This window comes from Symsagittifera roscoffensis, chromosome 3 (genome assembly GCF_963678635.1).
Source record: "Symsagittifera roscoffensis chromosome 3, txSymRosc1.1, whole genome shotgun sequence".
Taxonomy (NCBI): domain Eukaryota; kingdom Metazoa; phylum Xenacoelomorpha; order Acoela; family Convolutidae; genus Symsagittifera; species Symsagittifera roscoffensis.
The window spans coordinates 82,922,403-82,994,491 of NC_087064.1; the positions used below are offsets into that span (position 1 = coordinate 82,922,403).

The 72,089-nt window shown below is 34.0% G+C and overlaps 1 protein-coding gene and 1 long non-coding RNA gene across 4 annotated transcripts; both read right to left on the bottom strand.

The window, feature by feature from the left end:
• Nucleotides 1–2,971: 2,971 nt before the first annotated feature.
• LOC134842376 (uncharacterized) lies at nt 2,972–13,037 on the bottom strand. 3 transcript variants are annotated; one of them, XR_010162496.1, is made up of 3 exons: nt 12,721–13,037; nt 3,848–4,126; nt 2,972–3,179 (listed from the first exon to the last, which is right to left on the bottom strand). It is a non-coding gene; the product is annotated as an uncharacterized LOC134842376 (long non-coding RNA). The 3 variants fall into 3 exon arrangements; XR_010162497.1 differs by lacking the exon at nt 12,721–13,037 and adding an exon at nt 10,045–10,157; XR_010162498.1 differs by lacking the exon at nt 12,721–13,037 and adding an exon at nt 4,401–4,540.
• A 40,152-nt stretch (nt 13,038–53,189) lies between these two features.
• On the bottom strand, nt 53,190–70,831 carry LOC134842288 (uncharacterized). Its single transcript, XM_063858560.1, has 10 exons — nt 70,679–70,831; nt 70,537–70,613; nt 70,056–70,244; nt 69,526–69,676; nt 65,189–65,620; nt 64,751–64,853; nt 62,806–62,928; nt 62,508–62,602; nt 58,426–58,762; nt 53,190–53,536 (listed from the first exon to the last, which is right to left on the bottom strand). Exons 1-10 carry the CDS (start codon nt 70,699–70,701, stop codon nt 53,426–53,428), a joined length of 1,641 nt encoding a protein of 546 aa, XP_063714630.1. The 5' UTR covers nt 70,702–70,831; the 3' UTR covers nt 53,190–53,425.
• Between the last annotated feature and the right edge of the window lie 1,258 nt (nt 70,832–72,089).

Consider the following 72,089-nt stretch of genomic DNA (forward strand, 5'->3'; position numbering starts at 1 on the left):
TTCTTAGTGTCTTCAGCACCTTTTGCCAGGGGGTAACAAATACGGCAATGGGACGGCAAGGGTAATGCGTCGAATGTGACCGCAAACTGTAAGTGGTCTATTATTTGTCTGCTTAAGTTTTGTAGGCTTATTTGCAAGATCTAAGAATAGTTTTTTTCTGGTACAAAGAACTTTCACTGTAACTGCTTAGTGTCTTAACATTTTAAAAGTCCGGCAGAATCGAGGTTTAATTTACATTGGTTGTAATTTTACTAGCTCGATATAGGAAAACTTCATTTTTTTCATTTTTTGGCTTGATAAAATTTGGTTCATTTTATACAACTTAGTGGCCTCTTATTTCTTGCCAGGTAATTGAAAACAAATTTTGTGCGTGGGTGTGTTCTGAGGGGGAAAAGAAAAAAATTTTAACATTAATTTTGAATTTTTTTGAATTTTTTTCGGCGAGAAAGATTTCTGCTGAGATATTTTCGGCTTTGTCATCTCTTGGTTTTTATAAAGTCAAATCCATTCAATCATCTGGCGGATCTGGATTAAAGATAACCAATTGCTTGAGACCGCAAAGGATTGCGGTTTGAATTCGGCCGCGACATTTTTTTAGGGCTATCGTCCTGTTTTTTTTTGGTCGACCTAATTCCCGTAGCGCGACTTTTTTTGATGGTTTAGCTTTCTTTCAAATTCTTTTAAATTCCCATCCTTGAATCGACAAGGCTCGGGAGTTCAATTTCTGTCGAAACTTGATTTTTTTGCAAATTGAAATGTTTCGGCTAAATTAGTTTATTGTCGCTCTGCTTATTTTGATTCTGCTTTTTTCCGCAGAAATGATTTTTTGAAAAGTTGATTTCTTTCTACCCTTCCAGAAGGTTGCAAGTTTTTTTTGGCAGTCACAATTTTTTGAAGTTTTTTTTTTCAATTTTTTCCGTTTGATTGTAATCATAATCATTCATTTTTTATCGCAAGTTTTGTGAAACACAGCTTCGCTTCTGTATCTTAAAGATAATTTTCTAAAATAACCTTCAAAAATTCATCAGGAAGAACTCATGAGTGTGTTATTTTCTGGAAACTCATCAGTGCATCTGTTCTGGAACCCGTTCTGAAAAAGTATCTTATTTTTGCTGTACATTTTTGTCTTGTAAAACATCAATAAATTCTGCAGTGCAAACTATGATTAAATTGCTTCTTTTCATTTGTGGATTTTTGAGAACTCAAATTTTACACTAGATAGAAAAAGCAGTCTTATAAATGGACAGATTGAATGGTAGCATGGTTATTGTTGTCTAAAAATATAAATGAACTGTTTTAGTGTCTTGACTTTTTAATAAAATTCATAAGCCCTACAGAGTTACTTATAAATATCTTATATAATTTATTGATTCAACTTGATCACAACAATTGTATTCTAGCCGAATTTTATAACTTAAAAACTAAAATTTAACATCACAACTCCTCAAGCGAACTACAGAAAAGTTTGTTTCTGTGATTGGGAAACATTTTTATCAATAAAATACTGTTGATAAACATATGCGTTCATTTTAATTGTACACATGTTTTCATATAAAATGGTAGATTTAGTCTGCAGGTTAAAAAACACCGAGAAAACAATGATATTAAAAAAGTCTCATTGCATTTTTTTGATCTCATCACTAAACTTTTTATAAGCCAACTTAATTAATCTTGCTTTTCATTCAGTTCAAAAAATCGGCTCTTTTTCCTTCCCCCCCCCACCTCCAAAATTTTTACATGTAAATTTGTTGACCACATTGTCCGATAGCTGTGAAAATTTACATACAGACTAATAAATGGTGTTCTAGTTTTTTGTTGGGATTTGAAGTTACAATTAGTTCTTTCAAGTTTTGGCATCTTTTGAATGCTACTAAAATTTCTGCTGTGATCTTTTTTAGTTTGTCTTTTTCCACAGATACAGGTGTTTCGGATTTGGTTTCTTATCATCTGCTGGTCTTCTAGGGTTGTATGTTGACACCACAAGCTTTCTGGAGCCCATATTACTTGCTGTCATGCATCCTTTGCACAAATTATTATTTGATTTCCCAGTCTGGTCATATGAGATCAAAGCATTCCGGAGGGCATTGATTTTGAAGAAATTGTACATCAAATGACAATTTTGCGTTAAAATTGATGGCGTACATAATCCAGTTTATATTGAAACAGTTTTCGATGAAATTTCAACCCTCAAGAAGAAACTATGTAGCATGACGCCACATAGAATAATTTCTAGAGCACTTATTGTGACAAAATAATACTCTAGATGACCAGCTGTTAGGGAAAAATATTCAATCCAGCATCTGTGGAAACAAGTTACGAAAGATCACTGGGGAAATTCTTGTCGCGTTCAAAAGATTCCCAAATTTGAAAAAATATATTGTCTCCTCAAATCTCTACAAAACAGAGAAGTAAAACACCACTTTCTCAAACAGATGACGATGTCCTCAAGGTACTAAAAAAGTGACACTATTAATTCACTCCTGTATCTTCAAATTTTTTTAACTCAAAATTTAGGTATTGTATAAGAAAAGTCGTGTGTAACAAAAGATAAAATCAGATGAGACTTTTTTAAAAGCATTATTTCATGGGAACTTTGTCTGTTACCCTGTGAAACTGTAATTTACATTTTACGAAAGATTAGTATATTCCATGATATTTTGATTTTACATATATACATCACTTCTTTTGTGAAGTGATCGGAACAAAAAAAAACATAAATATTTGTATGAAATTTGGCTGCAATATTGTACAAAATTCTGAAGAGGAGATTGCTTAAGAAACTATTCGTACGCAAATTGTTTGGTAGACGTAAAAACCGCAGAATTCAAAGAAAACGACCTCGATGAAATTTTTGCGCTCTTCACTAGCTATACTATAAATCTGTTATACTATTTTAAATTTTTCGCTCAATTATAGTTCACTTCATAAGTATACTCATTCACTAATGAAAAAAGGAGTCAGTTTTCGAGTAATTGAATTTGCTATGTTAGAGACGATAACGGTGATGACAATTGAAAACAAGGATAAGACTTTGGATGGGTTTTTTGTTCACGTTTGGTTTCGGAATAATTGGTTGCGCTGCAGTCGATTGGCCGTCGCTTTTCTTCAAAGAATTTGTTTACCAAGTGAGACAACCACATATTCTACCCATGTTTATCATGTCGTAATAGTTGTTGCTTCTGAAACAAACAGTTTGAAGTCATTCCATTTGTGGCTCTTTTTTCTCAAGCCGCCTCCTTACCCATAAACAGTTTTTTTACGCAAAACGCGTTTTTGCTTAAATTGTTTTGCCTTTATGAACTTTTAAATTTGGCATGCAGTTTAACTCGGCATTCTACTGTGCGTTTTGGGTTCAGGTTTAACTTATGCAACATCACCAAATTATTACAAAATAGTTGTTCTTGTAACGTCTACCAATTTCCATCTTCCTAGCCTTTTAGATTATTCTAATTATAATTGCTTCTATGTCTCAATGATGGATTCAACAATCGGTGAAAGCAGTCAGATTATTGAGGCTGAGGACATTTTTTTTTTTCAAAAAAGAAGGTATATTTTTCAAAAAAGAACCTGTAAACATTTCAGCAAAATGTTTTTGTTTTCTATTTTCATGATTCTATTTTTTATTTTTAAAAAAATTATAAAAAGGAGTAAAGTTTGCTGCAATAATCCATTGATTTTATTCTATTCGTTTTAAGAAATGCGTGAAAATAGTATCAAAATTCTAAAACAGCGTTTTTAATATACAAAACTCGATTGGAATCAACAAAACATTTACTAGAGTTGACAGTTATGTAAAAGAGAAAATACGTGGTTGACGAGCTTATAAATTAAAGAGCGGTGCACTAACCCGAAATCGGAGAATCGCCATGGCTGGCAGTCGTTAATGCACTGCATGAAGTTACTCAGCTCGCCATCGGAGAAGTTGTCCATCCAACTTCTGGTGTAAACCCTTCCTGCATTTGCCCCGTGGTAATCAGGGCCCAAAAGGGTGAACACGAGGAGGGCATAAAGCAGCGCTGAGGTGATATTAATAGTCTGCATTTTGAGGAGTTGGTTGATTTTATAGATAACTTAATTTTGGTTGGTCAATGTGATGATAGTAGATTTGCGAACGGAAGCTTACCGTCTAAAATAATTTACAAGCAAGATGAAAAGTCCTAAACTGCCCCTAGGAGAGCCTTAATTTCTTCACCAATCCAGATAAGTTATTACAATAGCCTGTTGGTGACTACTTTTTATTATGTCACCTGCTGCCAATTTTTTAACCGTTGAAATTCAATAAAATAAAACTAGGGTCTTCATTTTATTTATTTTTTTTACTTTTGACTGGTGTGGTATTGTTTTTAGTTTTGTTTGCCACAGTTTACAAGCCCAGAAAAAAAATACGTTTAAAAACTCACAATCGCACAATAGTCACCGTCAATTTTTATAAAATTCTTGATAATTGAGAAGCTTTGCATTTGCCTCAAGAACACAAAAATGAGGGGTATATATTTCTGAGAGCTGATTTTTGCTTGTTGACGGAGAGAAAATCTGCAGATTTTATACGGCGACAAGAAAATGAAGATTAGTTCTCATTGCACAAGTCAAACGAATTCATAAATCAATTTTTTGTGACAAACATAATATTGGTAGATAATTTATTACTTTTTCATATTAAATAACTTGGAAATGTCCAAGAATTAAGTGGCTTTGAGGCAGTGGATTGGATGATAGACTCGATTAAAAAACAAGGGCATATACTAAGCTATTAAAATAAAATCATAAATTTCAATATATACTTTCTTAGCTCAGTATTTTCTCGTGATGTTTTTTTTCCAGTCAATCATCCAATCCACTGCCTCATTTTTAGAAATCTCTTGGCTAATTTTTTTATGAATATTATAATTATTCTCGGCTGTTGAGACCCCTGAAAACATATTAATAATCAGTCTGCCAAAAGTTGGGTCCTTTTTTAACTGTATGTGTAACGAGCTACTCTCATCAAAATCAGAATCACATTCAGAACCACAAAATTATTTATTAAAAATATCAAAATTCTATTTTAACTGTTTTTGGTGACAATTTTGACAAAAGAATGCGTGTTCTCGTTGCGGGCTTCCATTCAAATTTAGCATATTCTTATTGCCGTTAAAACATAATATGACACATAACACGCCTTAAAAACCAATTTGAATTAGAGCGGCTGTGGGGTGAAAAATGGCACTAATGTCTAACTCCTGAAGCCCCCTAAAACCTACGGGGGCGTTCAACAGTGCCGAAAATGAAAAAGTGTTCAACAGTGCCGAAAACAGAAAATATTTGAAATTTTCGAGTTCTGCTTGCAAATTGGTAGCATTTTTTGAATACTGTTTCGTTTTGGAGCAAAAATTGACAAAAATTTGCCAATTGGCTGAGTTAATTGTTTGTTCAGAAAAATGTATGTGGCCGCGCTTGGGAAATTTGTGTTTGTTTAAGCGGCATCAATTAAAACGCCCATTTTTGACTTTTCAACTCCCGTTGATTTGTATTATATACCTGTCTACAATTTGGGAGTTGTAAAAAAAGGGGAAGCCTTTTAGCACACCAAATATACTAAAGTGATGCATGATTGATTGACAGACTCAAAAAGACACTCAGCCTTTGGGTCAAGTTCCCCCAATCAAGACAGTTTCCACGCAATTTGTCACCAAAACTATCACCTTCGAAAGCACAATAGTCTGAATTAGTGGCAAAACAAGGATCTACGCACACAAAAACATCTGTATTGAGTAGAAGCACAGCGGAGCAAGCGGTCACTAATCGCCAATGCCTCGTTTGAAATTGACATTCTGACTTGCTAATTGTTCTAACTCTACTAAAGAGGAGTGGTCTGCTAAAAAATTGGTATTCCAAAATCGCAAGAATAGTGTTCCAAGTAGTTTTTGGCACTGTTAAAGAATGATTTTTTTCAGAGTTGATGTACTTCGGCACTGTTGGACTGCCCGAATCCCGCTAGATAATTAAACTTGAGCAGCTAATCAGAAAATATGTATGGAAAAGTAATTATGCAACTTTAAATCAAAAATTCACTATATGTAAGAAAACTGTCAACAGGAAAAACATCAGTCCGAGTTAAAGGCTCACAAATCACAGTAATTTTTGAAGTAATATAATTTAGTGACATCCCGTAAATGTGAAAAAATAGAAGTATTGCCGCATGCACAAGTTTAAAAAATGATTGGCTTTTTGATGAGAAAGTTGCACACAATTTTTTGATAACAACGATTAAATTAAATAAACTCAAACATAAAAATAATTCTTAAAATTTGAAAAAAAAATTTTACAGTTATTTGCAAAAAAAAGTTTAGGTTGTTTTTCAGTAAAGGGCGATTGAATTAGCAAACAAATGTGACACATGAAAAAATAGTGGCTAGAATAAAAAAACGAAAGATTGTTAAATTAAAAATGGGTCAGAGAAAGTTCAACGGCAAAGGATGAATGAATTGAAATTCAAAAATGAAGATAAGTTCTTAAAAATTGAAAGAACCTTTTTTCCAAAATTTTTTTTGCATAAATTTTAGTCACTTTTAAGTGATGGGCTGTTTCGTCATTGATCTGGATTCGAAATGCTCACAAACCAAAAACGAACAACAAGTAGAATGCTCATAGATCTATTGAATGTATATAAATTACTGACCTATCAGAAATGTTAATAAAAATAAGTTAATTTTGGGAGGGCTTTTACATATTTCTACTTTTGATCTCTACGATTTTTAACGGGTCAAAACGGGTTAAAAATTTTCATTCCCATAGTTCCTTACCACTTTGCCATATTTCTTTCACCCTTCCTGAAGCTGTCGCAATCAAAACAAAATGTTTTTGAGATCAACGCTCAACGCAATATTGTAAAACGCGCCGATATATTGTGACGATCTAGTCGGCTTTTTTTTTCGTTAGGTAGTTTAAATAGATTTTTCCTGATCTCGCATTGCACTAAAAAGACTCTGTTTTGGCCAATTTTTTGCGCCGCAGCCAAAATTTTAAAAAACTGACCAAAAAGGCGTTTTCAAGCTATTTTGGAAAACTTTGACAAAAAAATCGCGTTTTTTTTGGCGCGCACTCCTTCGAAATTAGTACATCTTGGCGTCAAAGGCGCCTTTAAGAAAATTTAGGGTCCGCCAGCCAGAAATGGATATCTCAAAATAGTACAAATGGGCGACCCCTTGGCTCGGCATGGGGTCGCATTCCTGAGGAGGGGGATAGGGGGGGGGGGACTAGGCGGAGAGAAAGGGGCGTTCGCCCCCGCCTCCTTCTAAATCCGCCCCTGGATATATGAATTGTTTTTAACAAAATAGTTTTTCCGCACAAAATCAAGTACCAGAAATAATCATCGGAGTGGGTCGAGTGATGTACCAAATTCAAGCCCTTTCAATTGTGATTCAAACAAAAATAAAAAAAATATTAAAGGTTTGCGATAGCTTATTTCAGCTTATTTTTAACCCGTAAAAACTTAGTTTTAATCGAGTAAATTGAGTTTCCGGAGTTTTTCAGCGTCATTTTGGGAAAAGAAAGATCCAAAAGCTCAAAAAATTTCTACAAAAATTTTGAACTTTTTTAGAAATTTTTTAATGATTTTTTTTTTGGTTTTCTTGTTTTTCTGCAAAGAATGTAGTCCAATTTGCTCATTTTATTATGACTATCAAATTTGCCAAAATTCTATTGTTTCGATGAGATTTTTTTATCACACTGAGCAGAAAAAAACGACACTAGTTTCGAAAAACTTGTTTTGGTTCGTTTTAAGACTATGGTCGGAGTATTCTGTGCTACTTGCACAGTATCCGGCTATTCGTGTTTTTTTTTGCATTTGTACACCTAAAAGGAACATAAAGTCAGGAGTTATTTACACTTGATTTTCTAATCAATGAGAATCGTTTATCTTTGTTAAATGAAAATCTGGCATATAGAAAAAAAAGGTATGGAATGACTGAACAACTTTCAAAATTTTCAAAGAAATTTGTTCGATGCAAGGTCATAGGGCAACCAAAAAAAACGTTCGCCCTGATTTGAGATCATCTGTACAATTTTATTAAAATCTTATATCACAAGATTTCTCTTCAGTTTAAAAATTTAGCTCGGAAATCCATTGATGCATTGCTTGCGTTATCTCAAAAATACGAGATCCGCTTTTTGGAATTACTAATGAAAAATTTAAGTGGTTAAAAATCCATTTACCAGATCAAATTATTTACACGAGGTCACCGGTTGATTCCTACCGAGAAAGGAAATGAATTTCGATCTGCAAATACAGACCATAGAGGTATTGGTACTAGGCACAATCAATAATCACCTAACTGATCCACTATGTGCATTTATAGAGTATATTTTGTAATGACTATATTTGGTTTAGGTATTTATTCAATTTAAAAAATCAACATTTAGCCAGCAGCACTCACGTCGCGCTCGCGCTCCATAGAACAAAATCCGTTAATTTAAGTGTTCGGATAAAAACCTTTCCGAAGTTCGTAAGGAAAAATAGTACGTAAAAGGAAAGCTATTTTTGCTGAGCCAATCACCCAAATTTTCAGTTTTTACAAAAGCTTTTAATTAAAAAAAAACTGTCTGAATTGTCAAGACAAAGAGGCAAAGTGATTCAAGGGGGCGAAGAACGCAAAATGAGATGCCTTGAAAGTTAGTCAAAAACAACCCGGTAGATTTAGAAGATTGACCCGGGTTGACCTCCATACACCGAAAATGCTTATCATACAATTCCATATATCAAATGTATGGAACAATGCTTGTCATACAATTTTCATACAATTGCGAAAATTGGTTGAAAAAGATTAAACTAATTTCTGCGGCTGTTGGAGTCTAATAAACCAGTCTGGTGATGATAAACCGAGGTTTTTGTTTTTTGAAAAAAGTGCTTATCATATAATTCCCATATATGGAAATTGTATGACTAGCAATTTTTGATGGCGACAAAAACGCCTACTTCTTTTGTATGACATGTTTGTGTATGCCTTGATTACTGTCTGATAATTATAAAATTCAAATTTTAAAAAGTCATCGTTGAAAAGTTTTGCCAAAAATGAAAAGTTTGTTACGTTACTTTCGTTATATACTTTGTGAAAGACAGCTCTGAGACATTTGAGGTCGTTTTCTATGCATAGTAAATGCAAAAACGTCTAATTTTTGGTGCTTCGAGTAAACCAAGATCTTGGTCAGTTGCGTTCGGTTACGAAAACATCCCAAAATTTTTCAGAAATTAGGTTTAAAAAAAATTAATTTTTTGGTTTATGGAAAAATACTTGTAATACAGTTTTGATATCTAGAAAAATAGTTATCATAGAGATTTCATACAACTTTCTGTACATAAGGAATTGTATGGAACTGTATGGCAGGAAAATTTTTATATATGGAAATGATAAGAAGCTTTGGTCAACCTGGGGAGGTTTGGAAGTTCAAAGATAACATTTTTTAGACTTTTTTGTAGCGGCGAACTTACCGCCTCTGTAGATAGTCCAAATGTGTAGCTAGTTTATCCTCAAAATCACAAAAAATTAAAACTTGTTTATAGACAAGCTAACACTTTTTGGATCAACCGTAAAATTTTTTTGATCAACCTTTTTGGATCAATTTAGGGGGGATAAAACAGTAATTCAGAGGGCAAATTGAATTGATGATCCATTTAATCAAAAATCAAAAATGAACAAATATGAACAAAAAATGGGTTAATTAACAGTATAATTTGTTATTCCTTATGAAAAATGTTCTCCAGCATTATATTCTGCGCTTTTGTTTGAAAAGAACATTTTATACGATATGATTTTTCAAACTTAATACGTGGCTATGAGGCGATTCTAAGGTAGGTTAATTAGGGGTGGGCGGGGAGAGATTGTTCGATTGATCCTATTTGTTGTTAAAGTGACTCTGTAGATATACGTTTTGGTCGGCTGGAAATGTTCGCTGCCTGAATTTATTAGTGTTGACAAAATTTTTAAATTTCTATTAGGTTTTTCATCTCACAGCGTAATTAACACAGCTGTTTAATGAGTAAAAACTTCGTTTTTTGTTTCATCTTACCTGAAATTTGCCTAGATGTCTAAATTGAGCTCGATAAGCAGAGATAATGGCGTAAAGAAGTGACGAAATGTCGGAAAAGTAGATAATAAGAAGGAAGTTGCTAAATTTAGGGAAGCTAAGCCTCAACATTTGATTTTTTTGTCAAATTAGGCCATTGCAAAATTATCAGCTATTTCAGGTTTTAATTATTGTTAAAAATTTAGGAGCTTTACGGACTGATTGCTTGATCCAAACTTCTAGGTAATCAGAAAATAGATACATAATGTGTATAAATTTTACGTTTTTAATCGGTGATTTTAAAATTTTTTTATTGTCTCTGAATAAAATAGTTGTTAGCACTTACTGGCATGGTATTTCATGGCTCGGGCAATTTTGCTTCTTGGAGGCTTTTTGGCATAGTATTTTCTGAAATGAAAGATTTTGGTTTTTTTACACCCATATTAAATGTTTTTCCTACTCATTGTATTTTCAACAAAACATTTCAAAAACTATCTCATGCCAAGAAAAATTGACCTGTTTTGCAGTTTTGTCTTAAAGATAACAAAGAGCGGACGGATTAAGCGAAAAACTGACGAGCAGTTTTCAATTAAATCATAAGTTATTTTTGCTAGATTGAACGATTTAGCTACATATTTTGAAAGGTTCGGTTTCTATTGGCGAAACACAAATCCCATGTGAAGTAAGAATCCAATGCATGTGTTGCAATGATAAATTCTTCAGCAGAAAATTTTTGAAAAAAAAAACATTTTTGCTCGTATTAGGTTGAAGCCCTGAATAATCAGACTTGCGTTTTTCGGATTTTTTAAATCAAAGTTCATTTTTCTGTGATATATTTTAAACTGCACTTAAAATTTCAAATGAATAATCCTGTATCAATTTGAAATTTTGTGATCATTTCAAAGTTTGAGATTTATGTTGCTTGTGAATTTACTTTTTAAAAAAATTATCAAGTTTTTTGGCTAAAATCATCAATAACAATTACTTTAACACCAAACTTTTTTGTACTCATTGAATTAAATGTTAATTAAATAAACTTATTAAGCGTACATTTTGGGCCGAAATGATACAGCTTTTAAACATTCTATCTTTCAAAAGAGATAGAGCTAAAAGTGACAACTATAATTGTATCAAAATTATAACTACGGCTATAGTGCCTATTAACGATATTGGGACCAAGTTAACATCCTCCCCCCCCCCAATCCGTTCAGAGGGAGGATGTTAACTTGGTTTTGAGTTCGAACTTTCAGCCAATCAGAATAGAGCATTTTACACGCAGCGCTTATCAAAATTTATTTAAATTCAACGCTGGGGTGGAGGATCTTAACTTCTATTTGGAGGGGGGATGTTAATTTGATCCCGATATTGAATCCTAACTGGGCAAGATTTTTCCTTGGCGGAGCTTTGTGCAATTTGGATGTAATTGTGGCCAAGCTCACTTGCACCTTAGAAATTCAAAATACTCGATTATCTCAGTATTTGCATCTGCCCTACAGAAGGCTAGTCAAAAAAACTTTTTTGCGATAAGTGTCCTTTTTTTCGACCAAACAAAATCGTGGCCGAAAAAAACTTTGTTTTCGACAGAGTTCGACCCAGTAAAATTTATTTCAAATAATTTCAATAAGAACCAACAGATAAACGCGAAGTGGGAGGAATCTGCAGCTTGTTAAAGTTGAATATTGAAGAAATTTCTTTTGCGAAAAATTGTACAAAATGAAATTTGTACAAAGTTAAAGATGTTATACGGTTCTTTAACTTGGGGCATCTACGTGAAAGGCTCAGTTTGATATAATTGTCTAATTGTTTTTTTGTAATTTTTGATAGGCCGAATAGATACAAAGTATACATGTTTTTGTTATAAAATGTTGGCTTCGCATCTACTGAAACAAAAACAGTTTATTAATTCTGGTTAAACACCAAGCAACTTTTGTTGTTCCCACTTTCGAAGAAAACGGAATATTTCTGATCGGTGTGGTTTTATTTTAGTCAGTCAATTTTCACCGATCGAAATAATAGTTTTCAACAAAAATTTTTTAAACTTCATTGAAGATATCGACTTTCTGAGTTCAAATATAAATAGATTTCTTACCTCCGATTATTTTTTAAAAAGTTCTGCGGGTTTGAAAATTGCCAAATTGGCCATATTCTGGACTAAATTATGCGCGCTTTGAAGTGCCTATTCATGGGAGGCGGAGCTAAAAGCAGAAGGGTCCAAAAGCAGAATGGGTCCAAGAGCAGTAAAACGGAAAAAAATTAACTCTTATTGATTAATACGGGCTAATTGATAAAAAACAATTATTATAATCGTCAATAATACCAAGAAAATGAATAAAAAATAAGTAGATTAACATAACGCATTTTCGACCAATCAGATTTCAGCAAAGTTAGAATTCTCTAGCGCTTATTAACGGCTTTTATTAATAGGGGTGGCAATTCTTGAGTAAATTCTAAAGGGAGGGTGATTGTTAAGAAGATCCGCCTTTTGTTTTGTCAGATCTCAACCAAATTTGAGAAATGCATCATAAAAATTTAGTTTTTTCTATTCGATATGGATCATCACTGTAACAATTGATACTAGCAGTTTGATTTCAACGTTTTCCCGCTCTGCAAAAAGCAACTTTTCAATAATACTTTTTGTTCTATTCTTGGTTACATTGGAATCAGAATAAATGTACTTACTAGTTGGATACTGTTTACAAGAAATTGACGACTGAATGACGGCTGACACAAAGTCTGACTGTGATTAGGCGTCAATAGTTAATTGCTATCTTACCAACGATTCGATTAATCAATCCGTTATCGCAGGTGCTGTTACCGCAATTACTTTTATTTTTGAGCTGAAGTTTCCGATTGGTAACTCTGAAATCAGTAGATAAAAAAAAACAATGACCAGACTACGATGTGAGGATAATTTGTGTTGCCAAATTTTCAAGCCAATTAAGCTTCGATGGACTAGATGGCCTAGTTGGTCCCAAAGGAATATTCACTATAATAGAAGAAGTGACATAAGAATTACTTTTCTATGCCATTTTCTCATGAGATCAATTATAGAAATCACGGAAGAAATTGAACAAAGTGAAAAGCTTTTAGGCTAAAATTACTTCATCTTTGGTTAATCCCGATTATATTGTACAGATTAAGTGAGTAAATGAGAAAAGTGCATTTCACTAAATAATTTTTGTTTTGCTGACCCTTGTAGTGTTCACGCCAAGCTCCAGTTTTTCAGCGTAAAATCAAGATCACTAATTGATCGCTCGGCGCGCTCAGATTTCTCATCAACTCTTTCATCCGACTCGACTGCAAATGTCAAGCTTATGGGATCGCTGCAAGAATCAAGTCAAAAACAATGGTTCTTAATGCTATTGACATGATTCTTGCACCGATGTTCGTTATCCCATATGCTTAACATTGACATCAGTTTCTCCAGTTTTTGCTCATCAGTTGCGTTACATTTTAATCGATCTCTTGAGTTTCCAAGTGCTTTTTCATAACTTAATTCCCAATTCCGTATGGAGGATTCCTTCATCAGATTTTCTGACGCGGCTCTTACAGATTTAATCGCTAGTTCTTACCTGTTCGCATCTGCCCAACTGCTAGCGATAGTTTAAGTTTCTGACGATTTTGATCTTTCACTGCATCCAAAAAAAAGAACACTATTCCTCCGGAAGTGACACTTTTGGCTACAAAAGAAGCATCTAGCCCCAATTTGGGTATCAATCCGCTGTAGAACACGAACTTGTCTACGTAATCAAAGTCACCTTCACTGGGGACATATCCTCGACTCTCCATGCTTTGTCTGTATAGTGTGCAATTGTTCTATTGATAGTCCACCGATCTGCAATTGGCTCATGATTGGCGCTTATCCATATCGCTTTCGGTTTGTGCCAAGTTTGCTTAAGAACAAATTTTTAATTTCGCGGTTTTACATTTTATTTCTTCTTCAGTTTAGTTCACTTCCTTTATTGAAAGGAAGGCAAACTCAACATCTGAACAGCGAAAGTGTAAAGGTCACAGTAAACGTGATCGACTTGTACCTTCTGAAGTGGAATTTAATCATCGAATTTCCGAGCGAAACATAAATTTTGTTTTTTGTCACGGTTTTTTTAAATTGGGTTAGTTTGATCAAAGAATTGTCAATCATAAACTGTTCTAGAATTTTGAAGAGCTGTAAGGCCAGCTGTTTTTTCGATAGTAAGATGTTTGTTTTGCTTACTTGCGTTCATTGACTTTTTTTAAGTGTCTGTAGGCTATTTTTTTTGGGTCCGATTTTCGAGAACAGTGAGGAATATATATATTTGTGGGGGTTTTTCGTTCAGAACAATTTTCATGGGAAATGTTTTTTCGGAGGATTGATACATCGCTCTTCGTGGGCCTCTTCAATTAATATGAAACCAGACTGGCTTAACTTCCGTTTGATACTTTGATGCGGAAATTGTACCTCAAGTTTTTTACTTGTAGCGAATTGCTCAAATTAAGAATCTTTCCAAAACTAATAATGGCAAGCGGTCTTGTGAATTTCATACGAGACCCAAATTTTAAAACCTAGAACTTGATGTTATCAGACTAAATACGAGTAGTTTCGTAAATCCGCCACATGCTAGAGTATTTTTGGCTATGTTTAGATTGTCCTAATTAATTCGGTGTCTCAGAAAAACGTCATTTGTGAGCACTTTCAGGTAATCTATTTTTTTAAATCTGAAAGATTAGATTTTCCAGGAGAATTTTTTTTTCAATCACTGGCAGTTTGAGCGCCCCGCTGAGTTTGCAAAAACCTCAACTAACCTGGCAGCAGTCTGACTTAATTTCCCGTTATATACTTTGATGCTGAAAAAATACGAGCAGTTTTTTTTATCCGCCACATGCTAGAGTATAACATGATACATTATGCGTGTAAAAATTGATCATCAGTTTAAATTAGAACGATTTAAATTGACGCGTATGCTTCGATCGGACAAAATATTTTGCGCGCTTCATTTATTCTATAATGACCAGTTTGACCATTTTAAAACCGCATTGACTAAAGAAAGGCAGTCGCAGATCACATAACTTTAAGTTTTGAGGGCAGAAAAACAATAGCTTTCAGAAGATACAGTGCTGATTTAAGTTTTCCAAAAAAATGACTGAAACTTGTAATTTATAACGCAGTTATTTCGAATTAGGCTGATTTTAAACAAAAAGTGTTTAAGGCCGATTCTGCTCAAAAATTAACAAAAATGCTATAATTTAATTTGTTTAAAGAAACTTGTATAAAAAAAACTATTTTTGTTTGATAGCCAAATAATGTTACTTTTACAATATGAATTACTTATTTTTCAAAAAAAAGAATTATATCTTTTTGAAACAATTTGCGCCCACTTTAGGAGGTAAAACCCTTTTTAAATTTTGCTAGACTATATAAGTGGCCTGCAGTGATTTAATTTTGTCAGTTAATGAACAAATATTTTCGGAGTATAAAAAATAAAAATGATCGTTTTCGGGGTAAACTTTGTGCCCAAATTTTGCGAAACAAATTATTTTAAATCTGTTGAAACTTTAAGCAAGGCTGTTCCTCTTCTTTTTTTTGTCTTAAATCAACACATTTTAGCACAAACATGTCTTAGAAGTTTTATTCATTTGTCAGGATATAGTTCAAATCAGCACTGTATACGCAAGTCAAGTTACACTGGCTAGTTAAGAAATTGAAAGCCGGGATAACAATAGAATGAAATTCATGTACACTTCATATTCATTTATATTGATATTTTGTTGCAATACTTTTTGGCGGCGTAGTTCTGATAGTAAAACAGGCAACTTTTTCTTTATGAAAAGTTTGGAGATATGTACAGTATCTTGGTACACAGGAACCCCTTCAAAAACTCCTGGGATTGTTACTCGTGTAGCATTAGTTCCAATTAACAGGGACGCCATGTCAAGTTAATAATCAAACTTCGGGTTCTTTTGAGTTAATTCTGGGAAAAGTTTTCGCAAAAAAATAAACGCCTTTCTCTTCAGAAATAGCTATTGGACAAGCATTTGTGTAATTAGAGAATTCTTTGTGCTGGTTTTCTAGTTTTTTGATACAAGGTGTTGGGTTTCCTTGTGGTAACTGGTGCATAATCATAAAAACAGGCGTAGTGTATGGAGTCACACGCTCGATCAGTTTCGGAGTTTGTTCGCGAATCATGCTCGTCCAACCTTCCAAATTTCTCAATGCAGATTCTGCTGAGCTGTTCTCGGTTACTTTTATGTCTGCATTGTGTAGTGATCTTGTGAAATAAAGAGTGATATCTGTTTTGTTCGCTTTCATGTATTCCATACTAAGTCGAGGGATAAAGTTTGGGTCCTTGTCAATGGCCTGTTGTATTTTTCCGGCGTGGTTGGGTGTTGCTTCCCAGGAAAAGATAGGGAAAAAAGGTGAACCTGCTCGACAAAATGATCCATAGTGTAGATTTCTTCCGGGGAGTCGTCTCCTCTAAGCACGCTTTCACTCTACTTAACAGCCGCAGAGTTTCTCCCCATTATACCGTGTAATAGCGGGGGACACTAAGACACGATATCATCCACAGTCCCGAAAGGTTTATGTTGGTGGTCAGACTAAATCGGCCGATCAAAGGAATACGCAACTTCCTCCTTTATTTAGGCTCTTTTTGGACCTCCTTTTGCGCTTCTAGCTAATTCAACAAACTGTGGCCACAATAAGTAAGTTCTAAATCGCAAAGGAAGTAAAAGCAATTTACAGTGCCCTGAATGAGCTAACTACTATTTAGCAACTTCTATAAGGAAGCCCACGTTTCGTTCCGTTCAATCGCTTCGTTATCTCGCTCGTCAATTTTTTCTTGACGCAATTCTAAACTCGCCTACTCCAGCAGCGCAACTCCTTCAAACAATTATTTCAACCCGGTACTAAACTCGGGTTGAAGCGCAACTCGCTCGCACAAAGAGTTCAACCCGGTACTAAACTCGGGTTCCAATCAGCTCGCTCACACTACTAGTTCAACCCGGTACTAAACTCGTGTTCCAGCGCAACTCGCTCACTAGCAATAATTGTTCTCTACTCTGACTGAGAACCAACAACTCTTAATAGTAGCCAACAACTGTTCTGACTCTTACAGGCTCTCTGGTACCCTCCAATTCCTTATCTTTCTTTACACTTAGATTTAATTAAGTCACGCCATTCCCTATCAGTCCTGACATCCGCTTAAATCACCTGTCCGCACATGTTTAAGACTATATCCCTCCCCCTGTCAACTCTGCCACGTGCCAACTTCGGTTTCTTTTTTCAATCTTTTCACGCTTATTAAATACCCGGTATGCGGTAGGTGTCACAATTTGACCAACAAACAAATTACATACGATTCTACTCAACTACTCTTGACCTCAGTGACTTCAGCCCTCTAGTTCAACTCAACCACCAAACCATGCTATGTTTAGTCAGTGACTCTCCCAAGGTCTTTATTTCAATTATCCCGTTAATGTTCCGACCTGTTAAAGGTGGGGGAGGCCCTTTTCATGGGTAGCTAATTCATTCCAAGCATCTAAAATTTCGATCTGTACTCTATTCCAATCCTGACCTTCTACCTATCAGGGGAACGTAGTTCGCCTATTAGGGGTCAAAACGAACCAAAACGTCAGCTCCGGGAAGACAAGTAAATTCCCCGTTCATTCATACTATTTAGGCGACTTAATTCTCATGCTACGGTCCTGTTACTATCAATTTCTTCTGGGACTACTTTTCTTTAGTCTAATTGAATAGCAATTAAAAGATCTTTCACCAAGCTAAACTAAACCCAATGTTTACCAAGTTCACTTCGAGTTAACTCTACTACTCCAAGGTTGCAATGTAAAAGCTATATCTCTATCAGCTTCTGCTCTAGTTCCCAAAATATAAGTTTTTCCCCAAACTTTGGCAAGGTGGCCCATTCTCATTTCCAGGGGTGGGGCTGGGGAATACGTCACTTTCCAGTGTTCATCTCGGTGTTTTCCATGCAATTTTGAAGTCAAATTGCCCAAACGTCAATTTAAGGTCACCCAGGGGTCAACCGGGTTCAAACTTCCATATTTGAGTTCAGAATCGCATGGAGGTCCTAACTACCAAGTTTCGATCAAATCCCATAAATACTTCACAAGTTATCCCATTTCTAAGGTCCATTGTCACTTTTTCCGGAAAAAATTATTAACACCGGAAGGAGTCGCCGGAATTTTTTCACTCACAAAGGGGTCTCTTTTTCGGGGTTCGTATCTTGTGTCCATTGCCGCAATAAAATAATTATGCCACCGTTCATAATTTTGCGTAAATTGCCTAATTCCGGTCTAGGAGGGTGTTTTTTCAAGTGCTAATAACCTCCAAGTTTCAGCTCCCAGTTCTCATTGGAGGCCGAGAAATGACTTCCGAAAGTTAGGGTTGGATTTGTTTACTTAGAGCAGAAAACCGGAAGTAGGGGTCCTAGGAGTCTGGGATTCTAAACTTAAGCTTCCCTTAACTAGGCCTACAACATACTGAAATTTGAGCCCAAAACCGCTGCTAGTTTCCGAGTTCTGATAGGGCCATTTACACTTCCGGGGACCGTTATCACTTGGGGCCGGGGGGTCCGCAGGGTCTGAATTTTTGCATGCCCGCGTCAAATCATCTCTAGTATCCGTCCTATGAGTTTCGTAAAGCTAGCCCCGAGAGTTTCCATTTGGGGGGGGTTTCAAAATCGGTACCGTTTCAAAATCCTGCTTAGTCTCTGTTTGTTTTGGTCGATTTTGCAACTTAACCAATTGTTTATTCTGCTACTTAGCTTAATGACGAATCAATCTTACGCTCAGGTTACTATAGCATGTAATACAGTAGAATCACCAATTCTACACAGTCTGCTTTTATACCGCACGTAGAGTGTAGTTCTTGGAACCAATTGCGCCAGTAGTAGCAAAATAAGTCGCCAGCAAATAGAAAGCTTTTATCATCTGGTAGATACTGGCAAAGTTTTAGAAGCTCTGGGTCTTGAAATAAAGATTGGTTGTCCATTTTCACCAACTGGTTTTCCCTTCCTTTTGTAACAGATGGAATTTTGTTGGGTTTGAAACTTCCGCTTTGAGGCGATGTTAAAAGTTGGTTCAGAAGAAAAGGCTGAATAATTGCCAGGGCCACGAAGGCTAATATAATTTGCTTTGATGAATATTGGCCGCATAGTTTTTTAACAGGCTCTTCGATTGTTTGTTTAATGAAGAAAGAGAAACTTATAGTTAAAACTAAAACAGTAAATGGTCTGAAAACCGAATTCTCTGGCAATAGAGAGTTTATATCTCCAATTTTGGTAAGAGGTAAATTAGGAAAATTTACCCACGAAACAAAGATAACAATTTTTGTAGAGGTAAAATTTAAAGAAATTTTTGTCAGAAGATATTTCCAAAAGCATTATCAATGCAAATGTCAGTAGAGCTGTTCCAATTCCAAGAAACATAGACGATCCCTTGAGTAATATAACTATACAGCATTGGCATATTAAAGTTGTCAAGAATAAGATGTCAGTTAAGGATTGTATGTTTTTATTTTGTAATTTTTCCGCCAGAAAACCTGTTTTTTGAATCATCAGAGTCGTCACTGAAATTACAGAAGCTAAACTGAATTGATAAAGTCGTCCGCCCCCAGTTCGACAAATAAGCCACCATGTGCGAACTAAAGGATAATTTGACGTTCAGAAAAATTCCAGAAATTGTAGTCACAAAGAAGAGAAACAGCAAAAAACCGCTTTTTCTGCTAACAATTGTAATAGAGATTAGAAGAACTGGAAAAACGGCGTAGAATTGCTCTTCGATTGAAAGAGACCAGAAATTGATGACGGGGCTCTGGTCGGAGCCTTTGTCTGTCAAATAGTCTAGTGCAATGTCCAGTCCGATCCGTTAAGTACTGTGGCCGACGCTGGAAACAGTCGAATGAAACGTCGGCAGTAGAACCTAATCACACAAAATTGCTTGTTACCCGCCATGATCTGCTCGACTTATTTATCGTATGGTTTAAAAACTTTCCAAAAATTTTGTCGACTGTTTTTAGGTCGACCAAATTGATTTTCCGAGCTCTCCCAAAGCACTAAAAAGACCCTATTTTTGTCAAAATTTCTGCGCCGCAGGCAAAATTTGAAGTTTTTGAAAAACAGGCCAAAAAAGCGTTTTCAGGCACTCCCGCTCAAAATTAGCATATATTGGCACCGAAGGCGCCTTCAGAAAATTTTTAGGGTCCGTCGCCAAATATGGATATCTCAAAATAGTACAAAAGGGGGACGCTTTGGGTCGGCAGGGGATCGAATCCTTGGGGGCGTAGGGAGGGGGCTCTGTTCGCCCCTGTTCTGTCAATATCAGTTTTTGGTCGCGAAAATCTAAAAATTGGACGCAAAGTTGTGAATTTTGATCGCGAGAGAGAAGTTTAGAAGCAAAAAAAGCATACTACAAAAAATATTTATTTTATTTTATTTGAATTGATAAGCAAAATAACACTCGTATAACTTGCAATAAATGAATTGCCTAATATATAAGCAGACAAAGTTTTGGCAAGGAAAACTTTCGGCGATGGCAGAGATTTTTTTACGGTGGGACCGGTCGCTGTTAACTTTCATCGATCGCTGTGCGCTGTGCTGTGAGCATTCGACGATTTGCCAGTCGCATTTAACTTGTTTATGTAATATTAGCCCCCGGCCAGCTTATGGGTCCCGGGTCCTTTTTTCGGGTGGGGTGGAAAAATGTCATCCATTTTGCCGCAGTTGAGCTCACCTTGCGGAGGCTGATGACACCCGGACCCCCCAACCGTGGCCGAAGCGGGATTGATTGAATTAGTTCTGTATAGGGGTGGATTTTCTTTAATAGCTACAAAAGTGTGGGAATAGGTTACAGCATCCGTCCTGTCCATTCTATAGAGTTAGTGAGAGGAAAAGGCTATGTTAGATAATGTCCAAATTTCATATACCTCGCCGATGACCTCACGCAGCAGTATTGAAGTGATAAGAAACCCAGACAACACGAAGAACACGTCCACTCCTACCCACCCATTGTCCATATATGGAACCTTGGAGTGGAATAGAATAACGGCCATACATGCTAGGCCACGAAGGGCGTCCAGGTGCGTGCGGTACGCGAGTTTCATTGCTCAGTGGTTTTCATTGCTTCCAACATTATGTTAAAATTTAAACCAATGTTAGCAAACAAGAATATTCTGACGCTGAGTTGGTTTTGCGTTTAAATGTGTTTATTGTTTATACGTATTTTTTATTAAACATTTTTTTCAAAGAAACTGCAATTGAAGCTCGAACGATTTAGATAAGCAATAAATATCTATGAGTGGTTCATAAAACAAACTATTATAACTTATTATCAACTTAAGGATTTTGGAGTCAAGCAAGAAAATAGTGGAACCAGTTCAAAACAAGTACTTATTATATCCAATTATAATCTTGATAACTATCACTGTAAAATACTTAGAACTAACCAATCATGATCCATGACTATAAACTTTACAATAACTTGTTGGGCTGAAACTATTTATAGTTTCAGCCAGAGAAGAAAAAATTTAACTCCCCAAACATGATCGTTGACTAAAAGGTACAATAATTTGTGAGGCTGAAAATATTTTTAGTTTCAGCCAGAGAAGAATAAATTTAACTTAGCAACCAGTTGGCTTTCCTCGATTCTAACTTCCCAACGATACAAGTATATACTAGATCTTTTGAGACTAGGAAAGTTAAGAGTAAGATTACGATCGGTATTAGACTCAAAAGTTGCACGAATTTCTCCGGCCGAAATAATATAGCGTGACTAACAGAAGGTGCAACCACCCGGACTTAAACTCACCTGGTGCAACCAAACGAGTCTATAACAGACCTCTACTAATTTAGGTTTAGCAAAAGCAAAATAGAATAGACAAATTAGATCAAAAATGCTCAACAAAACGATAAACCAAATCGAAGATAAAATTTGGTTATTTCCATTTTCAATAAGTCTAATCAAATCAAATCGATAATATGGCTGACACCATGTCCTAACCAGGACGAAAAAACTAAATTCTACATCGTAAAACAAAAAAGATGACTGCAACGATTAATTCCACACAAAAATATTTATGCAGTAAATTTTCACTCATTAATGTTAATTGCAAAAAATAGAGCTGTAAAATGTTTTACAAAGCCGTATATCTCTAATGATGCATAATTTAAAAAAATATATTTATCCAGTCGACAACAGATCGTTCATTACCACAAAAAATTCAATTCTGCGAAAAAAAAGTTTTGTAAAAACTTTTAAACTTTTCAAACTTATGAATAAAAAAATTACAAAAAGTAGTCAGTTAAAACATTTTATGATTAATTTCATAAAAATAATCGGTTCTCTGCTTCTCGGGGAACTTCACTGTTATTGTTTTTCTTCACTTAAACTTCAACATTGTTTTTTTTTAAAACAGATCATCAATGCTACCCTTGGATCTTTGAAGTTTAACTTTAAATTTAAATCCCACACTTTTTTTTCATATCTGTAATTTCATATGAACTTAAAATTAAGATAATCAAGGTTTTCCTTGAATATTTTAAAAATTTGACCCCCACCTCTTAAAACTAGTGTCTAATGACTTCAAACAACGGTTCACTTTCCAACCCTTATAAATGACCCAAGACTAACTGAATTCTTTCCAAGAAACTAGCCAATCAAAATAGGCTAATTTGTGAAGAACTTTGGTTACTCATCCTTTACTTGAACCCTGCCTCTTAAAGCACCCGGGTCTAGAAAAAACCTTAACATAAGTGAGATCTAAAATAGTATCTAACGATCTACTTTCTACTTCTTTTGTAATTGTAACTGAACCTTGTGGATTGATTTACTATTGTCCAAGCCTCGATCTCATTTCTAATCCTCAGTCTCATATCAAATCTTCAAGTAAGGTTAAGTTTACACAGATTTAAAAAACGCCACATTCGTTTGTGAGCAGTACAAAATCATTCTCATAAGCTGATATATTCTCTCCCTAACCCGTCACCACAATAACGTCACAAAAAAAGTAGGAACTAACAACTTAGGAATTAGAAACTGACACCTGGATTTTTTTATCAAATATTTTAACTTTTATTTCACAAGATAATTTGGGAAGCAAACAAAAGTAAATCTTCAAAAGTTTTCAAAAAGGGTTCTAGATACGACCTCGTTATTACACCCCAAAAACAAAAAGTAGGCTATTTCAGATCAAAAAGCAAACAAGGACAAAAACTACGTTTTATAAAAAGATACCTACAAAAAATTAAATTATCCAGAACGAAAAACGCTGTTTCGGAATCTGAGTCAACAACCAAAGAAAAATTTGAAAAATTTGGAGACCTATTACATTACAACAACAAACCAGTTGACAATCGACATTATTTTTCCAAATTCGAACTTACAACACCATCATCCATAAAAAGCAAATGCAGAATAAAAAAATCCTATGTTCGAAAACTAGTAAGATGATATAATTAGAATGAACCAATGATACACAATGAAAGTTTCTCATTAACCGTAATACCGAACAAAAAATGATTCAATTCGACAAAAACTATGCCGATGACTCTATCCTTTTATTCATCATCAATCCAAAAAACGACTGGTCAAGAGGACCAGTCCTATTTTGTTTCAACTTATTAGTAATTTGTTTCCAAAAAAGAAATACGCCATGTAAAAAAGAGTTTCCAGAAGTCAAAATAAGAAGACAAGTACTAGATCACTATCTAGCACGTAAAAGTAATATAGCATCACACTATGACATATTAATTATTGAAAATGTACCACCAAGGTCAACCAATCAACCACCACATCGAATAAAAACAGGTGATATAGAATTAGGATTCTCAAAAAATTTTACGGAATATTTGAACAATATCCAACAACAAAACTCACAGAGAGTAGACTCAATCTTCACAAATGATTTTTTCTCCATCATTTACTGTTATACTACATTATTAGAACCAATTGAAACCTTTTATGTGTCTCCACCACAAACATCTTGGCACTCAATAGAACAAAGAGAATTTAAAATCTCTTTGCACAATTTTTAGACTCGATTCGTGAAGTACTCACTGATAAAAAGTTTTCACAAATAATTAAATCCGATCTACAAGGAATTTTAGCATGGTTAATAATAGATTAGTTGCAACAGAATTTAGACTTAACTGCACTAGCAAGAAAACACGTTCGACAGAAAAGTGACGAAGGTACAATTCTAGCAGATGAAACAGATTATGGACCCAGAATTGTACCCTCTTTCATTTTTTAATATAGCAAATGAAGTTTCCAGTGCAGTAATTGCAACCATCTCGGTACAAAAAGATTTTTTTACAGCAACTCCATTCACCACAGACACTATATCTTTAAATTACAACACATAATTTTATGACGGGACATTCAATAACAGCCTAAATTCAACATTCATAAATACAAAGGACAACTTAATTGGAACTACAAACCTAACATGACAAGATAGTCAAAAGCCATCGCAATTTTTAATTGAAGAATTTGTTGAAACAATACCACAACAACACAACAAAGTATTTCGCGTAAACATCACAACACCACACAACGATCACAACCCCCCATAACAAAAATAAACCTTCGTTTCCATAAACAACAATACAATCATTATTCAAACATCTGTTGATCCAAAGTTCCCCCAAACGGATTATCAAACATGTAGACTAATAACAAAAAACGTCCTTTTAACAAACCAAAATATACAAATGGAAACGATTTCGCAAATCTTAATTACGCTTGCTATAAAAATAATCATATTAGCAATCCAAAATCACGACCACTTGTTACAAAAAATCCCAAACTCGAGAACTCAATTCGATTCCGCAAGTATCTAAAAACTCATAAACTCATTAACAAAAGCAAAACCAAGACATAGCGCACCGAGAACTATCCATATTTTCAACAGAACGAATATAACCAAAATAATAAACAATTCAATGAAAACCAAATACAATATTCGGTAGATGAAGAATACTTTCATCGAAATCAACTACAAAGCAATGCTTATCACCGAAAATACCAATGGATTGACATAGATCACTCAGACAAAAATTTTCAACAAAATATTTTTGAACGCTGCATAAATTCATCAAAACCACAACAAACACATCAAAAAACACCTACAAGACAAAATTTTGCACATACAAAACATGCAATCACAATCACAACATACAATCACAATCCCAAATGGATACTCAAAGCTACCAAACCGATTCAATGAGAAAAGAAAGTCCCTTATCTTGTAATTTACACCAACATGAAATAACCGAAAATAAACTCACAAAGTTCACAAAAAAACCAAAAACAGCAGAATCACGTCAAGTCCTAATGGGGGAATCATCTTTAACATCAAACAACCTCTTATGGTTTTCACAGCAACAGATCTTGAATAATCAGTAGAAGATTATCTAAATGCTGTCACCGCTAACCTAATTTTAAATATAGGCCGAGAACATAAAAATACACCACTTCACCGAAATTGGATTCATCTCCAACTTCATTGGACGGTGCAATTTTAAAAGGATTTTCAGTCTTACTCATAGAACATAAATCAGATTGGAAATGCTTCACGCAACAATTTTCAAAAATGTTTGACTCTGAAAGAAGCAAACAACCACAAAGTGTTCCACGTAATTAAATTCGCAGAATCCCAAACGGAACTAAAAAGTAACTCGCTGTTAGAATAGAAACTCTGGTACAAAAAGCATGTTCTCTGAACACCCACGATTATATACATATAATACATACATACGTACAAGTATATACAAAAACCCAAATTTTTCAAGACAACTTTCATTCAAAAGTGGTGTAGTTTTTGCCGCAGATACAGACGCAGTAATGCTGAATGCAGACAAAACCAACCAGACCAATCAAACCAAACATAAAGATCCAAATAAATCTTATTACCAATACATGAAAAAAGATCAAAATTTACCACAGAAAAACTTTCAAAGTAATAACAGTTCAGGAACACCACTCCCACCAAGCTAGAGTAATAGCAGATCGCAATCACCATGTTCCAACAAGTTTTATGAACAACATTCAGATAGACGAAATTCACCAAATTTTTCACCAAATAGATATAGTCGATCAAATAGTCAGAACAACCAGTAAAGAAACAATTATTCAAGATCTAACTCTAACAGAAGAAATTATTCAAAATATTATAGAAATCATTCACATTGAAATAACCAAAATCCTTATGTTCAAACGATCGCTCTAGACACTCTTCAAACAGCCGCAATAAAACTTATTCAAACAATTGAAACAGGTTTTACAACAACAATAGATCCCAAAACAACTCAAACAACAAACCACATACCAAAAACAACAACAAAAATTTTTGTGAAAACTCTAATAACTCTAGACCTATGAATAGACCAAAATAGATCACAAAAATATTCTCAATTGACACATTTGAATCTCAATTAAACCCGACGCATTTTTCCAAAAAACAACGGGCATGTAAAGTTCCAAAACAATTACAAGACACGACAAACAATATTTTTGATATTCTTGAACGATACAAAATTATTTCTCTAATCAAAAAAGAACAACAACGCAAAGTAAAAACATTTTTAAACACTCTTTATTCTGAACATTTCTAAACATTTTTAAATATTCTTGCAAAAGACGAATTTCTAAAGATAGTAATAGATCCAAGATGCTTAAACTCTCTCATTGAAGAATCAAAGAGCAATTGACCCATAGAAACAAACAAGTAATTCCCATAAAAATAAACGGACAATTTTAAACAACATCAGATATGGACAGCGCATATAACCAAATGCCACTAGGTGAACAATCACGCTGTTTAACACAGTTTGTCATTGGAAACCAACAGTATGAATTTAGTAGATTATTCTATGGCAAATCGATGAGATCAGTAGCTTTTTATGCATTTATGACTAAAATTCTTAGACCACATATTCTAAATTGTAACTTTATCACCAATTTATATGTTGTTTTCATACAATCACAAACAAAACAAAAAGTTTGCAAACTTTTAGATAAATTTCATCAAGTTTTGTTAAAGGAAACAAAGAAAGCAGTCCCATATAAATCACTTCTTTTCTCACCCGAGTAAAATTTCTCGGACAAAATTTTGAAAGAGAATCAATTACTTTCTTCATCTCAAGAATAGATGCGATTTGAAATTTTCAACCACCATCTTATAAAAAGAAAATACAAGAGTTCCTTGGAATGTTAACTTTTTTAAGCAAACATTTTTTAAATGCAATTATGTCCTTGACCACTTTACAGGCATGTTACGTTAAAAAAACACCTTTGAATGGATAATTCGACAAAATTAAAACACCTCTAACCAAATAAATATCGAACAGTATCACAGATCCTAATCAACCGTTTTGTTCAATTTGCGACACATCCAATTTTGGAATTGGTGCAATCTTGTTACAATCACAGCAAGGCACTAGCAAAAACCTTTATTATCAGCAAACTCAAGTCTTTTGACACTAGCAGAACTCAGATTCTCTTACACTTATGAGAGAATGTACAGCTATAAAAAAAACATTGACAGAAAATAAAAATTAATTGCCTGAATAAAAAATTCCAACAGTTTTATTTACCGATCATAAACCAATTGTCTTACTCCTTACACAAAATTCTAATCCTAATCATAGAGTATATAGTTTGCAACTTCCTCTAATGAAAATTGCAAATTTACACCTTGCTTTACCAGACATAATCAGTAGAAACACACCACCAAAACTGCTTACACGATAAACAACCACTGAAATACCACAAAGTATAAAACTTTTCTCGCTAAAGAAACATCACGACAATTAACATGTATAACTGCAGTCAAAACTGACTCTGATATCAGCTAGCATCTAACTCTCAAATTGCATAGAAATTTAGATTACCATCTATTGAAATGGCTTTTAACCAAAAACCACGCAAAACACTAAATTTCACTGCAAAGTCCTTAGAGAAGCACAATGACATTGCCAACCAACCAAAGACTCATTTTGCTATAAATAACCACTCCGTACTCATGATGAAAATCATTTTCACGACCACAAATTTTAAATTTAGCATATTGTAATGGATTTTAAACAAAAATAAAAAAAATGAAGTTTATCAACAAATTGCAAAGAAACTAATGCAAAAACAAAACATTCAATCCCAAGTTTGTGCACGCTTCACAAAAGCCTCAGTTGTCAAAATAGGAAAAATTTATCATTTTTAAACTTCAAAATGTAAAAAATATATATTTAGAATTTTACAACCCGTTAGAAGAGGACCATATCAAATCATCAAAAATCCCTCAGATGTATCATACAAATAAATTGACCACAAAAATGAAGTAACGCAACACAGTAAAATTTCTTTACCATAACACTCACAAAAATACGCTCATCGTGAGCGAACACAATTATATTTTTTACAGGATCACACATTGTTGAAACGTCTAAAGAAAACAATGATGCTTAAATACATAACATTCCCAACGTACTACGACAATCACCAAATAAAATAACTTAACAAAACATCATAAAATTACTTCGAAAAGTCCCACTACAAAACAAAGAACAAATCGTAAATTACAAGCAAAATTCTAACACCCGAAACCAAAGAAAAATTACAACAACGCCAATCATTTTGACTCCGAAACCAACCAAGAAAAATTTATAAAAATTTCATCCCTCAACCTAAGAATTTCAAAAAACATTTTAATTAATTAGTACACTCTCTGATTATATCCAAACAGTGAATATTCATCACATACTTGAAAAACAATTAAAAAAAAGCTATATTGTCAAACCTTAATTTCAAAGCTTATGACTTAATTTTCTCAAAAAAAAATCATCCAAAAATCAACCAATCATATCACTTGAGATTATCTCAATCTTTATTCAACCCCATTGCTATTATTAGCCGACATAACTCCAACTTGAACAAAAATTATAACTCCAACTCAGAGACCTTCAGGTAAAAAACAAGTAATAATCTAAAAATTGACAACTTAAAGAAATATCACACAGAATTTTCAACCCCCTACTATCAATCAATACAATTGAGAATAATTAAATCCCAAAAATCAGAGGAAAAAACCTAGAGTATAGCCTAGAGTAAGCCTAGAGTATAAAACTCAAAAGATCGCCCAGCTTAAGACAACCTACCCCACAAAACCCCGATTATCCTGTAAATAAAAACAAAAACTAACAACCTTATATCCAAAACGTCAGACTTTTCTTCACCGAAACCTCTTCGTACCCATGCCACTTGTCAGCAATCAATAAACATTTTGATCTCATTTGTTATAACTGTGAAAAAATTAAAATTACCTCAAAAAGCAAATCACTTTTTGAATGCTCACTTTAAAGTCAGGTGTACAACTTTTTAAAACAGGTAATCAATTTTATTAAGTGTTTTGCATTTTTACAGTTTTTTACGAAGCGGAATTTTAGAATTTATAATAACCATATACCATATTCAGCGGTTTTTCGTTAACAATTTGCAGTTTTTTTATCCCTGCTCCAAACTTAAATTTCTCTTTCCCAAACTAACGACAACCAAATCAGGAACCACAAAAAAAGACCTTTTTTCTAAATGGTAAAAATTCTACTTAGTAAAATGACCTTTTGATACTTTTATCATTTTTCTAACTTTAATAGATTATCTCATCCTGATTTGAACAATATTAACAAGAAAATTCATACCAGATATTCAAGAGCACAACTATTAAACATTTTCACAACAGAGCTTAGTTTTTATATTTGGAATTAAAGTAAAATTGAACAAACTTGTACATCAACTGTTGCCATTATCTCAACCAGAAACTACTGTTAAATCATTACCTTCTCCATTTATATGCACCGAAATATTTTACAAATATTATAGTTACAATAAAAGACAAAAGGCTAGATAAAATTTTAAAACCTTTTTTTCAGGACTATCTTAGACAGGTCTATTTTAACGCTTTTATCGAAAAATTCCATTTTATCTCTTAATACTACCTGAACCAATAATTCATAAAAATCCCTCTCCCGAACAGAACCACAAGCTCTCTCATTGTGATTGCGAAGATAATTGACAAAAACTACTATATAAAAAAGCAATAAACTAAGTTTCACAATATGACTCAGAAACAGAAGCAATCGAATCAACCAATGTTATTGCAAGTTTTTATTCAAAACCCAGCGCTCACAGGTTAAAATAATCACAGGAAAATTTTCAGAGAAGAAAGTACATTGTTTTCAAGTCTCAAATGGAAATGAAATGAGTCTCGGCCATGAATCATAATAACAAAGCAATGTTGAAAGACAATCACATCTTATTCTTGACTATTGTAAAAATTAAATAAAATGTTTAAAGATAAAAACACTAAGAGACAATACTTAAAAATTAGTAAAATCTCAAATTTTTCCTGAATCCACTTGAAAGACAGCAAGGTCATTTACAAGTAGATGAAATCTACCCTTATCACGGTGCACACAGACGTTTAACTTACGATTTTCGTGTGATTTAAAAGATGACTCATTATTGTACCAGGGAATCCGCTTACCTCATAAAAATTATCACGGATATTGCGATCCCACCACTTGCACAGAGGTAACCATTGTTTGGTTTCCTGGAGACACATGTACCATATGAGTCTCGGTCATGAATCATAATAACAAAGCAATGTTGAAAGACAATCACATCTTATTCTTGACTATTGTAAAAATTAAATAAAACGTTTAAAGATAAAAACACTAAGAGACAATACTAAAAAATTAGTAAAATCTCAAATTTTTCCTGAATCCACTTGAAAGACAGCAAGGTCATATACAAGTAGATGAAAAATACCCTTATCACGGTGCACACAGACGCTTAACTTACGATTTTCACGTGATTTAAAAGATGGCTCATTATTGTACCAGGGAATCCGCTTACCTCATAAAAATTTTCACGGGTATTGCAATCCCACCACTCGCACAGAGGCAACCATTGTTTGGTTTCCTGGAGACACATGTACCATATTTCAGGGTCGCTAAATATCAAGCAAGAACATTAAAGTTTCACAAAAAAAACTTATAGAATCTATACCATTTGATCAGTTACACCCTGATAGAAAACGATCCGATTAAAACCCATTTCTACTTTACAAGGATAAGAAAACACTTAAGGACGTTTCCAAATATAACTTGAAACGGAATTAGCATGTAAATAATCAAAACCACTTTTTCGCACACAGTTTTCAGAAGTACAAGTCAAATATGAAAAAGGATTCGACATGAAAACAGGAAAATTCATTCCATCCAATTCAAAAAAGAGAGAGGATGAAAATCCTATATATCAGTCAAATTGTGCTAAAAGAATGAAACACCGGAGAAGAGTTCCTAACAGAAAACTCTGACAGTACAAGGCTACAAAACTTATCACTAAGGAATAACAAATACTTCGGCCAAATCCACTAAGAAATTCAACTTGATATGAAACTTGAGAACACTAACAGTAGAAATTTTCAAGAAATGTGATTAGAATAAACACAAATTTTACAATCCTTATGATTAGCCGTAAAAAAAATGCCCTATTCAGGATACCCTCTATCAGGAAAGGGCTCAAATCTTTTTGACTACAAAAGAAACTTACTTTGGTATTATAGATGGTTTAAACAGGCCTAACAATGTATGTATTTGAAGAGACAAAAAATGCTAGCAATAAATGCCATTAATTTACGTAAATAAAATACGTGTCGTAGGCACACTATCACGACGAACATTTTTGGGATACAGCTGTCCCATATGGATCAGAAAATAGCCAAAAAGTAGTACAATGTAATCCAAATGAAGAGAAATTTTATCATCTCACACCCTAAGCCATCTTATTGCCCCATTTGATGAAGTTTTTACCTGAAAGATTTCATACAAAAGCTCGTAACCCTTAGGTACGTTTAAAACCTACAGGCATATACTCTAAATCAGATGTTGAACATCACATACGCTCAATAAGTTTCAAGAACTCCTTACAGAAATGGGCACCATCAAATGACAACCTATGGATCGAAACCTCCGAAAACTTGCTGAAACAGCCGCTTTCTCCGATATATGTAAATAGGAAGACAGTAGATTATTTACAGAAAACAAAGACTATTTTGATCTCAACGGAGAAAATACTGCCACAAGATATTTCACCGGTAAATATCCTCAGTTTTTTAAAATGAAAAAAATAACTCCTTGCCTTTCTTCGATAGCCCTTTTACATCCTAGAAAGGTTGACTACATAATACGCAAAGCTTATGTCAACGATTTTTTTTCAATCCTTAAAAAAGATTATTAAAAATGCGCATTACACACACAACTAAAAAGACAAGACAGCATAGCAAGAATCCTAAAATTTTTAAAGGAATTTTCTCCACATCAATTATTATTATTTTTTTAGACCCACAAACTAGCTAATAAAACAAAAAACTATCGGGAAAATTGGACCAACAGGACATTACAACTAATACACCCAGAGCATCATTACATTTATACAATTTATCAAATCAAAATCACTTACAAACAATACCACAAAAAGATAGTATTGCACTCTCCTTAGCATCACGCCTGCACCAAAAACAACTATATACAACACGACTCACTTCACACATAGCATATCAGTCACAAAATACTGATGAAGCACATGAAGAAAAAATTGACCAACAACATAGCAAAAAATTTCGTTCTCAGAACAACCATCATTTTAGCCCACGATGAGCCGCCAGATTGGATCATTGAAGCGTTTTTTCCCTATCCCTCCAATCTCCAACAACAGCACTCTTTCGTATCCATCTTAGACCTCACCTCTTCTCTCTTACCCGTTTTTAGCCCCAGTTTTTCTATTTTTTTTATCTAACTCACCTCACATACAATCTTATGATTCAATACAAACTGTTTTTGACACTCACTCCACTTTAAATAACCCTGCCATTGATAAACCCGACGAGATTTTAGACTCTGAACCAAGCCCTACTAAATTCTCACAACCACCCTATGACCTGATAACCCCCTACCCCTGTAGTACTCTCCACGTCCAGCTCTTCACACACCGACGATATTCCCTTTCTTTCTCCTTATCCTAGCCATGCCCCCGATATCCCCAGCCCTATGACTGATGATCCATTTGAGGATGACTTTGAGGATTTCATACAAAATCAGTAACAAATTCAAAGCGCTAGCAATCAACTGACTATCCATGGATCAACCCAGTCCATTTCAATTTCAGAATTATCCACATCATCCATCCGCGATGCCCCACTTGCTAACAACGCATCCTTATGAAACGAAAATACCCCATTAAACCGTCAAGATGAGTACTTAACCGCAATCATCATCAGGTCTTAATCGAACTAATCATCACAATTATACTAACTCACCACAATTTTTAGTCGAAAACCTTCCCTTTTCCCCCAATATACTCATAACAATACAGAAACCCAGTCCCAACGTAACACCTATATTGACGAATTTTACCTCCTTCCCGCACTCTCCTGAATATCTTTTTATATTTTTACTAACACTCTAAATTTTCCACTACGAAGAACCACAGACGACGATGAGCTTTGCGACATTCTCATTTATCAACTCACAACTGCACTACAACTAAACTAAATTACAAACATTGGACTATCACAAACAGTTAAAATCTTCATTGCACGTAAATCCAATCACTTTTCTATCACGCACTAAGAGCACAAAGTCATCCGTTAAATGGAATATTCATCATATGACACCGATCCCGCAGTAAGTTCCCAACTAACCGAAAATTTCTCTATTGAAACTGACTACAAATTGAATCACGATAGAACTAGTAAAAAATTTGATCACTTTGACGACCATGCACTTCATAGTACGATTCATACTTTAGCAAATTCGATCACTCCCTTGTCCAAAGTTTTTAGCTTCCTTATCCCTAAGAAGCGTGACAATAACTGCTCGCACTAAATCATGCTTAAAACCAAACTTACACAGACCCGCATAATCTGTGCCCCTCACGAATAACTTCCCTCTTGAAGAGTCCCGCCTCATTATCAATCTGCACTAGTGTATACAACCAGTTGAAATACCCCTTTCAGAAAATATTTAAAATGTAAAATTTAATCACAAATTATATAATCTAAAACAAAATACTAACAACGAACTTTCCGCCAAAACTAAAAAAGTTAAAATCATCCACGCACTAGTACTCCTTTGGCCATTTTACGAACCAAAAAAGTCTCTCGAATGCTTGCAAGTTTATAAAAACACACCCACCCACAATACATGCTAGCTTTCGCTATGGATGTTTTTCGGAATCCGACCCTCAGTAAGTATGAATTTATAAATCTCAAAAAATAAGTTTCGATAAATCACTTACCATTTTAACAGAAGTGTCTCAACATTTTCTTCTAGATTTTAGCAGTTATTTGCCTGAAAACGTTGTATAAAATCAAAATAAAAAATCTTTACTTGAAAATAATTTTGCTTAAAAGTGCTATCTGTTTATTGTAAATTTATTTAAAAAAAAACAATTAACTTTATACACAGCAATGAATTGAATATATTTTGCTGTAAGTTATCTATACAAAGAGTTCAATTAGTAATGAGTTTTGATTAAAAATAAAACGCACCTTTTTACGTGTGCTGTATTTCGTAGTTTTTTATTTATTGTTTCACTTGTCCAACTTTCACTACTCTTTCCACACAAAATCAAAGTATCTCGCCATTGTAGATTTTAATTTAAAATGAGTTTCTAGTTTGACCAACTGACTGATAACAACTTTAACTTACTTTCAAGCGTTTCAAACTTTCCCATAACGGTTGGAGGAAACAAACAAAGAAACGAGCCGTAAAAAAGAGATGAATACTCGATGACATCGCGACTTTGGAACAGCAAACCTATTGATTTTGTTTGTCGCAGTCAAATCCTCGCAGTATAAAAATACGAAGCCAATATGGAAGCAAAGGTTCCCATTGAACAAGAACAATGGCCAACTCGACATTGAACTCATAAATACGGATCCTAGTCACTTGAAGCTTCTTTCTGAGAAGTCAAACTCTATCTCACTATTTGATGAATAGTTGAGAATGCACGTAGTCTCCCCGTTTTTTAAGGAAACCGACACATCACTATATCAATCTGCAACCCTGAAACGATCTCCCAACTCATTTTCTTTATACACAACCTCTTCTCTCTCCACGAGCAATTGTTTCTCTTCTCTCTCCGCGAAGACAACTGCTTCACAACATGAACTGTCTCAACTGTTTCTCTTCTCTCTTTACTAATTTCAAAGACTCTACTCAAAGAAGAAAAAAAAAATTTCTCCATCCATCCTTCATTCGAACCAACTAAAACTGAAAAACTTCCTAAAGCCCGGATGGGTTGAACCAGTTCAAAACAAGTATCTAAAATAACCAATTACATTCTTGATAACTATCACTGTAAAATACTTAAGAACTAACCACTCATGATCCGTGACTCAAATTACCATAATTTGTAGGGCTGAATCTATTCATAGTTTCAGCCACAGAAGAAAAAATTAACTTAGCAAACAGTTGCTTTTCCTTGATTCTAACCTCGCAACAAACCCAGTATATACTAGGAAATATAAGATTAAGATTAGGATTGGTATTAGAAAAAGAAGTTGCACGAATCTATCCGACCGAAAAAAAAATAGCGTGATGAATAGACTGTAAACCTTATCCATAATTACTCTATGAGAAAGCTAAACCGGACTTACACTCAATAAACAGAGCTTGTTTGGAATATACTTGGTTTTTCACGAGGTGACAAATGTCCGAGTGTTTTTAAGGTTGATAAGTTAAAATTCCATGAAAGCACAAATCTGATTTTTTTGACCTTTCAAGCTTTAACCTTCCTATCAGATAATTTTCAGAAATTTCTTGTTTTATACTTTCATGCATATATAATTTTTGTGAATTATCTATGATAAACACGTTCCCCTATTTGACTAGCTTTTCTTAAATCAAAATTCATTAATCCGTTAATTTCAGTTTCGCTTCATAAATTTATTAAAAAACAGAATAATCAAGGGTTTTGTCATTAGTCAACTGGTTAAGTTGCAGTAATTTCACAGTTAAACGGCATCTGGAGGTTTGCTTACTATGAGTTAATATTTTCAATTTTACTCAACGCAATTTCAAAAAAATTAGGTTTTGTATATGGCGCGTAAGATTATTGGCTTTCTTTTCTTGGCGGAAAAAGTTTATCTAATCATCTAAATCCAGAACCCGAGTCGAGATTTTTCACCTAATTTGAAGCAAGATTTGAGCGGTTTGAGTAGTTTTTTTAGACGATTGCGCTCAAAATCTTGCTTCATTATGAGCGGTTTTTGAGCGTTTTTGAGTCTAGTCCTGTTAATAACGGGACTAGATTATAAAATGTAATAACCTAATCCTGCTTTGTTTTTGTCTCATGACATTGTCTAATAACTGCATGAAATCAGCTTCTCTTAAAAGCGAAGCTGGTTTCACGCAGTTATCAGACAAAGTTATCAGATAAAATTGAAACAGGACTAGGTTATTACAATTTTTAATCTAGTCCCGTTATGAACAGGACTAGACTATTTTTCACTTAAGAAGATTTTTGTAGCCGTGTAAGAAAATGGTTATCATGCAGTTTTCATATATTGAAAAAGTATAAAAGATACATTTTGTTTTTCCATAGAAAAAGTGTATGAAATTGTATACAATTTCACACACTTTTTCTATGGAAAAACAAGGTGTATCCTTTGATACATTTTCAATATATTGAAACTGCATGATAACCGTTTTCTTACACGGCTACAAAAATCTTTTTAATCTCAAAAAAAAAATCATCCAAAAATCAACCAATCACATCACTTGAGATTATCTCAATCTTTATTCAACGCCATTGCTATTATTAGCCGACATAACTCCAACTTGAACTAAAATTATAACTCCAACTCAGAGACCTTCAGGTAAAAAACAAGTAATAATCTAAAAATTGACAGCTTAAAGAAATATCACACAGAATTTTCAACCCCCTACTATCAATCAATACAATTGAGAATAATTAAATCCCAAAAATCAGAGGAAAAACCTAGAGTATAGCCTAGAGTAAGCCTAGAGTATAAAAAACTCAAAAGATTGCCCAGCTTAAGACAACCTACCCCACAAAACCCCAATTATCCTCTAAATAAAAACAAAAACTAACAACCTTTTATCCAAAACGTCAGACTTTTCTTCACCGAAACCTCTTCGTACCCATGCCACTTGTCAGCAATCAATAAACATTTTGATCTCATTTGTTATAACTGTGAAAAAATTAAAATTACCTCAAAAAGCAAATCACTTTTTGAATGCTCACTTTAAAGTCAGGTGTACAACTTTTTAAAACAGGTAATCAATTTTATTAAGTCTTTTGCATTTTTACAGCTTTTTACAAAGAGGAATTTTAGAATTTATAATAACCATATTCAGCGTTTTTTCGTTAACAATTTGCAGTTTTTTTTATCCCTGCTCCAAACTTAAATTTCTCTTTCCCAAACTAACGACAACCAAATCAGGAACCACAAAAAAAGACCTTTTTTCTAAATGTTAAAAATTCTACTTAGTAAAATGACCTTTTGATACTTTTATCATTTTTCTAACTTTAATAGATTATCTCATCCTGATTTGAATGATATTAACAAGAAAATTCATACCAGATATTCAAGAGCACAACTATTAAACATTTTCACAACAGAGCTTAGTTTTTAAATTTGGAATTAAAGTAAAATTGAACGACCTTGTATATCAACTGTTGCCATTATCTCAACCAGAAATTACTGTTCAATCATTACCTCCTCCATTTATATGCACCGAATTATTTTACAAATATTATAGTTACAATAAAAGACAAAAGGCTACATAAAATTTTACAATCCTTTTTTAGGACTATCTTAGACAGGTATATTTTAACGCTTTTATCGAAAAATTCCCTTTTACCTCTTAATACTCCCTGGACCAATAATTCATAACAATCCCTCTCCCGAACAGAACCACAAGTTCTCTCATTGTGATTGCGAAGATAATTGACAAAAACCACTATATAAAAAAGCAATACACTAAGTTTCACAATATGACTCAAAAACAGAAGCAATCGAATCAACCAATGTTATTGCAAGTTTTTATTCAAAACCCAGCGCTCACAGGTTAAAATATCACAGAAAAATTTTCAGAGAAGAAAGTACATTGTTTTCAAGTCTCAAATGGAAATAAAATGAGTCTCGGCCATGAATCATAATAACAAAGCAATGTTGAAAGACAATCACATCTTATTCTTGACTATTGTAATAATTAAATAAAACGTTTAAAGATAAAAACACTAAGAGACAATACTTAAAATTTAGTAAAATCTCAAATTTTTCCTGAATCCACTTAAAAGACAGCAAGGTCATTTACAAGTAGATGAAAGCTACCCTTATCACGGTGCACACAGACGCTTAACTTACGATTTTCACGTGATTTAAAAGATGACTCATTATTGTACCAGGGAATCCGCTTACCTCAAAAAAATTATCACGGATATTGCGATCCCACCACTCGCACAGAGGCAACCATTGTTTGGTTTCCTGGAGAAACATGTACCATATGAGTCTCGGTCATGAATCAGAATAACAAAGCAATGTTGAAAAACAATCACATCTTATTCTTGACTATTGTAAAAATTAAATAAAACGTTTAAAGATAAAAACACTAAGAGACAATACTGAAAAATTAGTAAAATCTCAAATTTTTCCTGAATCCATTTGAAAGAGAGCAAGGTCATATACAAGTAGATGAAATCTACCTTTATCACGGTGCACACAGACGCTTAACTTACGATTTTCACGTTATTTAAAAGATGGATCATTATTGTACCAGGGAATCCGCTTGACTCATAAAAATTTTCACGGATATTGCGATCCCACCACTCGCACAGTGGCAAACATTGTTTGGTTTCCTGGAGACACATGTACCATATTTTAGGGTCGCTAAATTTCAAGCAAGAACAATAAACTTTCACAAAACAAACTTATAGAATCTATACCATTTGATCAGTTACACCCTGATAGAAAACGATCCGATTAAAACCCATTTATACTGTACAAGGATAAGAAAACACTTTCCAAATATACCTTGAAACGGAATTAGCATGTAAATATTCAAAGCCACTTTTTCGCACACAGTTTTCAGAAGTACAAGTCAAATATGAAAAAGGATTCGACATGAAAACAGGAAAATTCATCCCATCCAATTTAAAAAAGAGAGAGGATGAAAATCCTATATATCAGTCACATTATACTAAAAAAATGAAACACCGGAGAAGAGTTCCTACCAGAAAACTCTGACAGTACAAGGCTACAAAAATTATCACTAAGGAATAACAAATACTTCGGCCGAATCCACTAAGAAATTCAACTTGATATGAAACTTGAGAACACTAACAGTAGAAGTTTTCAAGAAATGTGATTAGAATAAATACAAATATTACAATCCGTATGATTAGCCGTAAAAAAAATGCCCTATTCAGGATACCCTCTATCAGGAAAGGGCTCAAATCTTTTTGACTACAAAAGAAACATACTTTGGTATTATACATGATTTAAACAGGCCTAACAATGTATGTATTCGAAGAGACAAAAAATGCTACCAATAAATGCCATAAATTTACGTAAATAAAATACGTGTCGCAGGCACACTATCACGACGAACGTTTTTTTGGGATACAGCTGTCCCATGTGGATCAGAAAATAGTCAAAAAGTAGTACAATGTAATCCAAATGAAGAGAAATTTTATCATCTCACACCCTAAGCCATCTTATTGCCCCATATGATGAAGTTTTCACCTGAAAGATTTCATACAATAGCTCGTAACTCTTAGGTACGTTTAAAATCTACAGGCACATACTCTAAATCAGATATTGAACATCACATACGCTCAAGAAGTTTCAAGATCTCCTTACAGAAATGGGCACCATCCAATGACAACATATGGATCGAAACCTCCGAAAACTTGTTGAAACAGCCGGTTTCTCCGATATATGTAAATAGGAAGACAGTAGATTATTTACAGAAAACAAGGACTATGTTTATCTCAACGGAGAAAAATACCGCCACAAGATATTTCACCGGTAAATATCCTCAGTTTTTTCTTCTGAAAAAATTAACTCCTTCCCTTTCTTCGATAGCCCTTTTACATCCTAGAAAGGTTGACTACATAATACGCAAAGCTTATTTCAACGATTTTTTTTCACTCCTTAAAAGAGAATATTACACATGCGCATTACACACACAACTTAAAAGACAAGTTAGCATAACAAGAATCCTAAAACTTTTAAAGGAATTTTCTCCACATCAATTAATAATTTTTTTTAGACGCACAAACTAGCTAATAAAACAAAAAACTATCCGGAAAATTGGACCAACAGGACATTACAACTAATACACCCAGGGCATCATTACATTTATACAATTTATCAAATCAAAATCACTTACAAACAATACCACAAAAAGATAGTATTGCACTCTCCTTAGCATCACGCCTGCACCACAAACAACTATATACAACACGACTCACTTCACCCATAGCATATCAGTCACAAAATACTGATGAAGCACATGAAGAAAAAATTGACCAACAACATAGCAAAAAATTTCGTTCTCAGAACAACCATCATTTTAGCCCACGATGAGCCGCCAGATTGGATCATTGAAGCGTTTTTCCCTATCCCTCCAATCTCCAACAACAGCACTCTTTCGTATCCATCTTAGACCTCACCTCCTCTCTCTTACCCGTTTTTAGCCCCACTTTTTCTATTTTTTAATCTAACTCATCTCACATACAATCTTATGATTCAATACAAACTGTTTTTGACTCTAACTCCACTTTAAATAACCCTGCCATTGATAAACCCGACGAGTTTTTAGACTCCGAACCAAGCCCTACTAAATTCTCACAACCACCCTATGACCTGATAACCCCCTACCCCTGTAGTACTCTCCACGTCCAGCTCTTCACACACCGACGATATCCCCATTCTTTCTCCTTATTCTAGCCATGCCCCCGATATACCCAGCCCTATGACTGATGATCCATTTGAGGATGAATTTGATGATTTCATACGCAATCAGTAACAAATTCAAAGCGCTAGCAATCAACTGACTATCCATGGATCAACCCAGTCCATTTCAACTTCAGAATTATCCACATCATCCATCCGCGATGCCCCACTTGCTAACAACGCATCCTTATGAAACAAAAATACCCCATTAAACCGTCAAGATGATTACTTAACCGCCATCATCATCAGGTCTTAATCGAACTAATCATCTCAATCATACTAACACACCACAATTTTTAGTCGAAAACCTTCCCTTTTCCCCCAATATACTCATAACAATACAGAAACCCAGTCCCAACGTAACACCTATGTTGACGAATTTTACCTCCTTCCTGCACTCTCCTGAAAATCTTTTTATATTTTTAGTAACACTCTAAATTTTCCACTACAAAGAACCACAGACGACGATGAGCTTTGCGACATTCTCATTTATCAACTCACAACTGCACTACAACTAAACTAAATTACAAACATTGGACTATCACAAACAGTTAAAATCTTCATTGCACGTAAATCCAATCACTTTTCTATCACGCACTAAGAGCACAAAGTCATCCGTTAAATGGAATATTCATCATATGACACCGATCCCGCAGTAAGTTCCCAACTAACCGAAAATTTCTCTATTGAAACTGACTACAAATTGAATCACGATAGAACTAGTAAAAAATTTGATCACTTTGACGACTATGCACACGGATCCTAGTCACTTGTAGTACGATTCATACTTTAGCAAATTCGATCACTCCCTTGTCCAAAGTTTTTAGCTTCCTTATCCCTAAGAAGCGTGACAATAACTGCTCGCATTAAATCATGCTTAAAACCAAACTTACACAGACCCGCATAATCTACCGATTTATCCAACGTCATTTCCTTCGAAGCTCACCATGCCAAAACCGCCAAAATATATCTCAATCTATTTGCTTAACGTCACATATTGTATTAAATCCACTAACCTTCACGGCATCCTCCGAAACTATGATCCCGACCAAAAAGTGTACATATTTTGCCCCTCAAGAATAACTTCCTTCTTGAAGACTCCCGCCTCATTATCAATCTGCACTAGTGTATACAACCAGTTGAAATACCCCTTTCAGAAAATATTAAAAAATGTAAAATTTAATCACAAATTATATAATCTAATACAAAATACTAATCACGAACTTTCCGCCACAACTAAATAAGTTAAAATCATCCACGCACTAGTACTCCTTTGGCCATTTTACGTACCAAAAAAGTCTCTCGAATGCTTGCAAGTTTATAAAAACACACCCACCCACAATACATGCTAGCTTTCGCTATGGATGTTTTTCGGAATCCGACCCTCAGTAAGTATGAATTTATAAATCTCAAAAAATAAGTTTCAATAATTCACTTACCATTTTTACAGAAGTGTCTCAATATTTTCTTCTAGATTTCAGCAGTTATTTCCCTGAAAATGTTGTACAAAATCAAAACAAAAAAAATCTTTACTTGAAAATAATTTTGCTTAAAAGTGCTAACTGTTTATTGTAAAATTATAAAAAAGACAATAAACTTTATACGCAGCAATGAATTGAATATATTTTGCTGTAAGTTATCTATACAAAGAGTTCAATTAGTAATGAGTTTTGATTAAAAATAAAACGCACCTTTTTACGTGTGCTGTATTTCGTAGTTTTTTATTTATTGTTTCACTTGTCCAACTTTCACTACTCTTTCCACACAAAATCAAAGTATCTCGCCATTGTAGATTTTAATTTAAAATGAGTTTCTAGTTTGACAAACTGACTGATAACAACTTTAACTTACTTTCAAGCGTTTCAAACTTTCCCATAATGGTTGGAGGAAACGAACAAAGAAACGAGCCGTAAAAAAGAGATGAATACTCGATGACATTTCGACTTTGGAACAGCAAACCTATTGATTTTGTTTGTCGCAGTCAAATCCTCGCAGTATAAAAATACGAAGCCAATATGGAAGCAAAGGTACCCATTGAACAAGAACAATGGCCAACTCGACATTGAACTCAAAAATACGGATCCTAGTCACTTGTAGCTTCTTTCTGAGAAGTCAAACTCTATCTCACTATTTGATGAATAGTTGAGAATGCACGTAGTCTCCCCGTTTTTTAAGGAAACCGACACATCACTATATCAATCTGCAACCTTGAAACGATCTCTCAACTCATTTTCTTTATACACAACCTCTTCTCTCTCCACGAGCAACTATTTCTCTTCTCTCTCCGCGAAGACAACTGCTTCACAACATGAACTGTCTCAACTGTTTCTCTTCTCTCTTTACAAAATTCAAAGAATCTACTCAAAGAAGAAATAAAGAAATTTCTCTATCCATTCTTCATTCGAACCAACTAAAACTGAAAAACTTCCTAAACCCCGGATGGGTTGAACCAGTTCAAAACAAGTAATTAAAATAACCAATTACATTCTTGATAACTATCACTGTAAAATACTTAAGAACTAACCACTCATGATCCGTGACTCAAATTACAATAATTTGTAGGGCTGAATCTATTCATAGTTTCAGCCACAGAAGAAAAAATTAACTTAGCAAACAGTTGCTTTTCCTTGATTCTAACCTCGCAACAAACCCAGTACATACTAGGAAATATAAGATTAAGATTAGGATTGGTATTAGAATAAGAAGTTGCACGAATCTAGACTGTGAACCTTATCCATAATTACTCTATGAGAAAGCTACCCCGGACTTAAACTCAATAAACAGAGCTTGTTTGGAATATACTTGGTTTTTCACGATGTGACAAATGTCAGAGTATTTTTAAGGTTGATAAGTTAAAATTCCATGAAAGCACAAATCTGATTTTTTTGACCTTTTAAGCTCTAACCTTCTAATCAGAAAATTTTCAGAAATTTCTTGTTATATACTTTCATGCATATATAATTTTTGTGAATTATCTATGATAAACACGTTCCCCTATTTGACTAGCTTTTTTTAAATCAAAATTCATTAATCCGTTAATTTCAGTTTCGCTTCATAAATTTATTAAAAAACTGAATAATCAAGGATTTTGTCATTAGTCAACTGGTTAAGTTGCAGTAATTTCACAGTTAAACGGCATCTGGAGGTTTGCTTAATATAAGTTAATATTTTCAATTTTACTCAACGCAATTTCAAAAAAATTAAGTTTTGTATATGGCGCGTAAGATTATTGGCTTTCTTTTCTTGGCGGAAAAAGTTTATCTAATCATCTAAAACCAGAACCCGAGTCGAGATTTTTCACCTAATTTGAAGCAAGATTTGAGCGGTTTGAGTAGTTTTTTTAGACGATTGCGCTCAAAATCTTGCTTCATTATGAGCGGTTTTATTATAACGGCACTAGATTATAAAATGTAATAACCTAATCCTGTTTTATTTTTGTCTCATGACATTGTCTGATAACTGCGTGAAATCAGCTTCTCTTAAAAGCGAAGCTGGTTTCACGCAGTTATCAGACAAAGTTATCAGACAAAATTGAAACAGGACTAGGTTATTACAGTTTATAATCTAGTCCCGTTAAGAACAGGACTAGACTATTTTTCACTTAAGAAGATTTTTGTAGCCGTGTAAGAAAACGGTTATCATGCAGTTTTCATATATTGAAAAAGTATAACAGATACATTTTGTTTTTCCATAGAAAAAGTGTATGAAATTGTATACAATTTGATACACTTTTTCTATGGAAAAACAAGGTGTATCCTTTGATACATTTTCAATATATGAAAACTGCATGATAACCGTTTTCTTACCCGGCTACAAGAATCTTTTCAAGTGAAAAAAAATCTCGTCCTGTTAATAACGGGACTAGATTATAAATTGTAATAACCTAGTCCTGTTTCAGTTTTGTCTGATAACTTTGTCTGATAACTGCTTGAAACCAGCTTTTCTATAAAGAGAAAATGATTTCACGCAGTTATCAGACAATGAAGACTCTGATATCTTAAGTCTCTTATGAAAGTCGCGATTCGAGAAAAGACGTATAATGCGTTCACGCTTAAATTTGATTTTTGCTATACTGATTTTCGATACTTTATAAGTTTAGTACAATTTCTATTGTTAAAAAGAAGGAAAACTCCACTGTCGAACAGCAAAAAGTAAAGGTCACGAAAAAATAGATTGAAATTTAGTTACGAAAGTTGAATTTAATTCCCAGCGAAAACACTTTCCCAGCGAAATAAAAAACTAGCTTTTGATCTAGTTTTTCTCAAATTGGGTTTTTTAATCAAAAAGTGAAAATCATTAAGTTTTCTTGAAGTTCAAAAAGATTTTAGGCAATATATGTTTTCCTTCGAATTTCAAAAATTGAAGTTTCCTCAGATTATTTCTGTGTTGACTTGCGTTCAATGATTCTAATTCCAAATGCATGGAGGCTATGTTTGTAAAATTGATTTTGAATCAAATGCCTATCTAACACAAAATAAAGGAAACAGCAAATTAGTTTCATCATGTATTGTCATGTCTGATTACCCTAGAGATCAGTTAAGATAACGCAATTGGATACTAGGATTTTTTCCGTTAAAAAATTTTGTTCACCAGATATGTCGAAATTAGAATCGGTATATTTCGATTCAGTTCAAAATGAACTCATTTTGTTTGCGTCCCTGGCTTAAATATTTGGTCTCAATTTTTGTGCATGGAAAACGCATGGAATTACACTTAGTTTTAATTTTTTCTTTTGTTTAAAGATTAAGCAATTTAACTGAAACCGATTGAAGCAAGAGAATTCGAAATGTTTCGAAATCATTTGTTTTTTATAAGAATAAGTTATTTTCTTAGAAATAAGTAATTTTCATAGCTTGGGTTTTTTATCAGTTTGCTTTCTTTTTATCAAAGCAAATGCCGTTAACTTAGACGAAATCACAAGTCAACCGCGAAAAACAAAATTTTAGCTGAAACAATTTTAAAGAACTTTCCTAAAAAATAACAATCACCAGAAATCACAAGTCAACCGCGAAAATTTTTTTTTAGCTGAAACAATATTAAAGAATTTTCCTTAAAAAATGAAAATCACCATGAGCTATTTAAGAGTATTCAGTACGTTCATGACTCGTAACATTCGATAATTATCTGGAGTAATAACCGAGCACAAAATTAAATCATTTTTGGTGAGAGTGGGGAAATGACAATACAGCAACAAACGCATTTTAACAAGCGAATATACAATTTAAATTATCCGGACAAAACTTGAATTTTCAAACGCGTTTTTCTCAAATTGGAGTAAGATTACATAAAAAGTGAACGGAACAACAGTTGCTCAAAATTTCACCAGAATTAATATGGGGCCATTTTTTCTCAACAAAAATTTTACCCCAAAAACGGGTGATTTTGGCTTTTTTCAATTAATCAAGATTTACGCTGAAACTACTTTGTTAATTGATAAGAAAATTATATCACAGGAAACCGCTCAACAAAGTTTAAGAAGGATTAAATCTCCAACAATTTGCGCAAATTGTTTAAAATTTATATTTAAACAGAGATTCTGGGTTTTATATAGTAAAAATCACATTTATTTACTATCAAGTGAAATTTTTTTCTCTTATACTGGTTTTCGGAGATTTAACCCTTCTTACACTTTGTTGAGATGCGTAAGAGGCTTCCTGTGATATAACTTTCTGATCAATTAACAAAGTAGTTTCAGCGTAATTCTTGATTAATTGAAAAAAGCCAAAATGACCCATTTTTGGGATAAAATTTTTATTGAGAATTTCGGAGAAAAATGGCACCATATTACTTCTGGTGAAATTTTAAGCTACTTTTGTTCCGTTCACTTTTTGTGTAATCTTAACCCAATTTGAGAAAAATGCGTTTGAAAATTCAAGTTTTGTTCGTTTTGTCCGGATAATTTAAATCAGCACTGTAGCTAGTGCCAATTGAAAGAGCTCTTCTGATAAATGAACTAAGCCAAATTGAAAAAACATAAACTAGCTAGCTCACTGCTTGAATTTGAATTAAATCTCAAGAAAATAATTAATTGATTGCTTTTTCGTACAATTCATTTTAATGAAAATTAAATATTTACAACTATTTATCATAGAAAGGCATTTATTTGGCTTAAAATAGACTTATTTAACTGTTTTGATTGTTATAAACGCATTGAAAATTGTGCATATGTCAGCACAATAAATTCATTTCACCAGGCATATAATGATAGAGCATTCAAAAAACGAAACTATTTTAAACTTCAAAAAAAAATTGAAATATGAAGTACATTTTTCAGCTCTAAAAACTTTAAGATGACATGAAGTTTGTTGGTAGATATCCAGTTTTTGTTCCTAGTTGACAGAACAGCCAGTCTTCTGAGCCTGGCATCTTGGAGACAACAACAACCTCGTCGCCCGTCTAAAAACAAGCCAAACCTTGCTTTACAAAAATTAACCACTGCCGCAGCAATTAGTGCAAAACAACTCAAAAATCAAAACATAGCCGAGAGACAGTTAGCAAAGAGTCAATGAACGCAAAGGAAAAAATTGAATTTATTTCTGAAAAAACTTCAATTTTCGACATTCAAACAAAAATATATGGCCTTAATGCTCAAGAGCAAATTATTATTGGCACTTTTTTGATTGAAAAAACCCAAATTGATTTGCATTATATTTGGAAAAAATTTTATCCCGCTCAGAACAAAGAAACGAGCCGTAAAAAAGAGATGAATACTCGATGATATTCCGAATTTGGAACAGCAAACCTATTGATTTTGTTTGTCGCAGTCAAATCCTCGCAGTATAAAAATACGAAGCCAATATGGAAGCAAAGGTACCCATTGAACAAGAACAATGGCCAACTCGACATTGAACTCAAAAATACGGATCCTAGTCACTTGTCGCTTCTTTCTGTCAAACTCTATCTCCCTATTTGATGAATAGTTGAGAATGCACGTAGTCTCCCATTACTTAAGGAAACCGACACATCACTATATCAATCTGCAACCTTGAAACGATCTCTCAACTCATTTTCTTTATACACAACCTCTTCTCTCTCCACGAGCAACTGTTTCTCTTCTCTCTCCGCGAAGACAACTGCTTCACAACATGAACTGTCTCAACTGTTTCTCTTCTCTCTTTACTAATTTCAAAGAATCTACTCAAAGAAGAAATGAGGAAATTTCTCCATCCATCCTTCACTCGAACCAACTAAAACTGAAAAACTTCCTAAGCCCCGGATGGGTTGAACCAGTTCAAAACAAGTATTTAAAATAACCAATTACATTCTTGATAACTATCACTGTAAAATACTTAAGCACTAACCACTCATGATCCGTGACTAAAATTACAATAATTTGTAGGGCTGAATCTATTCATAGTTTCAGCCACAGAAGAAAAAATTAACTTAGCAAACAGTTGCTTTTCCTTGATTCTAACCTCGCAACAAACCCAGTATTTACTAGGAAATATAAGATTAAGATTAGGATTGGTATTAGAATAAGAAGTTGCACGAATCTATCCGACCGAAAATAAAATAGTGTGATGAATAGACTGTGAACCTTATCCATAATTACTCTATGAGAAAGCTACCCCGGACTTAAACTCAATAAACAGAGCTTGTTTGGAATATACTTGGTTTTTCACGAGGTGACAAATGTCCGAGTGTTTTTAAGGTTGATAAGTTAAAATTCCATGAAAGCACAAAGATGATTTTTTTTGACCTTTTAAGCTTTAACCTTCTAATTAGATAATTTTCAGAAATTTCTTGTTATATACTTTCATGCATATATAATTTTTGTGAATTATCTATGATAAACACGTTGCCCTATTTGACTAGCTTTTTTTTAAATCAAAATTCATTAATCCGTTAATTTCAGTTTCGCTTCATAAATTTATTAAAAAACAGAATAATCAAGGGTTTTGTCATTAGTCAACTGGTTAAGTTGCAGTAATTTCACAGTTAAACGGCATCTGGAGGTTTGCTTACTATAAGATAATATTTTCAATTTTACTCAACGCAATTTCAAAAAAATTAAGTTTTGTATATGGCGCGTAAGATTATTGTCTTTCTTTTCTTGGCGGAAAAAGTTTATCTAATCATCTAAAACCAGAACCCGAGTCGAGATTTTTCACCTAATTTGAAGCAAGATTTGAGCGGTTTGAGTAGTTTTTTTAGACGATTGCGCTCAAAATCTTGCTTCATTATGAGCGGTTTTTGAGCGTTTTTGAGTCTAGTCCTGTTAATAACGGGACTAGATTATAAAATGTAATAACCTAATCCTGTTTTATTTTTGTCTCATGACATTGTCTGACAACTGCGTGAAATCAGCTTCTCTTAAAAGCGAAGCTGGTTTCACGCAGTTATCAGACAAAGTTATCAGACAAAATTGAAACAGGACTAGGTTATTACAATTTATAATCTAGTCCCGTTATGAACAGGACTAGACTATTTTTCACTTAAGAAGATTTTTGTAGCCGTGTAAGAAAACGGTTATCATGCAGTTTTCATGTATTGAAAAAGTATAAAAGATACATTTTGTTTTTCCATAGAAAAAATGTATGAAATTGTATACAATTTCATTCACTTTTTCTATGGAAAAACAAGGTGTATCCTTTGATACATTTTCAATATATGAAAACTGCATGATAACCATTTTCTTACCCGGCTACAAAAATCTTTTCAAGTGAAAAAAAGTCTCGTCCTGTTAATAACGGGACTAGATTATAAATTGTAATAACCTAGTCCTGTTTCAGTTTTGTCTGATAACTTTGTCTGATAACTGCTTGAAACCAGCTTTTCTTTAAAGAGAAAACGATTTCACGCAGTTATCAGACAATGAAGACTCTGATATCTTAAGTCTCTTATAAAGGTCGCGATTCGAGAAAAGACGTATAATGCGTTCACGCTCAAATTTGATTTTTGCTATACTGATTTTCGATACTTTATAAGTTTAGTACAATTTCTATTGTTAAAAAAGGAGGAAAACTCCACTGTCGAACAGCAAAAAGCAAAGGTCACGAAAAAAAAATTGACTTTTAGTTACGAAAGTTGAATTTAATTTCCAGCGAAAACACTTTCCCAGCGAAATAAAAAACTAGCTATTGATCTAGTTTTTCTCAAATTGGGTTTTTTAATCAAAAAGTGAAAATCATTAAGTTTTCTTGAAGTTCAAAAAGATTTTAGGCAATATATTTTTTCCTTCGAATTTCAAAAATTGAAGTTTCCTCAGATTATTTCTGTGTTGACTTGCGTTCAATGATTCTGTTTCCAAATGCATGGGGGCTATGTTTGTAAAATTGATTTTGAATCAAATGCCTATCTAACACAAAATAAAGGAAACAGCAAATTAGTTTCATCATGTATTGTCATGTCTGATTACCCTAGAGATCAGTTAAGATAACGCAATTGGATACTAGGATTTTTCCCGTTAAAAACTTTGTTCACCAGATATGTCGAAATTAGAATCGGTATATTTCGATTCAGTTCAAAATGAACTCATTTTTTTGCGTCCCTGGCTTAAATATTTGGTCTCAATTTTTGTGCATGGAAAACGCATGGAATTACACTTAGTTTTAATTTTTTCTTTTGTTTAAGGATCAAGCAATTTAACTGAAACCGATTGAAGCAAGAGAATTCGAAATGTTTCGAAATCATTTATTTTTTTTATAAGAATAAGTTATTTTCTTAGAAATAAGTAATTTTCATAGCTTGGATTTTTTGGCAAAAACTATTGGAGCAATGAGATTTTGAAATCATAGCCAACTGACAGTTGGAAAAAAGTAACAAACGCAAGGAAACAGAAAAAAAAACTGACTTGTTTTTGAGAAAAACTTTAACTTACGAAGTTTTAAGGAAAAATGTAAGACCTCAATGCTCTTCAATTTTCAAGAACAATGTATATCTGAAATTTTGATAAAAACTAGATAGCTTGGATTGTTTCGCAAAAAATCAAGTTATTGAAGCAAGGTATTAAAGAGAAGACATTTCAAAAAAATTAGCCAAATATTAGTTCGAAAAAACGAATGAACGCAAGGAAACAAAAAAATTGCCTTGTTTCTGAAAAATTTCAATTTGCGAAATTTAAAAGATAAATGTGTGCCCTCAAACCTTCCAATTTCACAAACAATTTCTGCTTGATCACTTTTTGGGTAAAATTCACCAAGCTTGAAAAAACTGGATCGATAGGTAAAATTTATTTTTCGCTGGGCAATCTGATAATCAAATTCTATTTTCAAAATTAGAATCCAATCACGTTTTTCAACCACCTTTACAATTTCGCTGTTCAATAGTGCAGTTTGCCTTCCTGTTATCAAAGCAAATGAAGTGACCTTGAAAAAAATCAAAAGTCAAACAGCGAAAAATCAAATTGCGCGTGAACAAAATTTTAGACTTTTTCGTGAAAAAAATCACATAGACCTCTTTAAGAGTACTCACTACGTTCGTTTAATTATAAGAGTACTCAATAAGTCCAGAAGTTGAATCCTATGCAAAAAAAAATTTTTGCGGGGAAATTGTATAGTACCCAGTCTCAACACACTTAATATCACAAGTGAAAATACCATGATTTTAGGAAAACAATGTCAGATATCATTTTAATTTTGGAAAGTTTCATATGATTAGCAAAAAATTCGTAATTAAGGTCATTTAAAACAGCCAACAGATAGTTGGAAAAAAAGTCGTGATTGCAAGTTAAAGGAAAAAAAACACTGACATAATTTCTAGAAAAAAACAGCTTTCGAAATTAAGAGAGAAAAATGTAAGGCCTTGAAGCTTTTTGAATTTCAAAAATATTTATGATTGACACTTTTTGATAAATTCAACCCAACTTGAAAAAATTAGACCAGAAAGTAATTGTTTTATTGCGCTGGCAAATTTGAAAATTGAAATCCACTTTCGAAAATATGATTCGATGACATTTTTCATGACCTTCATCTTTTTGTCGTTTGATAGTAGAGTTTGCTTTCTTTTTTATCAAAGCAAATGCCGTGAACTTAGACGAAATCACAAGTCAATTGCGAAAAATAAAATTTTAGCTGAAACAATTTTAAAGAATTTTCCTAAAAAATAACAATCACCAGAAATCACAAGTCAACAACGAAAATTTTTTTTTAGCTGAAACAATTTTAAAGAATTTTCCTTAAAAAATGAAAATCACCATGAGCTATTTAAGAGTATTCAGTACGTTCATGACTCGTAACATTCGATAATTATCTGGAGTAATAACCGAGCACAAAATTGCATCATTTTTGGTGAGAGTGGGGAAATGACAATACAGCAACAAACGCATTTTAACAAGCGAATATACAATTTAAATTATCCGGACAAAACTTGAATTTTCAAACGCGTTTTTCTCAAATTGGAGTAAGATTACATAAAAAGTGAACGGAACAACAGTTGCTCAAAATTTCACCAGAATTAATATGGGGCCATTTTTTCTCAACAAAAATTTTACCCCAAAAATGGGTCATTTTGGCTTTTTTCAATTAATCAAGATTTACGCTGAAACTACTTTGTTAATTGATAAGAAAATTATATCACAGGAAGCCGCTCAACAAAGTTTAAGAAGGATTAAATCTCCAACAATTTGCGCAAATTGTTTAAAATTTATATTTAAGCAGAGATTCTGGGTTTTATGTAGTAAAAATCACATTTATTTACTATCAAGTGAAATTTTTTTCTCTTATACTGGTTTTCGGAGATTTAACCCTTCTTACACTTTGTTGAGATGCGTAAGAGGCTTCCGGTGATATAATTTTCTGATCAATTAACAAAGTAGTTTCAGCGTAATTCTTGATTAATTGAAAAAAGCCAAAATGACCCATTTTTGGGATAAAATTTTTGTTGAGAATTTCGGAGAAAAATGGCACCATATTACTTCTGGTGAAATTTTAAGCTACTTTTGTTCCGTTCACTTTTTGTGTAATCTTAACCCAATTTGAGAAAAACGCGTTTGAAAATTCAAGTTTTGTTCGTTTTGTCCGGATAATTTAAATCAGCACTGTAGCTAGTGCCAATTGAAAGAGCTCTTCTGATAAATGAACTAAGCCAAATTGAAAAAACATAAACTAGCTAGCTCACTGCTTGAATTTGAATTAAATCTCAAGAAAATAATTAATTGATTGCTTTTTCGTACAATTCATTTTAATGAAAATTAAATATTTACAACTATTTATCATAGAAAGGCATTTATTTGGCTTAAAATAGACTTATTTAACTGTTTTGATTGTTATCAACGCATTGAAAATTGTGCATATGTCAGCACAATAAATTCATTTCACTAGGCATATAATGATAGAGCATTCAAAAAACGAAACTATTTTAAACTTCAAAAAAAAATTGAAATATGAAGTACATTTTTCAGCTCTAAAAACTTTAAGATGACATGAAGTTTGTTGGTAGATATCCAGTTTTTGTTCCTAGTTGACAGAACAGCCAGTCTTCTGAGCCTGGCATCTTGGAGACAACAACAACCTCGTCGCCCGTCTAAAAACAAGCCAAACCTTGCTTTACAAAAATTAACAACTGCCGCAGCAATTAGTGCAAAACAACTCAAAAATCAAAACATAGCCGAGAGACAGTTAGCAAAGAGTCAATGAACGCAAAGGAAAAAATTGACTTAATTTCTGAAAAAACTTCAATTTTCGACATTCAAACAAAAATATATGGCCTTAATGCTCAAGAGCAAATTATTATTGGCACTTTTTTGATTGAAAAAACCCAAATTGATTTGCATTATATTTGGAAAAAATTTTATCCCGCTGGAAAATCTAAAATTTAAATTCCGCTTTTGAAATTAGAAAGCAATCACATTTTTGCGCCATTTCAGCTTTCATAATTGAGGAGTGCATTTGAAAACCTTCTAGTAAATCAACTTGAACTGAAATCAAAAAGTGCATATATATATCTAAAGCCACTCATATGAGCATTTATAAGTAAAAAAACAAAAGTAATGCATTCACAGCATTTTAAAACTTTTCCTGAAAAAAGTCATCACGACCTATATAAGCGTCCGAACTACGTAAACCGACTTAAAAATAGAAAAAAAGTATTTAATCACAGAGGCGAAGCGATACTTAATATTCCATAGCAAACATCTCTTGCGATAGCAACCGTTCATATAACATAGCCAACAGAGTCGGAAAACGCAACAAAACGCTGTTTGGAAAGTCAATGAACTCAAGAAAACAAAAAAAAATACCGTGTTTTTTTGAAAAAAAAAAACACAAATTCCAAACTTTAAAGAAACAAATATATTGTCTTAAGGCTCTTTGTATTTCTAGAACGATTTATGATAGGCACTTCTTTCATAAATTTTACCTTATTTGAAACCAATGAATCAATTGGTATTTTTCTTGAGCTGGGAAATCTGAAAAGTTAAATCTGCTTTCGAAACTAGAAGTCGATCACGTTTTTTCTGACCTTCACACTTTTTCTGTTCGATAATGAAGTTTTCTTTCCTTTCAAAAAAAGAAATTACTTAATTTAAAAAAAAAAGTAGAACAGCGAAAGATGTTTTTTCCTCAACGAAAAACTTTTTTTATTCTTATATTTTGTAATGAAAACAGCACAGCAACCGGCTAGCCCTTCTTTATTTTCTGCACCTAAGACAATTATGTACTGAGAAAAAATTAAAACGTACAAAAAAACGTACCATTGTGAAAATACTATTGCGAAGATTTCTCATGAGTGTTAATTTTAAAAAAAATTCAGGCCAATGTCTCCAGAAAAACTCTGAACTGAAGATTTTCTTTTTCATTTAGAAGAAGCTCAACAATTTGATGAACAGCCAAATTGAACATTATTTACAGGAACTAAGCCGACACCTAATCAGTTGAAAATTTCATTTTAAAATTCAATGGAATCAAATTGGAAAACTAATCGTAAAAAATAATTCAACACAGATGAGAAGCTGAGTTTCGCGCCACTTGCGATACAACACAAACATAAGAAAACTAAGTGAACCAAAATTCCAATATTAAAAACCAAGTGAACCAAAATTTTTTGTATGTCTAGATAAAAAGCAACTAGGGGCCCAGCAAAAAATAACCTGTTGTTTCGATTAAACCTATGATCTCAGATTTGGCAGGATAGTTAGCGATAAAAGTCTAAAAAACGGTCAACTAATCAAAACTTTGACATTTCGGAGAATCATAGCTTTTTGTGTGAGAAATAGGGCGTAGCCGCTTCTTCAGAAAGGATTCATTCAACCTGTAATTTCGATTGAACCCAAAGTCTCAGCATTGGAAGGTAATTCTCGAGAAATTTCGAAAACTTTCAAGAAAAAGGGTAAAACAAAACTTTTCCGAGGGCCATAAGTTTTGGTTTAGGAAAAAATTGACAGTAGTCGCTTAAAAAAAATGAGTTTCGCATAACCCGTTGTTTGAATTGAACCCATAATATCAAATATGGCAAGGTACTTTTCGAAAATATTATTCAAAAATTTTAAAAAACGGTCAAAAATTTGACTTTTTCGACGGCCATAACTTTATGTTTGAAAATGTTTGCACAGCCGCTGATACAGGAAGCTCGAAACCCATTCTATTCATTGAAACCCAAAAACTCAAATTTGAGCAGGTTTTTTTTTCGAGAAAACGAAAAGAAAAATCAAAAATATGGGTCAAATAATCTCCAACAGACTTTTTCAGGTACACAGTATACAGGCACACAATGGAGTAGGCCGTCTTTCAATTGATACACCTTTTTGAAAACCAGTAAAAGTTTCAGAAAAACTATCATTTTATTAAGCGAAACAAAAAAACAAAGAAGGAAATACGAAGTCAAGGTAAGGAAAGTTACAAATTTTATAGGATTAAATAAAACACTACAAGCTAATTAAAAAAAAAAGCGCGCAGCAAAAAGAAGGATTTCAAGATGTGACAACAGTACAAAACTGATCCTGGTTAGATTCGAATCCCGCACCTTTGCCGCAATATTCATTAACTCCAGGCTGAGTTGGTCGTGAACGCATGGAAGTTTAACTTCATTATGAACCAAGATACAAGTGATTCTGTTAAACAAGTTGTAAACCCGAAAACAAGTCTATATTCCAGTTGGATAACGCTTGCTAATCGCAAGCGCAGGAAAAAACCGTACAATGCTCTTTTAGAGGTCACTACATATGTACACACACTTTTACAGACGAAATTCGCTATTAATCTAATTTAATTCAAAGCTCTTTCAAACTCAATACATAGCCTAGGGTCAGCTGAAAACGCGTTAATTAACTCAAAACCTTCTGAAAAATGAAATTTTGTTCAAAACAAATGCATCACCGCCAAGTCCTTTTAATTTTTAGCAGCTTAGACGATTAACACAGAGGCGAAGCTGAGTTTCGCTCTACGATACAAAAGAAAATTAAAAAAAAAAAGATAAAAAAACTAGACCTAATGAATTAATAAAGCTAGTTTGAGACAAAAAACATGCCAAGACAAAATAATGTGTAATAAGCACCGAAAAATAAGGTACCAACGCCGAAAATACCTCTTCAGAAACCTTGTCAAAAGTAAAAAAAAAACATCAAAACTTCAAACTTCTGAAAAGTTATTAAGTCCACCTCACCCTTAAAACACTTTATTTGCTCATCAAATGAAACTGTATGAGCGCACTAAGCCAATATAAAATATGCCGAAACCTATTAAGCCACAAAAAAAGAAAATATAAACAGCCGAAATTTTTTAAATAAAAACTAAAGACTATTCAAAAGTTATAAAGTCCCTCTCAACCTCAAAACACAGACACGCACATACAAAACTTTTTTTGGCTCGTCGAAAGATGCAATATGAGGCCAATAAGCCGATATAATATAGGTCGAAACCTATCAAGCCAAAAACAAAAAAAATCGGAAAAAAATTGTTAGCATGAAAAACTTGAACTATAATTCTATAGGAATTTTTGCATTTTGTGCAATCCAGAGATGAGCATTAAAAAAGTGTTTCCGCTGAAACGAATCAAAACTAGGTCACTAAGCCGATAAAAAAAATATGCCTAAATCATACCAGCAGCAGAAAATTTTCTTCTGCCGGTATGATTTAGGCCTACTTTTTATCGGCTTAGTGACCTAGTTTTGATTCGTTTCAACGGAAACACTTTGATATACATATATATACGAGGTAAAGTTTAGTAAAAAACAAACAGCAAACAGAGTGAAATCAGAACACTAAAAGAAACTATAATGTGAAAAATTATATGCGTGGGATCGGTTTTTTTGGAGACGCTATGAAAAAATTTATCAATTTTTTTCAAAAAAATTTAGTTTTTCTGATGGGAAGTCCGCCCACTTCCCTGTGTGCCTGCATAATTCCCTAGTCTCTTTTTACCTTACCTCACTTTCTACTGCTTTCGAAGTGTGTGGGGAGATTTTGACCCATTTTTGGATTTTTTAAAAACATTTTCTCGAAACTACCCTCCCAGTTTTCTCGAGATTTTGTGTTCAATGGATAAAACAGGTCCTGGGGAAGCTCCTCCTCTGAATAAGCGTTTACGCCCAAATTGTTTGAAACTTTTTGACTCAAAAACTACCATCCCAAAATTTTAATTTTTCTCTAAAACTACCCTCCCAAGTCTGAAGTTTTCATTTCAATCCCTAAAACGCTCTATGGGAAGCTCCCTTGGTTTAGCGGCGAAGCTCAAACTTCATAACGAGAAAAGTTATGACCCTTGGAAAAGTCGTATTTGTAACTTTTTTGACCGTTTTGTCAAAAATTTTGACTTTTCTCGAAAACTAACCTCCCAAATTTGAGATTTCGATTTCAACGAGTAAAAAGGGTCGCGGTAAGCTCCACTGCATAAACAGATACGGCCAAATCTTTATTACAGGCAAATTTATGGCCCTCAAAAAAGTCCAATTTTTGGTTTTTTTGACCGTGGGAACAGGTTGTGGAAAGCCTCCGTGCATAAATTGCAACGCCTAAAAAACTGTACAATGTGTCTGGAAAAATTCCAAAATCACAAGAATTTTCACGCATACTTTAATAGAGCAACAACTAAGGTGTGAACCCAATTTTGAAATTACATTTTTCATCCTACATCAGTACAACAAAAAAATTATCAAATAGGTACCTCCAGCTTTAGCTGAGCTTCTAGTTCCATAAATCAATTCAGTTTGAAACAAAAGGTGAAGAACTAATTTTGCGTCATTTCCAGTTTCACTTATCAAACGCGTAACTTAAACTCTATTTAGATCATGTAAGCAAGCTTCAGAAAAAATTGAAGGTAGGCCAAAAAAACTACCTTGATCAAATTTGCATGCTACCAACCGACCTAAATTGACACAAAATTAGCAGCCAATCGGACTGAAACAAGCCAAAAAATTGTTGCGGTACGTGGAATATTACTTTGAACCCAAAAGTACGATTGTGTTGAATTAAACTGACCTTTACCGACAACTCGTCGTGTTTAGTCGCCTGATAGTCATACAGCACCCAGCGTTTGTCAATTCCGATTCCATTGTTTGATGTAAGACTGCCTATAGTCTTTCCAGGTGCAACTGCTTCGAATTGCCGAGAAGATGAAGCGCTAGAGGGCGACAAAGAAATATCCCGTTTGACTTGGACGAAGTTTGACGGAAATATTCCTTTACTTCCAAACAGTTCCCCTTCTTTCCAGTTGGCGTCTATCGTTTTCAGTAGCTTTATCTCGTCTCCTGCTCGAAAAGAGAGATCTCCTGGACACTGGCCGTTGTAGTCGTACAGTGCGACACAATAAGGTTCACTGAAATAGGACTAAGTTTCAAATGTCGACAGTCGCTATTGAAAACGTGAGAATCTTACTTTCCAAATCGATGAAAGGCAGAAGGAATATTACAGAAAAAAGCTTTTATTTATGGTTTTCATTTTTTAAACAGAGGCAAAGCTGAGCTTCGCACCACTTGCGATACAACTAGAACTATCAAAATGAATGAAGATAGTTGTGAAAAAAAAAAACATGCCAAAACAATAGAATGCAAAATCAGCATCGGAAAAAAATTAACCAAGCGCTGCCACAGCCGAAAAGATATGAGCACAAACCCTTCCAGCCGAATTTCTAATTACTAATTCCAGCCGATTTTCAAACTAACTCAAAATTCTTACGTCGCCCTTTCCCTTATAACACACAAGCAAATAAAAAAAATTTCGCGCACCAAACGACGCAAAAAGAGGCTACAACGAACCGAGAGGTGAAAATGCAACCAACTTGAAAAGTGCAATGGGGTGCGTAAAAAATGTGTTTCAATGAAACGACCAACAATTAGGTCACTGATCGATAAAAAAAAAGCCAGAATAAATTGGGCCGAACACAGATATTAAACGAAAAAAAAAAACCAAAAAGGACACAAAGTCAAAGTAAGTGAAATTACAAGTAAATCAAAAACTAAAAGCACCATTCAAAACATGCGCGCAGCAAAAAAACGATTCCAAGATGTGGCAGCTAAGCAGACAAAAGATCAGCAGACAAATAATTGGCCGACAATTTTATTTGAAACAGGATAATTCCCGTTTTTAATAAACATGTCCTGGCCAGATTCAAACCAAGGACCTTTGCGTCCCAGGCGTATTCGTTATGTCCAGGCTAAAAAGCCAGGAACGCTAAAAAATTTGATTTAATTATGGAACAAGGCACCACATTTCAACTAATTATGGAACAAGGCACCACTAGAGATGAGTCCAGATGAGATGAGTCCTGTGAACAAAGTTATTTACGGGAAAAAAGACCAACTTTTTGCTTCCTTGAAGCAGAAACACGAAGGCGAAGATGAGCTTCGCACCACTTGCGATTCGAAAATGAATGACTATGATTTAAATCAAATGAAAAGAAAACTTCAACAACTTTTTGACACAAAAAAATGCAAACAAAGCCCGAAATACCCGGAACAAAATTAACTGCACCATTAAAAACTTTCGAAAGAGCTTTCCGAATGCTAGAAAAGAAGTCGAACTTTCAAAAACCTCCTTTCTGCGGGAACTAAGTCAGCAAAATAGGCAAACAGGAAAATCTACAGAGGCGAAGCAAACACAAGCAAGGAAAATGCAACAAAGAGCTCTAAACACTAGCCACCAAAAATACATCAAAAATTATTTCAATGGTCCGGATTTGAAACTCCGTCCTGATAATTACATCCTTACATCTGCACCAGGGTCACTTGGAAAAAACTAGTGGCCCAGCTAAGGCTGGATGTACCTAATTTAATATATATACTTTTTCATATTTTGTATTGATACAGAATTGCGAAATTTTCAAATTTTCTTAAACTGGACTTTACGCAAAACCCTAGTAAATTCTCAGCTTAACTAGAGTTTAGCTGCTTATTTAAAGGAGAAAACTACAACAAGCTCTTTCATTTGATATCTTTAGCGTAAATTTGGCTGGGTAGTTTTCGAAAAAATTGAATAAATTCCAAAAAACGATCAAAAAATCATAACCTTGATTTATCTTAAGCCCAAACTTTTCTCTACTTGAGCATGAGAATAACCTCTTATGCAGGGAAGATTTTTAGATTGGGCCCTTAATATGAAATTTAAGTAGTTTTCGAGATAGTGATCAAATTTCGTTAATAAAAAAAACGGAAAAAATTTCAAAAAACGGATTTTCCCGAAGTTCAAATCGACTTTTCTTCAAAAAAAATAGGGTGAAACAGATTACGCAGGCAAAATCAAAGAACTATGTTAGTTATAACTATCAACTACAAAATCAGCAGGATAGTTTTTGGAAAAAAATTTTTCAAAGAACGGGCGAAATTTCAAAAATTGAACATTTTCAAAGGCGATATACTTTTTCAAAATGCAGGGCATGGCAACTTGTGCAGAAAAGATTCATATAATTGGTTTTTTCTTTCGATTAAACCCTTTATCTCCGATTTGGCAGGATAGTTATGGATAAATTTTAAAATTAACCAAAATGTCAGATCCCTATGTTTTTTTCTTTTGATTGGAACCTTTCTCTCACGTTTGTCCATTTAATACATTTAATATTTGAGAAAATCAAAAAATTCAAAATAAATGGTCAAAAATCCCTCTACTGAAACTTTCGAAGACCGTAGAACGTGGGCTAAAACGAAAAATTAACCATGCAGGCACATAGAAGAGCAGCCAGTTTGTCCATTGGCAGCAAGTTTTGAAAAAAGAGTACAGTAGTTTTCGAGAAAAATTGAAATTTCTGCGAAAAGTGCAAAAAAAATTCGAAAGCGTCGCAAAAAAAAACAAATCCCATGCATTTTTTAATACCTGTTTATTCAAACAGGACCTAACACTAGCCAAAACTAAAGCAACATTGCTTCTGATTAAATAGGCTTAAATATGATTTAAATGAAATATACCAAAGTGCCACCAAAGCGCACTTTTATTTGCGACTTAGGTTAGAAAAAGAATTCTTCGTAATAATACACTACGCATGGATTGTGTAAAAATAGCGGAAAGTTTTCAATTTGTAAAGAAACAGGTCCCGACTGGAAACTAACTCCCTGGCTCTGGTGTCTCAACATGGGTGTTACAGCAACATCGAAGAAAGCTGACACTTCAAAAAAAATCGGGTTACGAGAATGAAGCCGACAAAATAGGCAGACGGGCGATAGCCTGAAAAAGCACAATAAATCAAGTTTTTTTTAAAAAAAAAACAGTTCCCACTCGGACTCGATTCACAAGCCTTTGCCGTCTCAAGCAAGAGCGTAAGCTCTACGACACATGTGCCGGATGGTTGGCTGAATTTGAAGTTATAGTCAGAAACTATGCATTCGAAAGTAAACAGAAAATAAATTTTTAAAAATCAAACAAAAATTCGCTTGAAAAGTTTTTTCATTTCCAAACTGAGATTTTTAGCGTGTATAGAAAAAACCTGTTAAAAAGTTGTATGAAAATTCCTTTCATTGTGCTACTTTCTTCGAATTGAATTTTAAAATCAATTGAATAGAATTTTCAAAAAAAACGGTAAATAAGCCGACTGAAATTGGGCCGAAATCAAATAAGTCTACTAAAAACAATTTTACATATGACATTTTTTTACCAGTATATTCAGTAACGCATTAAATATAGGCACAATAACTCGAGGTATTAACCGTGCAACGTGCTGAAAAAGGAGATGTTGAAACTGGAGATCATCCTGTTAACAAAGTTGTTTACGAGAAAAAAAGTACCCGATTGCAATACCCTTGCTTATCGCAAGGTAATTCAAATAAGAAAATGATTTTTCAGTGATTCCCTGAAGAACATTCGCTAAAAGTCTTCGGCATGAAAAGAAAAGACTGATTTTGATTTCAGTCAGCCTATGAAAGAGCTCCAAATGTTTTGGTTCCAACACAAACTTGATTTGAAATGGAGCTAAACTAAGGTTGCCAATTCTACTTGCATTCATGCAAATACTACGTATATAACTAAAACAATTAGTCACCTTTCTCTGCTTTTCCTGCAAAAATTACCTAATTACTATCAACCATTCTAATTGAAGAGATTATATAAACTCTACAGGTCTTTGGCCAAAAACTTACCCAGAATCTTTGAGAGAACTGGCATTGAGATATTTCTGCTGGGTATTGCTGAATGGTTTCTTTGGAATAGGTGGAGGCGGCTTGGCTCCCGCCGGCTGAAAAATCTTTTCTTTTTGAAAATTGTTAAAACGACAACGGTTCAGTTTTAGCTTACTGAGCATTAATCTTAAGCTGTTCATTTTATTGTTGCTTTAATTTCGCAGACCCGGCAAAGAGTTTCTTTACCTCTCGAACAAGAATATACAACTCATACATATCGTGGCTGAAGTAAAACTATAAATTGTAGATTTGATTTAACCTTCAGTTTGACGAAGTTGGCGGGGAACATACGAGGCGGCGACTGTGTAGGAGGCTCATGCTTAAGTCTTCCCAGCCACCACTCTTCAGTCACTGTGCCACTTAGCACGATAAGGTCACCTTTCTGAGCAGAAGAATCAATAATGCACTCACAAACAGGCTAACATAACCACTTAGGAAGAAAATTGTCCTTAAAAATATTCTACTCATATGGAAACACCGCGTGCCGCATGCAATGTGGCCCAAACAAGCGGACAGCAAATGAGACGGAAAAAAACTATTTGAAAAAAATTATCGCAACCTATATAAGAATCTGAGCTCGACTTAAACATACCAAGTCAGAGTTATTTAAAGTTAAGATAACATGAAAAAAACAAGAACACTTTTAAACAGCCATTAGACAAATGAAAAAAGTCAGAGAACGCAAGCTAAGAGAAAAAAAATCATTTCGTTTTTTCTCGAAAAAGATTTTTTTTGGAGAAAACTGGATCTATAGTTAATTTTTTTTATTTCGCTGGGATATCTGATAAATAAATTCCATTTTCGAAATCAGAAGTCGGTCGAATTTTTTGTGAATTATACACTTTGGCTGTTCTATAGTGGAATGTGCCTTCCTTTCAACAAAGGAAATGAACTGAAATTAAAAGAAATCAAAATTCAAACAGTAAAAAACATAAATTTGAGCCTGCACAAATTTTGAGACTTTTCCTTTAAAAAATCATCAGAAGCTCTATAAGAGTCTGAGTAATGTTCATCGTCCCTAAATTGCAATACAAATACCTTAGAGTACAAGAAAAGCAGGAACTGGTACAAATAAAACGAAAAACATAAGCAGACAATAATGAGCCGATAACTTTTTCATACTGAAGTGAATATTTTCCATTTAAAAAGCAAGTCCGAGCCGTCTACTAGTTTTGGTAACCAGTAGTTAAATTGGAATTTCCAGCTGCAGAACTGAATGCCGCACAAATTTCAGCTGCACAAATGAATCGCTAATTTTATAAAAAAAACTAGTTAACTCAAAAAAGTCTTATTTGATAACGGTTGGTTGTCGCGAGCGCAATAAACTGCAGCAACAAATCAAAACTACTTTCAGTTATCGTCGCGACCTACATAAGAGACTGCACTCTTAACATTTTGCGCATCAGAAGAAAAACCCATGCTTTGGAAAGTAATTTGAAAAAGCAGACAAACGATAAAAGGGCAAAAAGAGTAACTTGAACTTGATATAGCAATGAAGTAAGCTGAGGAGTCTAGCAGAAAAATCATGCGAACAAAGTTTTGACGATGGAAAAAAACTAGTAGCCGGTTGCAACAACCTTGCTAACAGCAATTGCAAAAACTCCAAAACTAAACGCCAAAACTTTCAATTAGCAGTCAAGATTCTCACTCTCCGGAATGGTGGCTCAAAAAATCTAGATTTTAAGAGCATGACTTTAACATGTGAAGTAAATTTGACACAGAGGCAAAGCTGCACTACACTAACAAGAAAAAAGCGAGAAAACGACAAAAAGCAGCTCTAAAAAGTGAAATAAGAAAAAGTATAAATACGCCTCGAATAGGTTGAAGTTTTGCAATGTGTCAGATTCGATCCTGTGACCTCGATATTTCGAGTTTCATGTCCTCGCAGCTGCGCAGTTGCTTGACGAATGCCAAACACTAACCACCAACAACGCAGAGACCAGATGATGAAAATTCCAATACTACAGATAGTGATTATAGCAAAAGTGGCGCCAATTGAACACCTTTATTTGCGAGCTAGTTTGGAAAAAGGAAGAGCCATACTATTACGCAACGCTTCCTAGCTCGCATTTTAAAAAAACGTTCACCAATTTCTTAGGATGAGAACAACGAAAAAACCCAAACCGCAGTTCGTGAATAAAAAGTCAAAAACATTTGGAATGAAAAAGCCTGGAAATTCAAGTTGCGTAGAGTTCAGTTCATACTTTGAAATTCAACTCTTCAGATGCGCCTGATTCGAAGTCGTGAATAGCCTCGTACAAAGTTCCTGTTGCTCCCACGTCAGTAGACCCAGATGTTGAGATGGAGCTAAAATTTAACCAAAACAACCCTTGCAGACAAAAATAATAAGATGTGAAGAAACATATACTTCAAATAATTTCCGACGGGCAACCGTTTTGAGTGAAATTTTCATTGAACTCTATTATGACGCGAAACAGACTTGAAAATGTAAATGCAATCTGAAAACCGGCATGAAAAAATGGATGAATTAGAAACTTATTAATATAATTAGATGCAAAATCAATTGCATGAAATGAATACTTTGATAGTGAGAATGTAAGATGATATTTAGACAATAGTCAATATTGCAATATTGTCGTAACTCTGTTAACATAAATCAAACAAGATTCAACAAGCATTACCTAGTAGGGAACCCCGAATGATTTTTCGCAACTTGAGCACCACTGTTACTGTTCTCAGTATATGTCGATGACGGTTCTTCAGCACGATTGAAGGCAGCAAAGGGGTCTGCGAACTGTGTTTTGGGTTTAGACTCAAACTGAGTGTCCCACGAACTGCCGCTCGAAGTGTAATTGCTCGAAAAACCTTGATTAATATAACCAGAACTATTAGCACTACCTCCATATGAAGAGGCAGAATTACTGTTATAACTTGTTATAAACGATGACGCAGACGTTGAATTTGATGTTGATGCTATGTTCTGATTGGTAGGTTGCTGAGATCGGGTTGATGTGGGTGTATATGTCGGAGTGTATGAGCTGCCATATAAGGTTCCCAACCGTCGCTTTAGTTCCTCTACTGATGTAGCTCCACTGGATGGTTTATTCTCAGACCTGAACACAGTAAAACAAATACGAACCAATCGAAATACGTCACTTTTTTTCTGCTGAAAGCAGGCCGTGGCTGGTAAAGAAGAGAACTTTCCCAAAAAATGGGTTTCTAGATTGAACACTTAACCTGAGAATTGGCACGGTACTTTTCGAATACAGTAAAAATCCAAAAACTATCCAAGTTTCAAAACTTTCACTTGTTTAAAAGCCATATTTTTTCTTCAAGAATCTGGGCGTAGCAAATTATAAAGATAAGCTTCCAATAACCTGTTGTGTCGATTAAACCTATGATAACAGATTTGGCACTATAGTTATCGAAAAACGTCCAAAAAACTGTCAACAAATCCGATAGTTGACATTTCCGAGAATCATAGCTTTTGCTTAAAAAGCTTGGACATAGCCGCTTTCGCAGAAGAGATTCACCCAACCTATAATCTCGAGAAAAGTCAAAGATTTTTAAAAAACGGTAAACATCAAAAATTTAACTTTTCTGAGGGCCATAATTTTAAAAAGTTTGGGCGCAGCAGCTCAGGGCAAGAAGCATTTCAAAACTGCTCTATTCATTGAAACAAAAATCTTACATTTGATAAGTTAGTTTTTAAGACAAAAAAATTTTGACGATATTTTTGATTTTTTTTTTCGTTTTAAAAACTAACCTCCCAAATATTCCTCCGCAGAAATTGGGGAATATGCAGCCCCCCGAACACCAGGGGAAAATTCAGGCACACAGGGGATGTAAGAACTATTTCTACCTTTACACCTTTTTGAAAATCGTTACTTTTTACGCTAATTTTCAAAAAGTAATAAAATTTTCCAAAGCCTCTCAAAAAAAGTTAAACAAAAAATCCAATCCCACATATTCTCATACCTATTTTTATCAAACAAGAACTCTGAGCAAACATGCCAAGAAAAATATTTGAAATTAAAATTAGCAACTGAACAAAACTTACGAAAAGGAAAAAGGCCGAAAAACTTTGAACAGACACCAGTTGAGCCGAAAAAAAAACTGACTTTGTAAAAAAAATTTTTTAAAAAGTTTTAAGTCTCCCATGAAACTACCCTGTAGTAACTAGTACCCACCCAGTACTTTAACTTGAAGTTTCGAAAAATTGACCATGTCAGCTGAATAGCAGCATCATAAGCGATTCAACTGATTTTGTTAAACTAGTTGTTACCTCGAAAAACGTCTACATTCCGCTTTGATAATGCTAGCTAATCACAAGCGTAAACACTTTTCATCTATCGAACTTTGCTGGAAAAAATGAACGATGTTAAAGAACTTTGATTTCGAAAAATCTTTTATGAAATTCACTTTATTCGTTATACTAACCCGATTCAAGAAAAATGGGTCAGTAGCTGATTTTTTTCTTACGCTAGGAGTTTGAAAATTAACATAACTTTCGAAACTTAGAGTCATTCACGTTTCTCGCGCTGTTTGAACTTTTCCTAGTCGAGAGCGGAATGTGGCTTCTTTTTAGCAAATGAATGTGTACAGAATTTAACAAGGTATCAGTCTAACCAAAAAATGTGAACAATTTTTAAGGCTTAACATTTTAAAAAGAGGCGAAGCGGAGCGTTGCGACACAACACAAACCTGAAAAACATCAGTCAAAAAATTTCCCACGGATATATCATTTCTCTTGCAAAAAATTAAGGATCCACCGCTTCTGCAGGAACCATTATCGCAACCGGTGCTTTCAGTTGAATTTTTCATCGCAAATTTGATTGTTAAATTTAGAGAAAATTCGAACATAGCCAATCGAAGATTGGAAAAAAGTAATGAACGCAATAAAAACATTAAAAAAACACGGACTTTCTTGAAAAAATCGTACCTTTCGAATTTCAAAGAAAAAATAGATGCCCTTTAAGCTCTTTAAATTTCTAGAATAATTTTTGATTGGCGCTTTTTTGATAACATGAACCCAACTTGACAAAACTGGATCAACAAGAGAAGTTATTATTCCGCTAGAAATCTAAAAATCAAATTCCACTTTCAAAACTAAAAATCGTTCACTTTTTTTTCGCGCCATTTCCTCGTTCGTATTTGGAGAGTGCTATTTACGTCACTTCAGCAGATGAATTTCAATTGAACTCAAAAAGTACATATATACCTAAGTGCATTCATAAATGCATCAAATATGTATGAATGCACGTAGTAGTTATATGAGACTTTTAAGACTTTTCCTGAAAAAAGAAAAACAAAAAAAATCAAGACCTATATAAGAGGAGTCTTTAATACGTTCATTACTCTTAAAAAATTTCTGAACAACTGTCGAAAAGATTTCCAAAATCCACAAAATTTTCCTCCAAACAGAAAAATGTGGCCGCTTAAGCAGAGAAAATTCCCAAAACCGGGTTTCTCGATTAAACACAACCTGAAAATTTGCACCGTAGTTTTCACCTAAAGCCAAAAAGTTTGCAGAAAACTGTCAAAATTTCAAAACTTCGACTTTTTTGAAGGCCATAACTTTTATCCGAAACAAAATTGGCATAGCCAGTTATAAAGGTAGACTTTCAACAACCTATTGTTTCGATTTAACCTATGACGATATCAGATTTCGCAAGATAGTTAGCGAGAAAAGTCCAAAAAACAGTCAACTAATCATAAATTTGACATTTCAGAGAATCATAGCTTGCTTTTGTGCACAAAAATAGGGCATACCTGCTTATACCCACTCAACCTGCTATTTCGAGTTTGACAGGGTAGTTCTCGAGAAAAGTCAAAAAGATTTAAAAAAAAAACAATCAAAATAATCAAAAATTTAACTATTGCGAGGGCCGGAACTGTTGTCAGAAAAAAATTGGAAATGGTCGCATAAATAATTGAGCTTCCCAGAACCCGTTTTTTGAATTCAACCCAAAATTTTAACCAATTATGGCAGTTAGTTTTCGGGAATATTCAGAAAGTTCAAAAAACGGTCTAAAATCCAAAAATTTGACTATTCCGAGGGCCATGATCTTATGTGTAAAAAAAATTGGACATAGCCGCTCAAGCAGGGAGCTTTTAGAAATCCATTCTAATCATTGAAACCAAAAACTTAGATTTGAGAAAGGTATTTTTCGAGAAAACGAAAAAAATTCCAAAAATATGGGTCAAATATTCCCCCAGAGACTTCTTCGAAGGCTGTAGACAGAGATGTCAAGTACAAAAAGACTCTACGGAAGTATACAGGCACACAGGGGAGTAGGCAGTCTTTCAATTGATACCCCTTTTGAAAAATCAGTAGAAGTTTCTGAAAAAAAAACTAAAATAATAAAAAAATAAACCGAAATAATTTGGGCGTTAAAAATAAACCGAAATAATGAAGTGGAACAAAATGCGAAGCCAAGGTAAGTTAAATTACAAATTGTAGGAATAAAGCAAACACTAGGAGCAACATTAAAGAAAAATGCTCGCAGCAAAAAAAAACGATTTCAAGATGTGACAACTAAGCAGACAAATAATTGGCCGACAATTTTTATTTGAAACCGATTATTTACCGTTTGAAAAAAAAAAAAACAGGTCCTGGTCAGATTCGAACCCAGGACTTTTGCCGTCACAGGCATATCCGTTACCTCCCGGCTAAGTTGACCGTGAATGCATAGAAGTTTGAATTCATTATGAACCAAGATACAAGTGATTCCATTAACCAAGTTGTTAACCCGAAAAAAATTCATATTCCAGTTTAATAACGCTTGCTAATCCCAAGCGTAGAAAACTCATTCAAAACCCCATCTAAAAGTCTAAGTCAATGAGACATATGTAAACAGCGCTAGTCATGCAGTCTAATATTCACTCAAATAATTTAGCTTTTTTTGGAATATAGAAATCGGAAAATACCTCTTACCCTATCCCTATATTCTATCAACACGTTTAACAGCTATGATTTTCAATAGAAGAACAACTTTCCACAGACAGTTAATCTAACTTTTCATTTGATGTCCCACGACTTGAGCCAGAATCCGATGCCATCGAAGCTCCTCCAAACACAGCCGAAGATGAACCGTCGACCATGCGACTCGACAGATCGTTCATCATCGTCTCATTTTTACCCGCTGCACTCATGGCTCCCGGGACACCTATGAGAGAGATCAATTCAACTACAAAATTTTAGCCATTTTGATTCGATGATGTAACAAATGTTAATTTTTTTCCAGTGGATAGTTTGGCCAAGGATACAGAGGTCGTTATATGTATAACCAACACTGCCTACTTTTGGCTATCTATTTATCTTTCTTACATCTGAAACTTATTTCGAAGTAGGGAAAAGTAATTGTGTTTGAATTTTCTCGCTTTTCTACAGAGTTGACTAATTCAAAATGTCGAATATACTGAACAGACCAGACCGTTAAAACGTTTAACTTAAAACGACTGACACATTTTGAATTCTTTTCAATTTTCCTTTTTTTAGCAAGAAGCCCTGAATAAATGTCATTTCGCTTTTTGAAACTAAGTCACCTTTGCTCATTTGGCCAGCAAGGTAGTTCGAGGTTTGCGCATTCATCCCTGCTCTAGTCTGGAGTTGCTGATTCATTGAGGACTGTAGCCTGTCTGCGGCTGCCGCTTGCACCTTTTCGTTTTGAGCAGCAGAGGACAAAGCACTTGAAGTGGCTTTAACTGCCGCTGATCGCGCACTCGGAGGAACGCCTGGACATTTTAGCAGATAATGGACACTAGAAGCACCCAATATTTAAGAACTTACTGCTAATGTCTTTTTTCTAAGATACTAAGGAAAATGATGTGCCAAGATTTCCAGAAACATTCCAAATTCAAAGTCCAATTAAATTTTTCAATTCAGACTAACAAATGGTGAATGAACTAGCAAATAAAAACTCACATATAGCGCAGACATATTTGGACTACAGTTATATAGTTCTCTTATTTAAATAATCATAGCCTTAGTAACAATTATTCATTTTTTTAAAATCAAGTAGCCTACTCGCATAAAATTTGGACCCCATATTGAATGCAGTCGAACTCCCAGATTTTGTATCTTCGTTTCCAAAACCTGTCTTGCTGAAAAAAACTAAACAGTTAAAAGCAAACTCTAGGCAATTAAAAGATATTTTCAAAACACTTACAAAAGATTCTTCTGAATATTCATGTTGCACACAAATGGAGAGTTCGCTTTTACGCCACAATTGTTCTAGACTCGAATTTGATCATCTCTTTATTAAAAACAAGTTCTCGATTGAATCACGTGGCCGATCAGTGTCTGTTATTTCTTGGCCATATTCACTGAAATTGAAGAAAAAACATTGCTGTCGAATTCAACCACAGATCTACTGTCGAATCTGCAGCCCTTCTTTACCTTCTGTGCAATTTCACGCAGACCAAATGGGCAATTATGAAACGAAACTAGCCAAATTGTTTAGGAGTTTGTGAAATCACCTAGCGATGAAGAAGGAAGAAAACATCTTGATTACCTATACATGCCATCATTGCTTTTCAATACATTGAAAAATATGACTAACAATATTGAATTTTTGTTGATATAAGTTGTGTATTAAAACGATAGTCAAGTTCAACTTTCGGACTTCTTCATATAATTTCAGTCAGTTTTGGCATCCTTGCCACACTACTAATATAACCATTCATTTATCACTGTCGATATTTAACACCATTTATCAATGAGGGAACGGAACAACATACGAGCTGCACAGCTCATCACGGCCAATGGCTTTTGTACCCCTACTTAAGAACTAAATGCAATTTATTAGGTCATTTTTCTGGTCTGGGTAATGTAACCTCATCCGCAAGCAACGACCACGCATCATGGTGGGCCTCGAACATCCGACCTTTCGATTGAGAGGCGGAGACGTCACCACTTCACCACCGCTCCCCTGAAGTCACTTCACACCATACAAAGCCGACAAATAATTCGAAAACGTATTTTTTCGAATACCAAGCAGATCACAAAGCTTCGCATTACATTCACTAATAAAAAAAACGGTTCGAAAAGTTGAAAAATTTGCACACGATGGGAGTCGAACTATTGTCCAAACTTCTGCAGAACGTAACGCCAGATACAGTCGTGAGCCACAGAATCCTGCATATTCCAAAAACAGGCTTTCACTAAAGCGCCGGCTATAAAACAATTCGCATGAAACAACGCAAGCAAACCAAAACCTAAAACAACATCAAGAACCCCGAAAACAAAACTTTTACTGTATAACACAATGTATGTTGCACTCGAATATGTATTCAAAGAAGACTGCTCAAATAAGCGATTACTGCATCGTATAAATTTGCAGCTTACATATTAAAACAAACGAACGAAATATTTCGCTCTTTAATACCTCCATACTTTTTGAAAATTAGCACAGGTGAAACGTCTTTTTATTTACATGTTGCAGCATTGATCTTTCAGATGGTATCAGAAATTCCATCATTTTTGTTTAAAAACCGAAACCGTAATGAAGCACACTTATTTGTTTTTCGAGCATATTTCATCCGTTATTTTTATTCGAAATTCTTACAAAAAACGGCAGA

Excerpts from the sequence above, each read along its gene's own strand:
- LOC134842288 (XM_063858560.1), bottom strand. The coding sequence starts at position 70,701 with ATGAATATTCAGAAGAATCTTTT. Across the intron at positions 70,245-70,536 it reads GGGGTCCAAATTTTATGCGA|GCGTTCCTCCGAGTGCGCGA; the intron begins GTAGGCTACTTG and ends TAAAATGTCCAG. Across the intron at positions 64,854-65,188 it reads CATTCGGGGTTCCCTACTAG|CTCCATCTCAACATCTGGGT; the intron begins GTAATGCTTGTT and ends GTTAAATTTTAG.